The sequence below is a fragment of the Giraffa tippelskirchi genome, chromosome 13 (genome assembly GCF_054371585.1).
Source record: "Giraffa tippelskirchi isolate mGirTip1 chromosome 13, T2T-mGirTip1v1.2.pri, whole genome shotgun sequence".
In the NCBI taxonomy this organism is placed as follows: Eukaryota; Metazoa; Chordata; class Mammalia; order Artiodactyla; family Giraffidae; genus Giraffa; species Giraffa tippelskirchi.
In genome coordinates, this window is record NC_137287.1 from 101736376 (window position 1) to 101807489 (window position 71114).

At 45.4% G+C, this 71114-nt stretch overlaps 3 protein-coding genes across 7 annotated transcripts in view; all 3 read left to right on the plus strand.

Annotated features, from left to right (window-relative positions):
* The first annotated feature begins 2249 nt into the window (after positions 1-2249).
* On the plus strand, positions 2250-24323 carry SIRPB2 (signal regulatory protein beta 2). The gene is given in 7 exon segments (XM_081552300.1): positions 2250-2370; positions 7093-7458; positions 8528-8869; positions 9401-9466; positions 10491-10621; positions 10722-10799; positions 24183-24323. Coding segments are annotated over 7 exon segments (1245 nt in total).
* Positions 24324-24342: 19 nt separating this feature from the next.
* Positions 24343-45379, plus strand: NSFL1C (NSFL1 cofactor). 3 transcript variants are annotated; one of them, XM_081560594.1, is made up of 10 exons: positions 24343-24463; positions 26983-27080; positions 33484-33558; positions 35428-35433; positions 36003-36168; positions 36772-36864; positions 38315-38424; positions 38805-38942; positions 43685-43849; positions 44979-45379. In XM_081560594.1, exons 1-10 carry the CDS (start codon positions 24359-24361, stop codon positions 45139-45141), a joined length of 1119 nt encoding a protein of 372 aa, XP_081416720.1. In that variant the 5' UTR covers positions 24343-24358; the 3' UTR covers positions 45142-45379. The 3 variants fall into 3 exon arrangements, with proteins under 3 accessions (XP_081416720.1, XP_081416719.1, XP_081416722.1); XM_081560593.1 differs by lacking the exon at positions 35428-35433; XM_081560596.1 differs by lacking the exons at positions 35428-35433; positions 36772-36864.
* Positions 45380-57502: 12123 nt separating this feature from the next.
* Positions 57503-71114, plus strand: part of FKBP1A (FKBP prolyl isomerase 1A) — a 26547-nt gene continuing 12935 nt past the window's right edge. For 2 of the 3 annotated variants that reach the window (XM_081560610.1, XM_081560609.1), the window contains exons 1-2: positions 57503-57651; positions 57737-57784. In XM_081560610.1, coding sequence (XP_081416736.1) covers positions 57615-57651; positions 57737-57784 — 85 coding nt within the window. In that variant the 5' untranslated portion in view covers positions 57503-57614. Of the gene's footprint in view, positions 57652-57736; positions 57785-59235; positions 59255-71114 lie in introns of those variants that run through there. The other variant, XM_081560611.1, reaches the window with a different exon arrangement.

The following is a 71114-nucleotide window of genomic DNA, read 5'->3' on the forward strand; positions in this document are numbered from 1 at the left end:
AATATATAAAAATAGTTATAATATATTACAATTGTAATAATTGAACTATATGTAACCTTGTTCTGTATTTTCCAAGTCTCCTGTAAATGTGTTATCATACTTTCATAATTTAAAAAAGAAGAAAAAAAATCAGCTGAGATGTGAAGAAGTATGGTGCTGAGCCCAGATGAAATTATCAACCCACAGAATCACAAATTAAATAAATGGTTATTGTTTTAAACCACAGCAGTTTTGGTGTGGTTTGTTACCCAGCAGTGGTTATACAATACAATGCCTTGCCTACTAAAATAAAAAAATTTTTTCATTTTAAATAAAATTTAAGAAATAGCTGAAAAAGGAAATCACATAGATAAGTGGCTGATTCGTGAGGATGACATGGAGGTCCTGAGAGTCTTGCGGAATTTTCCAGGCCTGTGGTCTATACAGAGAGGCTTCAGTATATCAGGGTCCTCAACAGGAGAACAAGTAGAGGCAGTAATGGGATTTACCAATGGTGCCATGAAAGGTACTAAAGGCCATGTAGGACCAGCCACACCTCAACAGACCCCAAGTGAAAAGTGCTCAAGGAGCAGGTCAGACCACCTCTGAAACAGACTCAGACCCCAAGACAGTGCTCAGACCCAAGGCCCACCATTACATCCAGAAAGAAACTTCAACTTCCTCTGCACCCAGGACCATCTGCAGTAGGAAAGAAGAAGGGAAGCACTGAAAACTTGAGCGTTTTTTCCTAAAAAAGACTGAGTTAACCTAAGAGAGAATGATGGCAGCATACCAGTGCTTACTCTACTAAACGCAACCATATTTTATTTTAATTTTACAGATCAGGAGTGTTCAATGATTGTCCTAGGGTCACACAGCCAGATCTGGGTAAAGCCAGGATCTAAATCCAGACTGTACAGCTAAAGAGGCTATCAGAACATGGAAAAGCCTGGGATTAGTTAGCAAACTTAATTTTTCCTTCCTAATAACTGGAATGATGGAGGAGGGGGTGGTTCTTGAGAAAGTTTAGATCAGTTATAAAAAATTAAGATGCCACAAACACAAATTTTTGCACAATCTGAGTGTGTTACATTTGGACCCCAGGAAATGGAGCTTTAGAGTGTTGCCCACAATTAAACAATTAAGAAGTGAGTCTGTGCCCACTCTGCAATGCCAAAAGGAGGCCACTAGGGGCCTTGATTTATAATCAATCCTTCTTAAGCAAATGTTACTTCCTCTATTTCCTACATATTATGAATAATGATGGATAATATGTTTGTCCTTTATATTATGCTAGGCCCTCATGCATATATGTCATATCATTCCTGCACTTAGGAAGGGATTGCTCCTGTCCCCATTTTACAGGTGAGACAACAGAGCCTTGAAGATGACAAGTGACTTTGAAAGGTCACGCAACTAGGAACAGGCAGACCCAATTCTCTATTTTTATTTTAGACTTTTTATTTTGTATTGGGGTATAGTCAATTAATGATGTTGTGGTAGTTTCAGCTGAACAGTGAAGGGACTCAGCCATACATATACATGTATCTGCTGCTGCTGCTGCTAAGTCGCTTCAGTCGTGTCCGACTCTGTGCGACCCCATAGACGATAGCCCACCAGGCTCCCCCGTCCCTGGGATTCTCCAGGCAAGAACACTGGAGTGGGTTGCCATTTCCTTCTCCAATACATGTATCTATTCTCCCCCAAACTACCCTCCCATCCAAACTGCTACATGACATTGAACAGAATTCCCTATGCTGTATAGTAAGACCTTGCTTGTTATCAGTTTTAAATATAGCAGTGTGTACATGCCCATTCCAAACTCCCTAACTATCCCTTCCCCCCAGCAGCCATAAGTTTCTTCTCTAAATCTGTGTCTCTCTGTTTTGCAAGTTCATCTGTGTCATTTCTTTTGAGATTCCACATATGAGGAATGTCATATGATATTCCTTCTTCTCTAGAGGCAGACTCAATTCTTGATCCAAAGTCAGGCTGACTTGAGGCCACACTATGACAGCCGTGTTCATCTCCCTCCCAGGATGGCAAGGACAGGGTCTGGGAAAGGTCATTAAGGTTTTGACAGAGTGAATACAGGAACTACTGCTCAGACATGAAAGCCGGAAACTCCTCCATTCCCCTTCTTCCTCTTGCACCAGCAGCTTTGTTTTGCTGTAGCGAAAATACTTCCCCAAGTAGTCCTGGCCATGAGAAGCAGAAAAGGCCTTGTATACGGACCCCACTTCAGACTTCAACACCCATCAGAGAGTAGAATGGTGGCCAGTCTAGGGGACCACAGGAGGTGCCCTGTGCCCCCTCTGATGCCCACCCTGACCTGCCTGGCTCACTCCCTTCCCTGCTCCTGGCTGCTGGCACTGCTCCTTGTCCTCTCCGGTGAGTAGGATCTGAGACAGAAGAGGATCCACCCCTGGCTGACCCCAGAGACAGGTGCCAGGAGAGGCCTGACCCCTACCAGACGGGGTGGGAGGGAGAAGCTGAGAATATCTCTGATCCCAGCAGCACTCAGACCGAGTGTCTGGAGAAGCAGAACTTTTGGGGCAGCACAGGGAAGCCAAGCTCCCAGGCCCTGGGCTCACAACACTATGTTCTGGCTCAGATACCTGTATGCTCATCTACAAAGAACCGCTCTTTGGGACCTTTCTCTAGGGGTGCTGTGAGTTATTAAATATTAATATAAAAATAGTGAGGCTCAGCCCAGGACTGGCTACATAATTCGCCCAGCCCTATGCAAAATGAAACCACAGGCCCTTTGTTCCAAAGATATTAAGAATTTTAAAACAGCAATAGTAAAGCATTAAGGCAAGCATGAGGCCCTTCTAAGCTTTGGGCCCCGTGCAACTATACAAACCAAACATCCGTAAGTCAGTGGGTCTCCATAAAATGAGACTGATCCTAGGGCCCATCTCGTGTATTTGTATGAGATAATACCTATAAATACCTGGCACAATGTAAAGATTGAATAACTATTGGCTACTACTATCACACCCATGTCTCCTCTAAGTCAGGATGAGGCTTATTTAGCTCCTGAGTTTGGGGGCTTCCAGGTACAACTCAGACTTGGGCCCACAACCCTTTGCTCAACCAGACAAGATGCGTGGCTCTCTGTGGGCTCATTCTGTCCCCTGCCCATCTGGGTCTCTGCCCCCGGCCCTGCTGAGATCTAGAGTCTGTTCATTACACCTTGGGTCCCCAGAATGGTCAGCCCCAAGAGAGGCCCCAGTGGGACCCAGGTGTGGATCCAGATCTGCATGCTTCCTCACTCAATATGGCTATGATTTGGGACACCACTTCTCTTTTTCCTACTGTGTTTCTTATGACTGAGTTTATATATTCTGGCTATAACCTTCTATCAGATGTATGCTTTGCAAAGATTTGTTCCTACTCTGTGGCTTGTCTTTTCTTCTTTCACAAATGTCTATGAACTCCTTTTAAGAGTTCTTAGTTTTTATGAACTCCAGTTTATCAATTTGTTCTTTTATTGATCATGATTTTGGTATTATATCTAAATATATGATAGAATTGATGCTTTTGAACTGTGGTGTTGGAGAAGACTCTTGAGAGTCCCTCCGACTGCAAGGAGATCCAACCAGCCCATCCTAAAGGAGATCAGTCCTGGGTGTTCATTGGAAGGACTGATGTTGAAGCTGAAACTCCAATACTTTGGCCACCTGATGTGAAGAGCTGACTCATTGGAAAAGACCCTGATGCTGGGAAAGATTCAGGGCAGGAGGAGAAGGGGACAACAGAGGATGAGATGGTTGGATGGCATCACCGACTCGATGGACATGGGTTTGGGTAGACTCCGGGAGTTAGTGATGGACAGGGAGGCCTGGCGTGCTGCGATTCATGGGGTCGCAAAGAGTCGGACACAACTGAGCGACTGAACTGAACTGAGCTGAATATGATAGAACTCACTAGTGAAGCTATCTGGGCTAGGAGTTTTCTTTGTGGGAAAGTTTTTAATACAAATGAAATGTTTTAAATAGATAATAGGACTGTCAAGGTTATCTCTTCTTGAGGTAGCTTTGGTAGTTTGTATTTTCAAAAAATGTGTTTGGGTTGTCAAATATACATAGCCATGAAAATTGTTCATAATAATGCCTTATTATCCTTTTGTTGTTCAGTCACTGTAGTGTCCAACTCATCGCGATCCCATGGACTGCAGCACACCAGGTTTCCCTGTCCTTCATTATCTCCTGGAGTTTACTCAAACTCATATCCGTTGAGTTGGTGATGCCATCCAACTTCTGTCATCCCATTCTCCTCCTGCCTTCAATCTTTCCCAGCTTAGGGTCTTTTCTAGTGAGTCAGCTCTTCACATCAGGTGGCCAAAGTGTTGGAACTTTAGCTTCAGCATCAGTCCTTTCAATGACTACTCAGAGTCAATTTCCTTTAGGATTGACTGGTTTGATCTTTTAATATATGATTATCCTTTTAATCTCTGTAAAATCTCTACTGCTGTCACTTCTCTCATTCCTAATTTCTATTTGTGGCTCTCTCTCTCTTTCTCTCTCCTTCTTTCCCTTTTCTGTAGGACTAAAGGTGTATCAATTTTAATGCTCTTTGAGAAGATTTTATTCTCATTGATTTTCTCTATCGATTTTGGTTTTCTACTCTATTGATTTTCTATTGTGCACTCATAAATTTGTGGTTTCCTTTCTTTTATTTAGTTTTGATTTAATTTGCTCCTTTTTTCTAATTTGTTAGGTGAAACTAGGTCCTTCATCTAAGTCTTTTCTTCTTTCCTAAATGAGCATTTAATGATATAAATATCTACCAGCTTAAGCAGCATGTCACAAATTTTAATGTTGTGTTTTCATTTAGATTAAGATACTTTCTAATTTCCCTTTTATTTTGTCTTTGATTCATGTGTTATTTAGTTTTCAAACATCTGTAGTTTTCCAGGCATCTGTCTGTTATTGAAGTTACTAATTTAATTCCATTGTGGTCAAAGATTATACTTTTAATGACTTGAATTCTTTAAAATTTATTGAGACTTTTTTATGACTCAGCATGCTCCATCTCTTTAAATGTTCCTTGCGCACTTGAAAATAACTACATATATTTCTGTTGGGAAATACAATTTTCTGTAAGTATCAAATAGACTAAGTTGATAGTGGTTTTTTTAAATATATATTTATTTGGCTGTGTTAGGTCTTAGTTGCTGCACCTGGGATCTGCGTTGCATCATGCAGGATCTTTTGCTCCTGTGCATGGGCTCTCTAGTTGTGGCGCCCAGGCTCTAGAGTCTGCGGGCTCAGTAGTTGCAGTGGAAGGGCTTGGTTGCTCCACGGCATGTGGGATCTCAGTTCCCTATCAGGGATCTGCGTCCCCTACATTGCAAGGTGGATTCTTAACCACTGGACTACCAGGGAAGTCCTTGATAGTGTTTAAATCTTCTGTATTCTTTCTGTTTGTTCTATAGTTATATTGTTCTAACTATATCTGCCTGATATAGTTCTATCCATATCAACTATTGAAATAAGGATATTGACATCTCAGACCCTAACTGTGGGTTTGTCTGTTTCTCTCTGCAGTTCTCTTGGGTTTTCTTCATATATTTTGAAGTTCTGTTATTAGGTGCATGAATGTTTGGGGGTTTTATGTCTTCTTGATTATTTTACCCCTTTATCATTGTCAAATAGTTTTCCTTATTCCTGGAGGTATTCTTTGCTCCAAAATCTACTTTCTCGGATATTAATATAGCCACTCCAACTTTCTTTTGATTAGTGTTAGTATCATATATCTTTTTCCATTGTTCTCCTTTTAACATACTTGCTCCTTTACATTTAAAATGGATTTATTGTAGGCAATATGCAGTTGGATCTTACATTTTTTGTCCAATGTGACGGTTTCTAACTTTTTCTGGGAATATTTAGACCATTTACATTTAAAATAATTTTTGATATGATTGGGTTCAAATCTATTAACTTCTTATCTGTCCTACTTGTTCTTGTTCCCTTTTGCTTCTTTTTCTGTCTTCATTTGGTAATTTAATACTCTTATAATGCTATTTTCTCTCTTTTATTGGCTTATTAGCTATGATTTTATTTTGTAATTTAGTGATTGCCTTAGGGTTTACAATATATTAATACCTCTTTATCAACACCTACCTTAAGTGATATCATTCCATTTCACATGCAGTATAAGAACCTTACGACGGTATACTAACATTCTCCCCACCCCAATCATTATTCTATTGTTACCTTAACTTTACTTATACATGTGTTATAAGCCTCACTCTTGAATGTTATTATATTTTATTATTTGGGGACCTTGTTTTTCAGATTTGCTATGTGGGAGAGAGCACTTATCTCTAGGCAGAGTACTCTCTTCTGTGTAGTCTACCCATTACCCTGTTGATCAGGAGTTTTTCCAGCTTTACAGATGGGAACAGGCATTATTCTCAGCACTCTGCTGAGTGATGGGCACAATTTAGTGCATATGTGTGAGGAAACGACCTGAGGGCAGGGAAATGAGCACTAGCAAGAATAGAGAGGACAAGGTCTCACCACTCAAATAGTGGTGTTTGGGGTGAGTATTGCTGAACTTCCTGGTACTAAGGACGCCAAGGACAAACAGAATCCCTGGGACTGAACATGGGGTGTCCCTTGGTCACAACTGTGAGGCAGTTCTTAGTGGCTAATGGCACATACCTCCTGAAGATGGGAGGGAAATGAATTTTGAATTCCACAACCCTTCCCCAGATCCACTTAGAAGGGAATGTTTGCTCCACCTTTTTACTCCCCTCCTTCACTGAAAACTAAGCAACACCATGATACAAACTTAAGACCTGGAATGAGACTGATTTATTCCCAAGGCCTGATGGAAGCACAGATGAAGGGAAACTCGGAACACAAAGCTGATGACCCCATGGTGAGCTTATTACTTAGAAGTTCTCCATTTTATAGCCCTGCTCTCTCTCTCTCTCCAGCCAGCTGCCTCACCTCCTCTTTCACTTCCCTCTCCAACAACATCCCTCAAGTGTTCTAAGCAATTGTTCTTGACCAGTTAATGGCTGGTTTATGTTAAGTTTGCCTCTTAGGACTCCAAGCTCCTCTAGCCCCGCATGAGGCCTTTCCTCCTCTGTTGCAGGAGTTTCTGAGCAGAGCAAGGGGAGTGAGTGGCAGGTGCTGCAGCCTGAGGGCCCCATGCTGGTGGCAGAAGGGGAGACACTCCTGCTGAGATGTACAGTAGTCGGCTCCTGCACTGATGACATGATAAAGTGGGTCAAGGTGAGCAACCAGGACCAGCAGGAAATTTACAACTTCAAGCATGGCTTCTTCCCGGGGGTGATGCCTCTGATCCAGAAGATACTGGAGCCGCTTAATTGCGACTATTCCATCTATATCCACAATGTCACCAGGAAACATGTTGGAACCTACCACTGTGTAAGATCTGACGGCTCAAGCGAGCACTCAGGAAAGATGCTGGATGGCGGCACCTCCGTGCTTGTGAAGGGTGAGTATCAGGCCCTGCAGGTCACAGTCTTCTGCTCTGATCTATCTCCCTGCATCATTCACCTTTACCCACAATCAAGCTGTGCTCGCAAAACCTCAGTGACATTCAAGAATTCGTACGTCTCACTCATATATTTACAGGCACCTAGGCTGGTTCTATTCTGCATGTCTCATTCCAGGGCCCAGGCTGGCCAGAGTATATATTTCTCATGGAGATAGCAGAAGCACAAGAGGGAAAGTCCCAATACCTTAAGCACATTTCAAGCTTCTACTTGTGTGTCTGCTGTTAATAACAAACAGCCCATTGGCTAAAGCAAGTCACATGGCTAAGGTCAAAGGTAAGAGGCAAGGAAGTATACCCAACCACCGTGAGGCCATGGTAAGAGTCTAGATATGCCACGCTATCAGAGGAGAATCAAGAGCTGGAGCTGATCATTTAATCCCCAAGTAGCCAGTCATGCCATCTCTAAGTCCACCAGTGGTGACCTGGACACCCATATCCTAGGTCTGTCATTCAATAGGAATGTGTTCTTAACTTAGTCATTTCAGGTCTACATCCTTCAAGCGCTTAATTTGTGAAATGGGCAACATAATTCCTATTTCAAAGGATATTCAGGTGATGAAATAGAATTGATGTTTGTGAAACCCCTGTAAATTGTTGACTTGGAGGGTATCTGTGTGTGTGTGTGTCAGGGTAGGGGGTGGAGGTGGGGGGCTCATTTTAACTTAATGCAAACATTTCAGAAAGCCTTATCTGACTCCTTCCAAGCTTCTCTTGGTCCTGCAGTCCTCTGGGTTTCCAACCTCAGAATAATTTTCTTAGCCACCTCCACCACCAGACTGAGAACTCTAGGGCATGGCATTTATGTGTTTTGCTGAGCTTTCTTTTCCCTAGTCTTAGCATCAGCACATACTAGGTACTGAGAACTTCTTTACTGAGCGAAGCAGCTATTGAACAATGAGGGAATGTGGGAGGAAGTGGCTGAGTGAAAAAACAGGGGAAGGAAAGGGAGGAAATGATGGACTGTGGAGGGAGAGAGGGAACAATAAAGTCCTCTCTTTGGCTTCAGGACCTGGGAACACAGGGCCAGACCTCTGGATCATCCAACCCCAGGAATTGGTTTTGGCAACCACTGGAGATATCGTCTTTCTGAATTGCACAGTGCTTGGAGTTGGTCCCCCAGGACCCATCCGGTGGTTTCGGGGGACTGGTCTGAGCCGGGAGGCCATCTACAACTTTAGAGGCATCTCCTACTCCAACGTGACTGCGGTCCAGGCCTCCAACAATGATTTCAGCATTCTTCTGCATGGCATCTCCACCAAGCATGCAGGAACTTACTATTGTGTAAAGTTTCAGAGTAAACTCAACAGGCAGTACCTATCCGGACAGGGCACCAGATTGAGAGTCAAAGGTGAGACAGGTAGTCTAGGAGGTGTTGGGGGATAGAGGGAGGTGGTCCACCAGGAAATTTTTACCATGTTGCAAACAAGCTAGCTTTTCTTAGCCTCAAAGCCATTTATACAGGCCATTCCCTCTGCCTGGAATGTTTTCTTCTTTTCTATGGAGAATTTCTACTCATCCTTCAAGGCCCAGCATAAATAGCCCCTCCTCTGTGAAGTCTTCTCCTTCTCCCAGGCAGAGTTGATTTCTCCCCATTCTGGGCTCCACAGAACTTTATAGACTCTTAATGATTCAACAAACATGTATGTGTGCCTTTGACAGCCACACACTGTACTGCATGCTGCAGATACAGAAACGGAGCAGGCATTGTCCCTATTCCAGAGATGCTCTACCAGGTCTGACTAGCCCTTCATAGTTACTGGGCTTGACTTCTAGTCCCTATCCTAAGCAGAAATTCATCTCCCCAGCTACTAACACAGGGGCTCAGGAAGTGGAGGGACAGAAAGAAAGGGGAGTGTGAGACCACTTCTCTTCCTTGCAGCAAATCACACTTCTCTCAAAGAGTCAGAATTCACCAAGGAACGTACAGCCAAGGTATTTCCATCAGGTGAGTATACCTACCTCCAGTGGCATTAACCAATCCCCCAGTGGGTAAATGGGGCCAGAGAGGGCTTGGCCATGGAAGATGAGCAGCCCCAGACTTCTAAGGCCCTCCTGCCACAAAGACGGTTCCCATGACTCCATATCAACTGCACAAGCAAAACCCAGAGAACCAGAGTAAAGCTCAATCAAAGGAAGTACTTTCCAACAGTCAGTGCGAACCGCTCAGTGGGCAGTCTTGCTGCGAGGTCTTGAGCTCCCCCTGATTCAGAGCAAGGATACACTGTGGAGCTGTGCATAACAGAGCTGGAGAAGATGGCTTTGTAGCCAGGCTCCCTGGATTGAGCCCCTTTCTAGCTCTTTGAATCTCTGGTGTCCTGCTCTGTGATCTGGGAGGGGAAAGGGAGATAAGAATCAGAGAGCCTACCTCATGGGACTATATACAGATCCAATGGAGCAAGTGCCCAGAACTGTGCCTGTCACATCATCTCAAGGGCACTTGATAATTGAGGGATGAACTTGGAATAGAGGTGACCAGGTTAGCTTCCCAGATGCTCGGCCCTGTTCCTGCTGTCCTTGGGAACCAGACCACTTTGTCCCATCACTACTTTGACACATGTGGCCCTGAGCAAATCACTCCCCCACTCTGGGTCTGTTTCCTCATCTATATAAATTGGATTGTTACCTACTTTGCAAGATTAGTTTGAGGATTATATAAAGCATTTAGGAAGTGCTTAGCGCTGGCCCTGGGACAGAGGAGTTGAGCAGCAAATAATGAAAGACATTTTTCTATTGTTATCAGAGGTCAGGGATGCTGTCAAGATGATTAAGAGTAAGAGCAGGATATTGGGCAAAAGCTCTTTGAGCCTGAAACAGGAAGAAGGGAGGTCTTTGATCTCTTCAGCTGTAGAAGGGATACGACCCCACAGGCTATACAGAAGCTAGGCTCAACTTCACCATAGGGGCACTGAGTTGTGGGCTGTTGGGGGCTCACCCGGGGTCCTTCCTGAGCTTTCCTCTGTGTCCCTCAGGACCCCTGTCTGTCCTCACATTTGCGGTCCTGGGACTGAAAACAGCGACCTTGGCTGCACTCTTGCTGGCCCTGGTTATCTGCTGGAGAAGCCCTTGACAAGAAGGCGTCAGAACTCCAGGCCCAGAAGAGGTGTGCTTGTCTTAGCATGGCTCATGGATGACTGGTCAACCCTAGAGTGCGACCTCTAAGAGAGGGCCCAGGAATCTCCAATCATTTCTCTGCCTCCCAGCTGCCCAGCTGCCAGCTGCCCTCCCAGCTGCCTTCAAGCCTCACGATGAACTCCAGGATCCTGATTCCTGTTCACCTGGTGAAATTCTCTTTTTGGCCCTGGGCTCCCCTCTGTTTGCCTTTGTCTCACTGTATTTCACTGTTTGCTGAACCCAGGGTAGACAAGGTACGAGCTAAGAGGCTGGAAGAAGATGTGAGGAGCCGTAGGAACTGTAGACGTGTTTATTCTCTCCTCTTGTGGTTGACCCAGCAGACAAAGCCCTAATACAGCCTCACTGCCATAATGTTAGCAGCCATAACATAGCCCCAAGGGCTTTCTCAGGTAGAGTTTATACATGCTTACAGAACAAACGTAGCCCCTGGCCAAGAGAGTACCTCCTGACATGCATGCGCAGTGCTATAAGTGACCTCAGCTGTTACGTAATCATTATGTACAAAACGTGGGGCAAGAGTAAGAGGATGTGGGGTGAGGGAGCCTGATCACTCCATCTTCACCAATTTGCTCTTTCCCTACAGCCTTCCTTTCTTTTCTCAGTCTGTTCAAACCCTCCTTGTCTTTTAAAGTCTTGCCCAGGTCTCTCCTCAAGGCCTCTGCTCCTGTTGCAGCCCCTTTTGGAGGGCCCACCCCCTTGCTCCCCACCCCACATTTTCTCTTCCTTCAAGATCCAACTCAAGAGTCCTTCCCAGAAAGTTTCCCTGAGTGACTCTGAGCTGGCCCAGCCAGACCACCTGTGCCCCTCCATCTATATCCTTTCTTCCTCCTTTTCTGCCTACTTTCCTTCTTCACCCTGGTTGGCTTAGGTGGCTATAACAGTTAGAATTCAGGTTTGGCAACTTTGACAAAACTCTTAAATCAGAAGAAAGTGGCTCAAATCAGAAGAAAGTTGGTTTCTCTAGTAATATTTGAGCATAAGCAGGCCAGGCAATCTGGGGACTCCCTGAGACCCAGGATTCCTTGATCTTGTTGTTACCAGGTCCATATCTCAGGCAGAAAGACCAGGGAAGAGGAGAATGACACTTCCCTTCAAGGTCACAGCTAGAAATTTGCCCATATCACCTCTGACTGGTTGGAATGTGGTCACTTGGTCACACCTAGCTGCAAGGAAGGCTGGAAATGTAGTCTTTATTCTATCTAGCAAGAGTGCACCTAGCTAAAATCTGTCACTAGAGAGCCAGAGAGTAGATGACCAGTGGTAGATGACCAGTGATCTCCACCCCTCTGGCGTAGAGGTAGCTTCTTACTTGCTGTCTGGCACACCTGAGTTTCATTCCCAGGTGCAATGGCACCTTTCTGTACTTCTGCCTCCACTAGGGCAGCATAGTGGAGGGTAGTAGTTCTAAAGAAAAGGATACTTTGCCGTCCAGGGGATACGTGGTGATGTCTAGAGACATTTTTGATTGTCATAACTTGGGGGAGACTTTTGCCCTCTAATGAGTAGAGGTCAAGGATGCTGCTAAATGCACAGGGCAGACCCCACAGCCAAGAGTTATTTGGCCCAAAGTATCAGCAGAACCAAAGTCGAGAAGCCCTGATGCAGTGGAAAGCATGCATTCCCTGGAGTCAGACATGCCCGATTTCTAATCCTGAAGCCCCCACTCCCTCCTTGTACACCATTGGTAACTAATCAGTCATTGCACCTCTTGGAACGTGGAGGAAAATAACGTGGACTTCTGCATTAGTGTAAGAAACAATTCAACATCAACTGAGGGCTTACTATGAGCTGTGTGTTCTGTGGACACTCAGTACATGTGAACTCTCTTTTCTCTTTCCACACAAACATTTATTAGCACCTGTTATATCAGGAAATGGATTAGTCTGAATGCTTTTCATTATAACAAACAGAAAAGTGGATGGAACAACACTAAGCCAACACTAATTTAGCCTGAGTGTTTCGTGCCAGTTTCAGCATATGGATAACCAGTGCTGTAGCTGGATCAGCTCTTGTAGTTCTTATGAGTGCAAGATGCCCTCCAGCAATACCCATCAGGGAACTTCGAAGAACTAGAGGTTTATTACTTTACAAGACCTGGAAGTTACACAGAATTCCTGGGGCCACACTGTGAGGTCACAAGGAAAAACAGAGAGGGAACACCTGGGGTTCTGTTTTACTGGGGTTGATGATTTTGTGGGCTCACTCTTTATTGGTAAATTTAAAACTTAAGAGCAGGAATTTAAAGCCCAGGAAGAAGAAAAGAAATAGCCACTCAAATGATCAGTTATTGAAATCAACCAAGATGTCTAAAACAAAGGAAACTCAGTGGGGGAAGATGGCCTGACTCTTTAGCCTGTGACTGGCAGTGTGTTCAGAAAAAAGCACATTGAAGGGGATGCCTCTTTGAAATGGATGCCTCAGCAATCAAAACTTAAATCAGCTAATAGCATTACAAAAAAAAAAAAAAAAACAGAAAAAGAAACAACTGTCAAGGATTACACTGCACTGAGAATTGAATAATTATTGAATTACCAGACATCAGAAGAAAGGGTATATATAATAAATTAAATAATATCTTCCTACAAAAGATATCGAGGTCTGAATCCCTGCAACCTGTGAATGTTACCTTATGTGACAAAAAGGACTTTGCAGATGTGACTGTGTGTGTGTGTCCCATCTCTAAATGGAGCGGTTGTCCTGAATTAGTCTCTCAGTCATGTCCTACTCTTTGCAACCCAATCAACTGCAGCTAGTAGCCTGCCAGGCTCCTCTGTCCATGGAATTTTCCAGGCAAGATACACTGGAGTGGATAGCCATTCCCTTCTCCAGGGGATCTTCCTGACCCAGGAATTGAACCTAGGTCTCCTGCATTGCAGGTAGCTTCTTTATCATCTGGGCCACAGGGAAGCCCTTAATTATCCAGGTGGGCCCTAAATGCAATCCCAAGTGTCTTGATGAGGGAGACACAGAGGGAGATTCCACACAGAAGAGGAGGAGAAAGCAGTGCGACCACAAAGGCAGAATGGAAGTGTCCAGAATGCTGGCAGCCACAAGCAGCTGGAAGACGCAAGGAGCAGATTCTCCTCAGTGTCTCTGGAGGGAGCACAGCCCCCTGACACCTTGACTTCAGCCCAGTGATACTAACTTCAGACTTCTGAGCTCCAGAAGTAGGAGAGAATCAATTTCTGTCATTTTACTGCCATGAAATTTGTGGTAATGTGTTAAAGCAGCCACAGGAAGCTATTAATAGGGTGGCACTGGGCCTCTGAAACAACTGGGTGGAGTTCCCTGCTCTGCCCCTGAAAACCTCTTCACCTGTGTTTACTTAAAAAAAAAAAAAAAGCACAATATGAAAGTTGTGAGTTAAGTTTTCTTTGGGGCAAAATGAAGGCTATCACCTGAGAGAGAGGATTTCAGATAGTTCTGAGAAACCACTCCAAAGAGGCAGGGGAAGGTCAGCATATATGTGATTTTGGTCAAGGGGGAAATAATGCAATCAAGCACGTTTTTGGGAAAAGGTTTCTGTTAGTGAAGGTTACTGCTAGTCACAAGGAGCAGACATCACCATGAGGATTTTAGTGTTTTTCTAGATGTGAGGAGATTTGAGAACTGGCCTCACAAAATCAGCTCCTGAAAATAGTGTCTGAAAACCTGTTCTGCCAGTTTTTCCCAGAGCACAGAGTGCCTCATTTTTTCTCTCCACCCTGAACAGCTCCTTTCAGGGAGTGTTGACAATCAGCAGCCATAGCAGCTCATGACTTAATCCTTGTATAGATAGACGGCAAGGGCCAATTTGTAGTTGACACCAGACAGGGTCCTGCGTGGTCTGGTCCCTGAAAGCCCTCCCCCCGTCTTATCCCCCACTTCCAACACCCTTTAAATTGACTCCCTGTCACCCACCTGGGTCTTGGCTACACATGTTCCCTAATTCAGTCAAGACTCCTTGGTTGTTTCTTCAAGAGGCCTCCATAGATCAGCTTGTCCACGACAACATTGTCTTCCTTCTTATTTCCCATTTGCAGCATACGTTTCCTTCACAACATTTACTGCTATATATAAATGTGAGTGTGTGTGTGTATTTATTTCCTTGATGATTATTGGTTGTTCACTAGGGAATTTGAGTGGGCTTCCCAAGTGGCTCAGTGATGAAGAATCCGCCTGCCAGTGCAGGAGACCTAAGAGACGCAGTTTTGATCCCTGGGTCAGGAAGATCTCCTGGAGGAGGACATGACAACCCACTCCAGTATTCTTGCCTAGAAAATCCCATGAACAGAGGAGCTTGACAAGGCTACAGTCCATAGGGTTGCAAAGAGTCGGACACAACTGAGCCACTGAGCACTCACACAGTGTATTTGAGTTCACCAAGGTCAGGAACCTAACTTTTCACTATCGTAGCCCCTTTCATTCATTCATAAAAAGTAGTTGAGGGCTGATAATGTGCCAGGCAGGTGGTGGAAGGCAGAATCAGTGTGGGGCTGGGATGAGGTCAGGATGAGAACCAAAGTGGAGATGAAACTGGTAGGGAGCTGCGGGGGAAACTTGAGGAGGAAGTGGGCTTTGGAGGGTAGGGGTACCTGTAGTACTGCGAGTGGGGGTAGGGGAGAAAATGGTGGGGCTGAGTGGGTCAGGAGCTGGTGGTGGTGGATCTTCAAGGTAGGGATGAGTCTGGAGATGGTAGTCACGGTGGGACTTGGGGATGGGGAAAGGCAGGGGACGGAGGGTGGGGGAAGGGGCTGGAAGTTGGAAGGGGGCAAGACCTTCAGCACCAGCCCTACTCAGTTTTGTTTAGGACATTTAGATAAATGTTACAAAAATGTATCAATAGTTTCAACTTCGCACCCTAATGTCCCCTTCCAATCAAATTCTGACTCAAAACACCTCCAGTCAGATCACTGGAACCACCTCTAGAAACAAGCCACGGAAGCACAGTCCTACTGGCCAAATAGATACAGGGTGGTATAGTGGTTAGGAGCACAGCATCTGAGATGCCTGGGTTCAAACTCATTTAGGAATCTGCATTCCTGGCCTTGAAGTCCTAAGACACAACTCTCAACTGTTAGGTTGTGCTTTTTTTTTTTCAGTCAACAATAGAGGCAAACATCTAACTGTTTCGTTTTGCCTTGTACTGTACTTGTACCTGAGTACTGAAATACAGGTAATTTTACTCCAATCACTATTTTTTTTCTCCTTCAATTAGGTCATGATGTTGGTTTTGTCAGTGTATATAAATCAGTTTTATTACCTCTCAATTTCATTTAAGGCATTAAGGGGTGATAACAAAATGTTTGTTATGCAAGTGGGTCTGAGAAGGCTGTGAACACTGGGCTGGCCCACCTTCCACCACCTACTTTGTTCAAATGTAAGCCCTGAGGCCCAGAGAGGGCAAGAGATCTGCTCTTATCACCCAGCTTGTTCAGAGCTCAGCAGGAGATAATATGGGCTCCAGGATAGACATTTACAACTAGCCTCCTGTTTATATTTCTTGAGGCAAGAAATAGATGGACTCCAGGTTAGACATTTATAATCAGCCTCCTGTTTATACTTCCATATAGAAATAAACAACAGGAACAGGGTAAAGAGCTGTACTGTTGTCTCTGGTGGACACTTAAAATGACAGTAATGGGAGGGGCAGAAATGAGCTGAGTCTTGCCGGAATAAAAGATAAAGAGAGCACATACTTCTCATTCTTGAGATCAAGGAGACCTCCCGACTACAAGTGTGCAGAAAGACTTCCTAGGGGTCCAAAAGGGAGAGGGCGCCACCCCAGAATAGGTGGTGTCAACTTTCCCATAGGCCTCTGTCCTGGAATCCATCTTGACAAAAAGATGTGCATACATGTGAGAGAGGGACCTAGGACAGGTCAGGTGTAGAAAAAGGAGGGCGATAACTGGCCAAAGGTAAACAAAGACCTGGAAGAACTGCCCTGTATAAACGATGTGACCACCTCTTTACTACCCTCCTCCTCATCAGACAGGAGCCCGCTCCTTTTTCTCCAGGTGGGTATCTCTGCCTTGCTTCTGTCTCAAATAAACAAACTGTAACAGGAGGGAAAGGGGCAGGGCACAACAAAACATAAACCAATTAGAATCAAATGGGACCAAGAAGGCAGACCAGACTAGACCTTGATCCTCAATCAGCAAGTGAAATGACACACCCAGAGGTTCCAGGACAGTTCCAAGGCACTGTTAAAAGACCAAGGAGTGGGCTATGGCCCAAATCCTGGAAATCTCCACTCCTTCCCCAAAATAGTTGCAATTATCCTCCCACTTATTAGCACAGGAAATCAGTTCAGTTCAGTTCAGTCGCTCAGTCGGGTCCGACTCTTTGCGACCCCATGAATTGCAGCACGCCAGGCCTCCCTGTCCATCACCAACTCCCGGAGTCTACCCAAACCCATGTCCATCGAGTCAGTGATGCCATCCAACCATCTCATCCTCTGTTGTCCCCTTCTCCTCCTGCCCCCAATCCTACCCAGCATTAGGGTCTTTTCCAATGAGTCAACTCTTCGCATGAGGTGGCCAAAGTATTGGAGTTTCAGCTTCAACATCAGTCCTTCCAATGAACACCCAGGACTGATCTCCTTTAGGATGGATTGATTGGATCTCCTTGCAGTCCAAGGGACTCTCAAGAGTCTTCTCCAACACCACAGTTCAAAAGCATCAATTCTGCAGCGCTCAGCTTTCTTCACCGTCCAACTCTCACATCCACACATGACCACTGTAAAAAAACATAGCCTTGACTAGATGGACTTTTGTTGGCAAAGTAACGTCTCTGCTTTTAAATATGCTATCTAGGTTGGCCATAACCTTCCTTCCAAGGAGTAAGTGTCTTTTAATTTCATGGCTGCAATCACCATCAGCAGTGATTTTGGAGCCCAAAAAAATAAAGTCTGACACTGTTTCCCCATCTATTTCTCATGAAGTGATGGGACCAGATGCCATGATCTTAGTTTTCTGAACGTTGAGCTTTAAGCCAACTATTTCACTCTCCTCTTTCACTTTCATCAAGAGGCTCTTTAGTTCTTCCTCACTTTCTGCCATAAGGGTGGTGTCATTTGCATATCTGAGGTTATTGATATTTCTCCTGGCAAACTTGATTCCAGCTTGTGTTTCTTCCAGCCCAGCGTTTCTCATGATGTACTCTGCATATAAGTCAAATAAGCAGGGTGACAATATACAGCCTTGAAGTACTCCTTTTCCTATTTGGAACCAGTCTGTTGTTCCATGTCCAGTTCTAACTGTTGCTTCCTGACCTGCATACAGGTTTCTCAAGAGACAGGTCAGATGGTCTGGTATTCCCATCTCTTTCAGAATTTTCCACAGATTATTGTGATCCACACAGTTAAAGGCTTTGGCATAGTCAATAAAGCAGAAATAGATGTTTTTCTGGAACTCTTTTGCTTTTTTGATGATCCAGCGGATATTGGCAATTTGATCTCTGGTTCCTCTGCCTTTTCTAAAACCAGCTTGAACATCTGGAAGTTCACGATTCACGTATTGCTGAAGCCTGGCTTGGAGAATTTTGAGCATTACTTTACTAGCATGTGAGATGAGTGCAATTGTGCGGTAGTTTGAGCATTCTTTGGCATTGCCCTTCTTTGGGATTGGAATGAAAACTGACCTTTTCCAGTTCTGTGGCCACTGCTGAGTTTTCCAAATTTGCTGGCATATTGAGTGCAGCACTTTCACAGTATCATCTTTCAGGATTTGAAATAGCTCAACTGGAATTCCATCACCTCCACTAGCTTTGTTTGTAGTGATGCTTCCTAAGGCCCACTTGACTTCACATTCCAGGATGTCTGGCTCTAGGTGAGTGATCACACCATCGTGATTATCTGGGTCTTGAAGAGATTTTTTGTACAGTTCTTCTGTGTATTCTTGCCACCTCTTCTTAATATCTTCTGCTTCTGTTAGGTCCATACCATTTCTGTCCTTTATCGAGCCTATCTTTGCATGAAATGTTCCTTTGGTATCTCTAATTTTCTTGAAGAGATCTCTAGTCTTTCCCAATCTGTTGTTTTCCTCTATTTCTTTGCATTGATCACTGAGGAAGGCTTTCTTATCTCTCCTTGCTATTCTTTGGAACTCTGCATTCAAACAGGAATATCTTTGCTTTCTCCTTTGCTTTTCACTTCTCTTCTCTTCCCAGCTGTCTGTAAGGCCTCCTCAGACAGCCGTTTTGCTTTTTTGCATTTCTTTTCCATGGGGATTGTCTTGATCCCTGTCTCCTGTACAATGTCACGAACCTCTGTCCATAGTTCATTAGGCACTCTATCAGATTAGTCCCTTAAATCTATTTGTCACTTCCACTGTATACTCATAAGGGATTTGATCTAGGTCATACCTTTATGGACTAATGGTTTTCCCTACTTTCTTCAATTTAAGTCTGAATTTGGCAATAAGCAGTTCATGATCTGAGCCACAGTCTGCTCCCGGTCTTGTTTTTGCTGACTGTATAGAGCTTCTCCATCTTTGGCTGCAAAGAATATAATCAATCTGATTTCGGTGTTGACCATCTGGTGATGTCCACGTGTAGAGTCTTCTCTCGTGTTGTTGGAAGAGGGTGTTTGCTATGACCAGTGCGTTCTCATGGCAAAACTCTATTAGCCTTTGCCCTGCTTCATTCTGTACTCCAAGGCCAAATTTGCCTGTTACGCCAGGTGTTTCCTGACTTCCTACTTTTGCATTCCAGTCCCCTATAATGAAAAGGACATCTTTTTTGGGTGTTAGTTCTAGAAGGTCCTGCAGGTCTTCATAGAACCGTTCAACTTCAGCTTCTTTGATGTTACTGGTCGGGGCATAGACTTGGATTACTGTGATATTGAATGGTTTGCCTTGGAAATGAACAGAGATCATTCTATCGTTTTTGAGATTGCATCCAAGTACTGCATTTCAGACTCTTTTGTTGGCCATAGAAAATCACCCAGCCTCTAAAAACTAACCACACCACATTTCAAGGCTGCACTCGCCCTCTGCGATGGCCCACACTCTGTCTGTGGAGTGTGCTTCTCTCTGAATCTAAATAAATCCACTTCTTACCTATCACTTTGTCTCGCACTGAATTCTTTCTGCGATGAGACATCAAGAACCTGAGCTTCATTAGGTCCTGAAACCAGGTACTGTGGGTTATAGCTGGGTTTGAGTCTCAGCCACGTGGGTTCAAATCCCAAGCAGAGTTGTGGCTGATTCGAGTCCCAGCCGCATGGCTTTGGGTCCCAAGCAGGGTTTTGGCTGGGTTCAAGTTCCAGCCACATAGGTTTGAGTCCAAAACTGGGTTTTGGCTGGGTTCAAGCCCCGGCACATGGGTTCTAGTCCCAATCTGAGGTAAACAGTTTCAAAATCATTTCTTTGTGTGCTCTCCCACTTGTGCCATGTCTCCAATAATAAACTTTGTACCTGCTTTTACGGTTTTTGCCTCCTTGAGACATTCATTTTTCAAACAAGACAAGAACCAGGGCAACTTTGCTTCCAGCCTCTAGCCCTTGGTGGTCCAGCAGCTAGGATTCCTGATTTTCATCCAGGCTACTCAGGTCCAATTCATGGGCAGGGAACTAAGATCTCACTTTAAGCTACTGCTCACTGGTGTCTCTTCAATACCAAGCCCACAACCACGATGAACACTAAAAGTCAGTTGCTCTGCAGTCCCACACCTTCAGAATGTATGTTTGTGGGTCTCACGCTTGCCACTTCTCCTAGCCACAAGGCATCTGTTTTATGAAAAATGAAAAGTTTTCTTTAATGAAATTGGGTCATATCCCACAGTCTGCTCAACCCTCCTCAGGGGTCTGGTATGTGCCCTCCATCCTTGTGCTCAGATTTTCATCCCTGCATTTCTCACCTGGATATGCAGATGCTTGAGGTTTCATTTATTCACTCCTTCATTAATTCAGCAAAGAGTCAGTAAGCAGCTGTTTAATGCCAGTGACTGCAGGTCATAGGAGACAAGAGGAGAGCAAACATTTGCTGAGGACTCCCGAAGCATCGGGCTTCCCTTGTAGCTCTGCTAGTAAACAATCCGCCTGCAATGCAGGAGACCTGGGTTCGATCCCTGGGTTGGGAAGATCCCCTGGAGAAGGGAAAGGCTACCCACTCCAGTATTCTCGCCTGGAGAATTCCATGGACTGTATAGTCCATGGGGTCACAAAGAGTCAGACACAACTGAGCGACTTTCACTTTCACTAAGCATCAAACATTGCTCTCAGCAGTTCACATTGAATCCTCATATCTCTCTGATGTAGGAACTATGAAGAGTTCCACTTTACACATCAGGAAACTGAAACTTAAGCGAGATAATCTGCCCAAGATCACACAAGCAGTAACAGTTGGGTTTCAACCAACTGTTGACCAACGCACAACCCATGTGTGTGTTCTAAAGCCATACTGTATTGGAAACAATCACAGCCCCCACTGTTCACAAGGATTGTGGCTCTTGGGGAAGACAGACTCTTAACATGGCGCCAGACGACATTCACTGGAAACTGTCTGATGGAGCCTAGGAACGTAGAAAGGTATCATTGAGGAGGGGATACCTAAGCTGAAACTAGAAGGATGAACAAGAGCAGACCAGTGGATGGCTCCTGTGTGTTGAGTTGCTTCAGTCATGTCCGACTCTTTGCAACCCTATGGACTGTAGCCTGCCAGGCTCCTCTGTCCATAGGATTCTCTAGGCAAGAATACTGCAGTGGGGTGATATTTCCTCCTCCAAGGGGTCTTCCCAGGGATTGAACCTGTGTTTCTTATGTCTTCTGCATTGGCAGGTGAGTTCTTTACCACTAGCACCACCTGGGAAGCCCAGTGGATGGCTCAGTGGTAAAGAATCCGCCTGCCAGTGCAGGAGACACAGGTTCAATCTCTGGTCCAGGAAGATCCCACATGCTTTGGAGCAACTAAGCCCATGCACCACAACTACTGAGCCTGTGCTCTAGAGCTGGGGAACCACAACTACTGAGCCCATGTGCCGCAAGTACTGAAGCCTGTGCACCCCAGAGCCCATGCTCCGCAACAAAAGCCACCACAATGAGAAGCCTGTGCTCTGCAACCAGAGAGTAGCCCCTGCTCCAAAAACTAGAGAAAAGCCCGCAGTGATGAAGACCCAGCACAGCCTAAATAAATAAGTAAAAGAGAGACCAGGGGAGGAGGAAGAGAAGAGCATCCCAGGGAGGGTGGCAAGAGGGAAGAGGGCAAAGAAGCTGAGGACCTCTGTGACAGGATTGTGTTTGAGAAGGTGCCCTGGGAGCAGAGGCCGAAGAAAGTGAGGGAGCCACGAGGGAAGGGTGTTCCAGGCAAAGGGAGCACAAAGCCTCTGATGCAAATACCTGTCTGGCACCTTCAAGGAACAGCAAGAAAGGCAGTATGCCCAGAGCAGAGGAAGCTGCTGAGAAGCCTAGGAGATGAGATGGAGAGCTAGCTGGTACACCTCACAGGGGTCTTTCAGGCCCTCAGACTTTTTTATTTTTTAACACAGATTGAGATGGGGAGCCACGGAAGGGTTGGGAGAGACAGTGCCTTGTTCAAGGCTCTCACAACGTGAACAACAAGAGTGATATTCGCTTAGTCGTGTCCAACTCTTTGCGACCCCATGGACTGTAGGCTGACAGGCTCCTCTGTCCATGGAATTCTCCAGGCAAGAATACTGGAGTGGGTAGCCATTCCGTCCTCCAGAACAAGAAGGCAGGGACTTTGTTTTGCTCCCTGCTAATGTCCAGCCCTGAAAGAGCACCAAGAGGTGGCAAGAATACACAGAAGAACTATACAAAAAAGATTTTCATGACTCAGATAACCCCAGTGGTGTGATTACCCACTTAGAGCCAGATATCCTGGAACGCGAAGTCAAGTGGGCCTTAGGAAGCATCACTACACACAAAGCTAGTGGAGGTGATGGAATTCCAGTTGAGCTATTTCAAATCCTGAAAGATGATGCTGTGAAAGTGCTGCACTCAATATGCCAACAAATTTGGAAAATTCAGCAGTGGCCACAGGACTGGAAAAGGTCAGTTTTCATTCCAATCCCAAAGAAGGGCAATGCCAAAGAATGCTCAAACTACTGCACAATTGCACTCATCTCACACACTAGAAAAGTAATGCTCAAAATTCTCCAAGCCAGGCTTCAACAGTACATGAATGATGAACTTCCAGATGTTCAAGCTGGATTTAGAAAAGGCAGAGGAACCAGAGATCAAATTGCCAATATCCACTGGATCATCGAAAAAGCAAGAGAGTTCCAGAAAAACATCTATATCTGCTTTATTGACTACTCCAAAGCCTTTGACTGTGTGGATCACAACAAACTGTGGAAATTTCTTAAAGAGATGGGAATACCAGACCACCTGACTTGCCTCCTGAGAAATCTGTATGCAGGTCAAGAAGCGACAGTTAGAACTGGACATAGAACAACAGACTGGTTCCAAATAGGAAAAGGAGTACGTCAAGGCTGTATATTGTCACCCTGCTTATTTAACTTACATGCAGAGTACATCATGTGAAATGCTGGGCTGGATGAAGCACAAGCTGGAATCAAGATTGCTGGGAGAAATATCAATAACCTCAGATATGCAGATGACACCACCCTTATGGCAGAAAGTGAGGAAGAACTAAAGATCCTCTTATGAAAGTGAAAGAGAAGAGTGAAAAAGTTGGCTTAAGACTCAACATTCAGAAAACTAAGATCATGGCATCTAGTCCCATCACTTCATGGCAAATAGATGGGGAAACAGTGAGAGACTTTATTTTGGGGGGCTCCAAAATCACTGCAGATGGTGACTGCAGCCATGAAATTAAAAGATGGTTGCTCCTTGGGAGAAAAGCTATGACCAACCTAGACAGCTTATTAAAAAGCAGACACATTACCAACAAAGGTCCTTCTAGTCAAAGCTATGGTTCTTCCAGTAGTCATGTATGGATGTGACAGTTGAACTATAAAGAAAGCTGAGCACTGAAGAATTGATGTTTTTGAACGGTGGTGTTGGAGAAGACTCTTGAGAGTCCCTTGGACTGCAAGGAAATCCAACCAGTCCATCCTAAGGAAATCAGTCCTGAATATTCATTGGAAGGACTGATGCTGAAGCTGAAACTCCAATCCTTTGGCCACCTGAGGTGAAGAACCCACTCATGGGAAAAGACCCTGATGCTGGGAAAGATCGAAGGCAGGAGAAGAAGACGACAGAGGATGAGATGGTTGGATGGCATCACCCATGGGAAGGACATGAGCTTGAGTAGGCTCCGGGAGTTGGTGATGGACAGGGAAGCCTGGCGTGCTACAGTCCATGGGGTCGCAGAGTCGGACATGACTGAGCGACTGAACTGAATTGCACTGAAAGAGCACCAGGCCCTTGGTTCCACTCAGTTGAACAAATGAATGAACAAAAGAATAAATTAATGAAATGAGGAAACGACTCAATGAATAATGTGAAACTGAATCCTATGGGGATCTTTCATTCCCCAGGTACACAGTGGTGTACCCGCCCCGTCTCTACCCTCCCCGCGCTCCCACCCCCGCCGTTAGACTGAGGGTCCGGGCTGCGGCCGCCAGAGGGCGCGGAGCGGCGTCGTTTCCCGCACGGAAGGTTTTGCGTGACGCACTGTATGGGGCGGGGCCTGCGGGCAGGCGCCACTCGGCTGGACACGGTCAACCGGAGAGCGGAACGCCGCGGCGAGGCTGAGGCTGTGCAGTGACAGCCGGGGCAGTTTGGGCGGCGCACCGGGTGAAGATGGCGGCGGAGCGGCAGGACGCTCTGAGGGAGTTTGTGGCGGTGACGGGCGCCGAGGAGGATCGGGCCCGCTTCTTCCTGGAGTCGGCCGGCTGGGACCTGCAGGTAGCGCCGGGAGGTGGGCCGCGTCGGCCAGGCAGGGTACTATGGGGAGCAGACACCTGGTGCGTCAAGCCCGCGGCGGCCGAAGCGCACAGTCATCCCGCCGGGCTGCGGCCCGACCCAGGCCTCAGGGTCCTGGGGCCGCTTGCCACGCGTCGCCAGCTCGTTCTGGGCGAGGGGAAACGCAGGCTAGCCCAGGCCCGGACTGACCTGGTCTAACGGGCCTCGGCTTCCCCTTCTGCCTAGCTCTCGGGGAGGCGAGCCTTTGGGCACTGCCGCAGCCCGCGTGGAGACGGGGACCCTGGGGGCGTGGCTGCCGCGCCAAGACTCGGCTACAGCTCCGGCCGGACTGACGAGCTCCCGGGTGGAGCGGCTCGGCGAGGGGCACGAGGTGCTCGTTCATTTCCATGCCCTCAGCCCCAGTCACACGCCCCCTCGCACCTAAATGCTGGGTGAAACTGGGTTGTGGCGCAAAGTTGAGTCCTATTCATTTTTATTGAGTAACTTCTCTGTAAAAATGGGAGTCTTCATGGAGCTTATCGTGTAGTTCACTGGCAGGTATTAGATACATATAAAATACTTACTGATTGAGAAGAGATTAAGATAAACTACACCAGGTAGGGATTTTGGTAAACTGTTGAATTCTCTGTGTCTAGAACAACGCCTGACACGTAATAGGCACTCACTCAGTGATTAATTGTAGAAAGAATTGCATACATGTTTTTGGCCAACCTACATCTTCGATGGATGACGATTAATATTTATTGAGTGGCTACCATGAGCTTTATGTATCTTAAGTTATTTAAGCATTGCATTTTGAAGCTGAGGTTTAGGGAAGTTAAGTAATTTGCTGAAGGCCTCACTAGCTACCAGGTGGGAGAAATGGCATTAGAACTCAGTTCTGTCTGATACCAGAGCCCAAGCTCTATTAAGCTCTGCCACTGTGTGCCCTGGCACTTTGCATACATGATTCGGTTTATCCTTGCCACACTGTGAAGTGAAGAAAACTTCCTCATTTGAGGAAATTGATGAATTGGAAGCTCAGAAGGCAAGTGATAGGCCCAAGGTCACACACCCAGGGATTAGGATGTGAACTGGGTCTGCTGACTTCACCATTTACATGCTTCACGAAAGTATAAAGTTAGGTAAAGCATCACAACTGTATAGACATATGGTGTAAAGCTCCTGTGCTGGGTGAAAATGCAAAGTGCAGCTTCTACCTGAAAGACCTAGAGGCTCCCTCTGTTACGGTTGGCAGGTCATCAGTCTCGGTCTCCTCATGCTGTTAGTGTGGAAACACGCTCACGTATGTGATGTGACTTGCCCAGGACTTGGACATAGACCCCTCTCGAAGCCAGTTCAGTGCATGTCCCGTAGCAGTGCAGTGCATCCTGGCTGGCTTGCTAAAGTGTGTCCTGTAAAGGCATGCTGCTTCTGACAGGCTGGTTGTGTCCCACAGCAGCTCCCTGTCTCCTGCAATGTGGTGGCTTGAGGACAGGAGCCTTGTCTTGTCATCTCTGTAGACCTCATTGTGCAGAGTAAGTGTCGGCTGATCAGTCCTGTCCGACTCTGACCCCATGGACTGTAGCTGATAGCCCGCCAGGCTCCTCAGTACATGGGATTCTCCAGGCAAGAGTACTGGAGTGGATAGCCATTCCCTTCTCCAAGGAATCTTCCCTACCCAGGGATTGAACCCGGGTCTCCTGCAATGCAGGCAGATTCTTTATTGTCTGATCCACCAGGGAAGCAGTGATTAGTAAATACCTATGCATTGAGTCCATGCAAGAAACATCCAATCACAAAGGGCTAAAAGAGGTCCATATCCCTTCTGTATGTATAGAGCTAAGGCATGACTGTGCATAAATGTTAATGGATCCTCTCATCCATTTTGCAAGGTTGGTGAGATGGGTGTCCCCATTGCACAGACTAGGAAACAGCCTCAGAGAAAAAGTAAGAGTAGTCATCTGTAGTGACCTCACAGTTTCCAATTCCTAGCTGTCACCTGAGAGCTGAGAGCAAGGGCCTGAGCAGATTGCATGGGATCAATCCTGGCTCCACTCTTTACCAACTGTGTAACCTCAGACAGTTTTCTTCTCAGCGCTTCTCTGTCAGCCATAAAATGAGATGATGATAGCACTGACTCCATAGGGTTCTTTAAGGATTAAATAAGTTGGCACAGATAGAGTTGCACTCAGAACAACGTGGCACATAAATGAGTGTTCAGTAAATGTACACTGCTTTTACTAGATCACATTTCCTCATAAAATGACATTGAGGAGTGTCTCCATCCCAACTTTGCTTTTTGCCTTCTTTTTCCTTTAGTAGGTGGAATTTGTTTCAGGTGATATGAAAACAAATAGTTGGGCCACTAATCTTTTGGTTTTATTTTCTATGGCCCACCAGATACAGACTGCCTTGTAAGCATGGGCTGTATTTTTGTGTCTTTGCTCCTTTGTGTTCAAAGGAAATGTGTTAGATGAAGGCCTGTTTAAGTATCCCAAGTTACTGCCTCTCTGTTTCAGATTGCCCTAGCAAGCTTTTATGAGGATGAAGGGGACGAAGAGATTGTGACCATTTCACAGGCAACCCCCAGTTCAGTATCCAGAGGCACAGCCCCCAGGTAAGGGCCAACTTCAGTTATTGCTATATTGATGTGCTTCCAGCAGTGGTAAACTATTTCCTGACTTGACAGTGTTCAGGCCTGGGGACGTGGACCAGTGGGTTTGAGGGAGAAAGACTGACTGGTGGGTAGTAGTTTCTTGCAAGACTTAACTCCTTTTGTATGGAGATGTGGGATTCTTAACTGAATGAGCTTTATGATCCAATCCTGGAGGAAACCGCAAAACCAACTTTTTAAATGTTTGAGGGGGTCTCTTATTTATGAAATGTGAGGAGTGGCTTCTCCATCTCTGAAAGTTTTTAAGTTGAAACTGAAGTGCTTCCTTTTAGGGATGCTATAGATGTAAAAGATTAGGCCAGATGACTTTAAAAAGGCTCTTTAAATATTTTAGGATGCCCATTCAGTTCAGTTCAGTTGCTCAGTCATGTCCGACTCTTTGTGACCTTATGAACCGCAGCATGCCAGGCCTCCCTGTCCATCACTAACTCCCTGAATCCACCCAAACCCATGTCCGTCAAGTCGGTGATGCCATCCAGCCATCTCATCCTCTGTTGTCCCCTTCTCCTCCTGCCCTCAATCTTTCCCAGCATCAGGGTCTTTTCCATTGAGTCAGCTCTTCACATCAGGTGGCCAAAGTATTGGAGTTTCAGTTTCAACATCATTCCTTCCAATGAACACCCAGGACTGATCTCCTTTAGGATAGACTGGTTGGATCTCCTTGAAGTCCAAGGGACTCTCAAGAGTCTTCTCCAACACCACAGTTCAAAAGCATCAATTCTTCGGCACTCAACTTTCTTTATAGTCCAACTCTCACATCCATACATGACCACTGGAAAAACCATAGCCTTGACTAGACGGACCTTTGTTGGCAAAGTAATGTCTCTGCTTTTTAATATGCTATCTAGGTTGGTCATAACTTTGCTTCCAAGGAGTAAGCGTCTTTTAATTTCATGGCTGCAGTCACCATCTGCAGTAATTTTGGAGCCCAGAAAAATAAAGGGGGCCCATTACCGTATTAAAAAGACTTAGAAAAACTGAACCTGTTAACCTGCTCTTTCCCAAATTGATTAGGGAAACCTTGTCTTATTTTGTGAAATAATGTTACCTTTGCGATCTCATTTTCATCCCCTGTCCTGGCCACCCTGACTCCAAGGATCTTAGAGCAGATGACTACTGTGATTTGCAGACTGCAATAATTATTGCCAGACTTCGTGAGACAGGCAGGGCCTCTTCCTTTAAAGGTGTCTGAACTACATCTCCCTTCTCTGCTGAAGCCTTTTCTACTCTAGTGTATGTCCTCAATTAGTTTGAGTTTGCATTCAACCCCAGAACACATATATAGGGTTTCTTTGCTGGTGTGAAGTGATAAATTGTGTTTCTCTCTGAGAACATCTGAGATTTAAATTACATTTCCCCTCTTTCAAGAAGGAACACTAACCCCAGCTATCATTGTTTCCTTAACTTCTCCTCCTTCATTTCCAGAGGAAAGAGGTAATAGGCAGGACATCTTTCAGTTGTTCATAGATGCTAACCTGTGAGGTGTCGTTGATGACACATCAGGATGTGACTGCCTGGGACCTGGTTGGTAGGGTAAGGGCTCTTCTGCAGCTGCTCATAGAGACAGCTAATTTCCTGCATTGTGTCTTTCACAGGCACACCAGATTACTGTTGGGTGTTGGCACAGAAATAGGAGGAGAAATTGAAACCTAGCTTGTGATATCAGTCACATGTTCATACCTGTCTTCTCTGGTAGACCCAAAGTCCAATCCAGACAGTGGTTTATTAGAGCCTGGGCTTGGAGCCTGACCACCCATCTTCATATTAGAGCCTGGGCTTGGAGCCTGACCGCCCACCTTCAAATCCCAGCTCTGTCACTTGAGATCTTTGTGACCTTGAGCAGGTTACTTAACATCGCCAGTCCCTCAGTTTTCATCACTTGTCAAATGGGAAGGATAGTAGTGCTTACCACATGGGCAATTAAATGAGTTAATACAACATAGAACATGTTAACTGCTATTACTGTCGTTTTAGTATTACCATTATTAGCATCCATTCTCATCTTCCCCATTCTTTTATTTGTTCCCTGTCTCATTCCACAAGTTCCTATGGAGTTCTTCACAAATTAAGAAGAGTTAAAGAACCAAGGAAATAGAGTTTATCATTAAGACCAAGAGAAGTAAAAGTCTTGCACACACATGCAGTTCTAAAGGTCTTACTTTTTTTTTGCTTTGGTTAAGCCTCAGACTTGGTACTGGGCTTAGGTGAAACCAAGGAAAAGGGAGAGGGAAGGCACCATGTGTTACATCATTGTCCTTGTCCAGATGGTAAACGCTAACTGTGTTCTCAGGAGAAGGCAGGCATGTGTTAGCACCCAAGAGGAACTCTGTATGGGGCCTGCCTTTCCCCTGTTTGACCTGACTGTTGCAGGACACTTAGCCTGCTGCTGAGCTCTCCCCGCCCCCCGCTGTCATCTCTCATACTCTTTCACGTTGTCACTGCCTCGGTGCACAGCACTCAGTTAATAAGCTCCTAACGTGGAGGCTAACCCCCTAGGAAGGATCTATGGAATGGATGTCAGAAGGTCCATAAATTACCTGAAATTGTACGTAATAACTTGTATATATGTTGTACCTTTTCAGGCAAAAAAACTTGTAGTTTTTTATCAGATACTCAAAGGGCTCTGGGACATAAAAAGGTCAACCATAGCTATAGGAGAAAGTCTGAACTCCTCAATAATAACAGCTATCATTTATTGAGCACTTACCAGCTGCCAGGCACTGGGTTAAGCTTTTACATCTACATCTTTTTAATGCTTTACTGCAACCCTATGAGGTGGCTACTGGTATTTTTCCCATTTCACAGATGAAAACACTGAAGCTGGGCTTCTTCCCAAGATCACACAGCTAGTCAAACAAGGATTTAAAAGCAGATCTGTTTCTGCTTCCAGCATTCAGCTCTCAGCCAGAATGATGTACTGCCTCTCCCTGTGGACATTCATCATCCTCAGGAGTTTGCAGTGAACGTGCCATCCTCATCTTATCCCCCTTTTCCTCCTTTCTTAAATCTTTATTTCAACCAAAGTGATTTGTTTGGTGTCTCAGTTCTCCCTTAGTTTTTGGTTCTGCTTTTGTTTGAGCCTCTCATCTGACTCGACATGCCTAGTCTCTTGCTTCCTCTCCACCTGTGCAGATCCTTTGTGTCCTTCCATGTTTAGCTCCCTCCCCACCTTCTCTACTAAGTATGTAATCCCCAAACCCAGAGGCAGCACAAACTCCAGTCACAACCCATATCTGCATACTACTAATGACGTCTCTCCTATGTTGTCTTGAATTCTTCCGACAATTAACAGAATATTTTTCTCCCTGAGTAAATTGTAAGTTCCTAGAGGTGGAAGGGCTAGTATTTCAGAAGCACCCACCATCTGTCTGGCTCTGCCAGATACTCTTTCATACATTCTCTTCTTACACCTCAGTAACCACCGTGGAAGTAGGTAGGGTGCTCACCATTTCACAGGTCTGGATGCTGAGTCTTACAAAGTATAAGTAACGCATTTGCCCTTACGGCAAATTGAAACCCAAACTTGTCTAAATCCAAAACTGCTGCTTCTGCTAACTACCTTCCTGTCCAATATCTCCCACCCCTGTACCTAGCACAGGGTTGAGTAAGAGGGAAGCTGTTATTTCTTCCTTTTTTTTTCTTCTTTCATTCAACAAAACTGTCCTTTCTTAAAATGCTAGGGACCACTGTTGTCTGATTCTCTAAAACTATATTGTCTAATATGGTAGCCTCTAGCCTCAGGTAGCTGTTTAAATTAATTAAAATTAAATAAACATTCAGCTATTCATTCTCAATTACCGAATTTTAAATGCTCAAAAGCCCCATGTGACTAGTGGCTTCCATATTGGACAGTGCAGATACAGCATTTCTGTCAGTGCAGAAAATGTGATCTGACAGAGCACCTTTGTGCTGCTTCAGGATGCCCGGGGGATAGAGTTCTGATCCTGAAAAGTTGAAATTTCTGAGACATTTTGCCAATTTGTAGAAGATACAAGACCCAGTATTCTTAAATTGGTGCTGTCCCCAGGACTTCTGTACTGTTAAGGTAACTCTCAGAGCATTACTCCAGAACAGTGGTCCTCAGACTTCAGCATGTATCAGAATTACTTGGAGGACTCCTAAAACCAGATTACTAGATACTCCTTTTAGGGTTTCTGATTGAGGATGTCTAGGGTAAGGGTGAAGGATTTACATCTGTCTGAATTTCGAGGGTAAGTGCTGATACTCCTAATTCAAGGACCAACAGTTTGATAACTGCTGCTCAAGAGTAGTTCTTGAAATGTGCTACACTGTCCGTCAGCTATTCACAGCAAGCCCACGAGGTTGGTGCTGGTTGTTTCCATTTTCACATGAGAAAGTGGAGACTTAGAGAATTTCATTAGCATGCCCAAGATCCCAGCATTGGAAGCTAAGTTGGATTGAAACCAGGTATATGGATACCAGAGTCTGTGTTAGCTATCGTCAGTTACGTGTAAGAACTTCTGGGGAAAGAGACCTATAGCCAGACCAAGTGGTTTGCTCAAGCTGGTAGTGGTGGTGGTGTTCAGTCACCAAGTCGTGTCCAACTCTTTGTGATCCCATGGACTGCAGCACACCCCTGTCCCTCACCATCTCCCAGAGTTTGCCTAAGTTCATGTCCGTTGAATCAATGATGCTATCCAACCATCTCATCCTCTGTCACCCTCTTCTCCTTCTACCTTCAGTCTTAGCCAGCATCAGGGTCTTTTCCCTGTATACATGTACACATGTGTATTTGAAGGTGTTTAACAATGGAGAGATAGAGAATTTTTTTTTTCCATAGATGCTAAGCTGAGCATCTGTAGAAAAATCCGTTGGAAAGAGTAATGAGTGGAATTAGCTTTCCCAGGTGGCTCAGTGGTAAAGAATCCGCCTGCCAATGGAGGAGACGTGGGTTCGATCCCTCGATCGGGAAGATGCCCTGGAGAAGGAAATGGTAACCCACTCCAGTATCCTTTTCTGGGAAATCCCATGGACAGAAGAGCCTGGCGGGCTACAGTCCATGGGGTCACAAAAGAGTTGGACACGACTTGGTGACTAAACAACAGGCCCTTAAGGCACTAGTATAGATCTTAATCACTTGGATCCTTTTAGACTATGTTGTGTAGAGCATGAAGAAATGCCCAGGAGGTTGCTCTCAGCTCAGTCAGGCAGGAATGTATTTGCTACACCATTTGCTGTTTGTCCTCCTATGTCTAGCTGGTGGAGCCTCAGAGTGTATTCTGTCCTCTGTCTCCCTGAAATAAATCTTTCTTCAAGACTGAATGGGAGTAAACAACTCCTTTTTAGCCTCACTAAATCACTATTACCCCCTTCCCCTCATATTAAAGAGAAACAACTTTTTTCAATGTAAGAAATACAGAAAATGTTTTTATAAATTGTGTGTCTCATGATCCTTGAAAAACTAAGATTGTTCCTTGAGGACACATCTAAACTAGGGAAAAAGTGGCAGTGTAAGACAACATCTGAGGACGGAGTTAACCTTTCTCATAACATGTTTAGTACGCCCTCTCCACCGCACTCTGTGTTTAACTAACCTACAGCAGAAGCAGATAGGGGCCTCTTCACGCACATATTTGTTTCATTTCTGCTCCTTGATTTGTCCTTTAGTGTGTTGCTGTCACTGGTTTCTGTGTGTGCCTGTGCTGCTTTCCTGTAATGCCCTGCTGGTCCCCTTTCTCCACCATCACCACCATCCATTATCCAGTTGACTGATGGTCCCCTCGTTCATCAGCGCTAGGTCCAAATGCCGCATTTCTCTGGGAGCTTTTCTTGATACTCCCCCCACCCCCCACCTAGAACAAAAGACTCTGCTCTCACGCCCCATGTGCTTTCCTTTGTCACAGCCCCTATTGCACAGTATTTAATGGATGGTTTCCAGGCCAGAGTGCCACTAACCTGTAAACAACTGAAGGGTAAGAACTGTGCCTGATAATTTTATAGACCTAGCATCCAGTTCAGTGCCTGACACACAGGCATCCCCCCAGTATTTAAAAATTATATGATGAAAATCACTATCCGGTAGCATGGTTTTAAAGTAGTACAGTCCCTATCCAGTTCCCTCGTCTCTTCTAGGAGAGCTTAAATTGGATTCCACTTTACTTCTTGATACACTGCCTATTTATTCTTAGTCCTGGGTGACCTTGAATAAATAAATATCACATTGTTTAGCATATAAACATAAGAGATATAACCCTCTTCCACCTAGATCCTCTTCCTGCCCCACCAAAAAACCTAACCTCAGTATCCTCAACTTTTAGCAGTTGATGATGGGGGTTACCTTTTTTAACTCCCCATGAGATCAATTTGCTCCTTTCTGTGTCTCCAGCGATAATAGGGTGACATCCTTCAGAGACCTCATTCATGACCAAGATGAGGACGAGGAGGAAGAGGAGGGTCAGAGGTGAGTCTTTGTTGGGGGCACAGTCCACATGAAATTCTATGATAATTACCTGGAAGGGCCTAGAAGGATAAACATGCTCTATTATCATTAACCATTAGGACTGTGGGCTAGTCACACACATACTAGAAACAGTTTTCCACTCCCTGTAGCTTAGAAGTGATTCCTGTCTTCTTACCATTTTTTTTCATTTGGGGTTTGGTTTTTTTTGTTGTTGTTTTTAATTTTAAAAATAATATGTATTTATTGAAGAATATTAGGGGAAAGGAAAAAAGCCATTCATAGTATCACAACCCAGAGGTAGTATCAATATTTTTGGTGTATTTCCTTCCAGTTTTTCCTTAATTGAAAAAGCAATATATTACATAATAAACAGGAAAATGGGCTTACAAATGTATATTCTCCTGTTATACAGACACAGTACTGTTTTTTGTTGGTTTGCTTTTAACCTTTAGCAAATAAAAATAAAACTGGTGTCCATTGTGGAAAATATAGCATAATGAAAAAAATATAACTTACTCACCCTTTGGAAACTACAGTTAATATTTTGGCATATTTCTAAGTCTTGGTTCTGTGTATAAAGGTAGCTTGTTGATATTGTATTTTACATGATGAAGATCAGATAAGTTTGTTTCTTGCTTTTGTAGAATTAATGCTACATCTTGAATATTTCTCCATGTCATTAAAATTCTTAATAAATGTTTTCATTGACTATAATAATAATAATCCATCATATGGAATGTTTGGTGTTTAGATCATTTGCAGTTTTTTACCACTGTAGATATCAATGCTGTGAATGTCTCTGTGTATTAATCTTTGCCTCCATTTTAGGTTATATTAAATAGTTTCTAGAAATGAAAATACTGGGTTAAGGCCATGAATATTTTTAAGGCATTTGATCATAGGTTCCTAGTTCATAAGCCAGGGCGTTGAGAGCCCGTAATAAGGACCTTACAGAATTTTATCTAGCTGGAATGAACAAGGATGAACTGGCTGCAGCCTCATTTTACACGTTTTGGTTCTCCATGGAATCTGCCTGGGTCTGTCAAACATTGCTGAGGAACATTGTGTAATAACCATTATGGAAATGCAGTTACCTTATTGTGGTCACTCTTTGGGAAGTGGGCTCAGAAATTGCATGTGTTCTGTTCTTTGTTTTCATCCACGTGGTGACTTTTGCCCTACCTCAGAGCATTCTATTTAGATATACTCAAAGTTCAGGAATAAATGTTAATTTCAGTGTTTTAATGCCCCTTGAAAGACAGTGTCATCAAGTAAGTGAATGCCCAACTCCTAAATAACCTCTTCCTAGTTCTCCTGTCTGGTCACATCCTCCAGGCAGTGACCTTTTACTTCACATCCAGAGTTACCTCTTTGGTTCCTCATCATTTCAGACCTAATGACCTTGGTCCTCTTGTTCATGCCAAGGCCTAGGGTTTTGCCTTGCATTCCCTGGGTAATGTCAAGACATGGAAGGCTGAGGCTAGTTTTTACAGGTTCTCAGTTCTCTCCACTAAGATGTGCTGTTGACTTAGCTGTGAATAGGAGTGATAAGGAAGCAGCCAGCCAAGGCTACATGACTGCAGGTTTTCAAACCCAGGTTAAAAAAATAAAGTGCTAACTTAATCTCAAGCTTTGCTTGGCCCATTACAAAGCAGTTGTGGGTATCTTGGGGCTTATATTTGAGCTTCGCTGACCACCTCCAGTACCCACTCTCAGCATCCTCCTGGTGTGTGTCACAAGAATTACAAGGCGAAGTGAGGCTTGGGTGAGCTCTCGGTGTGGTATCAAACCACCTTACATGTGTGCATTACTCTGTGCTTGTTCTTTTGCATACATCTGCTGATTTGAACCTCACGGCCCTGACTTAAGGAACAGGTAGGTAGGGCATGTGGTTCTTCCCTTCCATTTCAAAGAAGGAAAATGAGGTATAGCTCAGTGCACTGGCTTGCCCAGATCACTCAGTGACAGAGCCAACAGTGGAACCTTATTGCTTGTACTAACCATGCCACTGCCACCATTAATTCGAGGCTGCTAGTGGTAGCTGCTTCTCACTGAACATAGTGATCATCCTCTGCAAAAGTGTTGGCGTTTAATTCCCAGAGCTAATGTGCTGTCATGCATGCCTGGAATGCCCTTTTCTGGTTTCTTTACCTGATAAACTCATCATCCTCAAGGTTTAGCCCAGAAAACACCCTTCTGGGAACCCTTGACTATCCTCCCAGATTCTGTATTCCCAGAGACCCCTTCCTTACCATTTTTGTGGCTCACACTGCAGTATGCCTGCCTGCCTCTTTACATGTGTCTTCCACTAGACAGTAAGTTCCATAAAAATGAGCATTGGTGCCCTTTGCCTCATTGTGCCCAGCTCCTAGCCCAAAGCCTGGCACATGCTCTGTTTATGTTTTCTAAGTGTATTTGGTGTTAGATGTGTATTTTCTGTGCAGGTTTTATGCTGGGGGCTCAGAGAGAAGTGGACAGCAGATTGTTGGCCCTCCCAGGAAGAAAAGTCCCAACGAGCTGGTGGACGATCTCTTTAAAGGTGCCAAGGAGCATGGAGCTGTAGCTGTGGAACGAGTGACCAAGAGCCCTGGAGAGACCAGTAAACCAAGAGTGAGCATAGGGGGTTGATGTCTGTGTCCGTAGAACTGAGGTTCCAGAGCAGAGGGAAGGAGGCCTTCATCACCCAATAGTGACTGAATTTGTTTTTGTTTTTCATCTGCTCGCTTCCTCTCATGCAGAAGAGCAGTGCAGTTTCTCTTACCTTTTAACATGAAATCAAGATTTGGGGCAAAGTTTTCAAACCTGTGGTCTAGATCAGGTTCTGCCAATTGTTTTGTTAGACCTGATCAACTTGATTTAATGTCTTGCTTTATTTTGTTTATTTTAATTAAATCAGTAGCCATCTGTTTTACATAAAATCTGAATTTCTACTTTCTTTGTGAAAATCAAAAAAGTATCTGGTGTTATCCTGCACCGAGATTCTAGCATGGTCATGATTAACTAGATCTTAGTAGCAGCCATTCCCTTTAGCCAAGCAGCACTCGCTCCAGCCACACCTTTCCAGTTTTGACCCCAATCCTGACCCTGTAGCTCCGAGTTTGCTACTCAGAGAAGGCATACCTCGTAGTTAATAATCTTGAAATAACATTTTGTCTGAATAACCTGATCACCGTTGACCTGCTCCTTAGGTGTTTGTGAACTTGTCTTTTATAGCCATTTGCAGGCGGTGGCTACCGCCTTGGAGCGGCACCAGAGGAAGAGTCTGCCTACGTGGCAGGAGAAAGGAGGCGGCATTCCGGCCAAGATGTGAGTGTGCATCCATCTTCTGTAGGGAAGCTCGTGGACTGTTGAATCACTTTGGGGGAGAAATTAATCCCATGAATCAGCAGCCTCTGAAAGCAAGGAGGCAGCACATTTGCTGTGTCATCCATGAATGAAAAGGCTTACCTGAGAATCACAGACAGCTCTCATCTGGCTGGATGGTGGCAGGAGGAGCTGGATAAGTTGGGGTGGGTAGAGTGAATGGACAAATAAAGGAGTTTTCTGAGCGTTCCATGAATCTCAGAGGGATAGTGATTCCAGGGTTCTCTGGTGGTGTGGACAAGGCTAAAGAACTTGGTCTTTAGACCACCACCCCTGGCAGGGAGGCTTGAAACATAGTTTTAAAACTTTTTCCTTATTGTTGTTCAGTCCTTTTTTCCCTGCGTATAGGGGTCCCCCCTCTCTACTAAGTGTAATAATGCTATGAGACAATTTTGAGGTTTATGCCATAAACATTTTTTATCTTATTGATTTACAGTGTTGTGTTAATTTCTTCTGAACAGCAAAGTGACTCAGCTGTATATATTCTTTTTCAGTGCCATAAATGTTTTCATATCACCTTGTGAACATTAGTCTCCATAATGTTTTTGTTTTTAATCATTTTGGGTTTTTTCCAAAATAAAGTCAAGCAAGAAGGAAATAAAAATTCTATCTACCTGAGACAGCAGCTGCTAATAACGTTGGTCTTTAGCCCTCTAGCGGAGAAGGCAATGGCACCCCACGCCAGTACTCTTGCCTAGAAAATCCCATGGATGGAGGAGCCTAGTGGGCTGCAGTCCATGGGGTCACTAAGGGTCGGACACGACTGAGAGACTTCACTTTCACTTTTCACTTTCATGCATTGGAGAAGGAAATGGCAACCCACTCCAGTGTTCTTGCCTGGAGAATCCCAGGGACGGGGGAGCCTGGTGGGCTGCCATCTATGGGGTCGCACAGAGTTGGACACAACTGAAGCGACTTAGCAGCAGCAGCAGCCCTCTAGACCCTTTCCTGTGGACGTGTACAGGAAATTTTGTAGATATCATTTTTAATGACTGCAAAATAGTCCGTGTAAAATTTGCCATGATAATGGCACACAGCACAAGCTGTGTACCAAGCATGCAGGCAACCCTACAGATAAGGAAGCTATAGCTTCAATCAATTAAGTCATGTGCTCAGTGCCACTTAACTAGTGAGTGGCAAGATCAAGACGCAGATCCTGGTCTGCTTAAATCAAAGCCTATTCTCTTAAGGTGCCATATCACCTTATTTTAGGTTAATACTTATTTCATTGGTTGTTGATTGATCTCCTTGTGCATGAGTATATGTTTGTCTGTCTGTGTGTTTTAGTAATGACACAGTAAAGTAGTAAAAAACTTGCTAATTTGCAGGTTCACACTGGTGTGCTTGCCAGGTTCCTGACAATGTATGGACTGCTTACCTCCTGTTGTCATAGGTTCATGTAGTGTTGAAGCTCTGGAAGACTGGATTCAGCCTGGACAATGGTGAACTCAGAAGCTACCAAGACCCATCTAATGCCCAGTTTCTGGAGTCTATTCGCAGAGGGTGAGCAGAAAAACCCTCCTTCAGGTTCCATATCAGTGAGTGAGATGGCAGATGGGAAAGAAGAAACTAATTCAAATGTTTATTATTTAAGACATTTAAAATTTTAAGCAGATTTAGCACAGTTGAGAAACAGATTCACAGATCTGCTCCCAAAACCGTGTGTATCTACTTTTCCACTTTGGGCCTAGGTCAGAGCCATGTCACCAGATATGACTAGGCAGGCATGAGAGAAGGGGGAGGCAGACAGGTAGCCACTAGAGCAGTCAGCTCCCCATGGAGGCCCATCAGTTGGAGATGACAAGTTTCTCCTCCTTTTGTACCCATTGCTGTCATTCCCATCCTGCTCTGTGTGGGCCCCAGCACTGCCTTTTCTCCCACAGAGAGGTGCCAGCAGAGCTACGGAGGTTAGCTCACGGCGGGCAGGTGAACTTGGACATGGAGGACCATCGGGATGAGGACTTCGTGAAGCCCAAGGGAGCCTTCAAAGCCTTCACTGGCGAGGGTCAGAAACTGGGCAGGTAAGGAGCAGCACGGGCCGGGTGGAACTGTGTGGGTCACTCCTTTGGGGCCCAGCAGACGCTGTGCACAGCCCACTTGATGCAGCTCTTTATTCTTTATTACAAAGTACTTCAGATTTTATCTTTATGGGAGGAAAATATGAGAACATAGGCTTTGGCATTAACAAACCTAAGTCTAAATCTCTTCTTCACTTTCTAGCCATATGACCTTAGACTGTACAGCCTCAGTTTTCTCAGCTATAAAGTGGGACTAGTAAGAGTCCTTATCTCCTTGAATACTGTTGGGAGGAGCACGTAGAGCACTGTCCCACAGAGAGCAGTGAAGGTAACACATCGCTGCTTTAACTTGGTCATCTAGGGTGCTCAGGGCAGGGATCACCTCCTCAATGGCTCTAAGGCTGAAGCAGACACACGTATTCAGGTCACTTGAGGTGGGGATTCAGAAGGGTTAAGGAATTCAGCCAGCCTGCAGCAGCATCATTCAGGATCCAGGGAACCTCAAGGACATTGTTCCCCCTGTGCAGGCTGCTGCTCCAGTGTTAGGGGAGCTCTTTCTTTTACTTCTCTGGTCCTGCCTGACACTTGCTTTGTCATTCCCTGTGACTGTTTTGCCTTGTGTCCTCTGCCACTATCTCTGTCTTGCATTCAAACCCTTCATATTAATAGGATCTGATTGGTTGATAGTTTCTGTTACCTCTGATCAGTAGAGTTCTCACACCAGATCCTTGACAAACCCACAGACAGGCAGCCTTTTCTCAGGGACCCACTCAGCTTTGGCTGTGCATTCTTCTGAGGGGTCAGTATTCTTCTGAGGGGTCTGTGCATACAACAGGCATTCAGCATGGTGACATACAGTACAGTCCTTATTTTACAGAGGGAAAGCTGAGGCTCTTGGACTTTAAGGCTTACCCTTAGGTGCTCCCTGCGGTGCCACCAGGAATGGAACCTGGTCTTCTGATTGGCGCTCCTTCCCACACTTCTGCACAGCACGACCCTACTTCTGACCTAGCTCTGGCAGCTTCTGAGCTCAGTGCTGCCCTTGCTCACCTCACCAGATCAGAGTGTGGTCTACCAACAGCTGTGCTCTGCGATTCTGACTGGCCCTCTGCTCGAATCCCCTACCTCCCTGCTGGCCACTCGTGCCTCGTCAGGAGCAAGGGTCATAGCTCTATTAGAGATAATAGACTGCGATTTACCAGGACCAAGATACTGAAGTCACCCTGCTCTCATCGTTTCATCTCCCACGTTGGGGCCTGTGGGTTAGCCTGGGGCAGCTGTTCCCAGAATGATCCATGTGTGACTTCCCTGTCAGTTGTGGTAAGCGTTGTGGAGCACCACTTAATTTTTTTTTCCATATATTATTGAAAATAAAGGGTGTTTATCTTTTAAAATAGAAAATACAGATAAAGAGTAAAAGCTATTCTTAAACCTAACAGCCAGATATATCCAGTTAGTATCTGAGGGTGTGTGTGTAAAAACAAATGTTGTATGCCCTACTGTTTTGCCTAGTCAGTGTAGTCTGGCTATCGTTCCAGATCAGTAAATGCATTTCTACAATATTTTTTTTAATGCTAACATAATCTTCTATCCTCTGTATGTGCCATAACTTAACCAGTCCCTGCTGTTAAATAACATGATTATCAGTATTATGAACATTACAGTGGTTATCTAATTAAATCTTTATATACCCCTGATGTTGTACTGGAAGTAGTACAACAAGTAGCTCAAAAGAGCTTCACATTGCCCTCCAAAACATGGTACCCTTCTTTCACCCACCAGTAGTTTTAAGGACTCAGAACACCTTGCAGTTTGGGTTTGTGTGGCTTCATTATATTAACTGAAAATGCTTCTGCTTTTGGAATGTCTTAACTGTATTGTGTGCACAGGACAATACATCTCAAAAAATTAAGATATTTTAAGGAGACTTAGGATGAAGTGAAGTGTTAGTCACTCAGTCGTGTCTGACTCTTTGTGACCCCATAGACTGTAGCCTGCTAGGCTCCTCCGTCCATGGGATTTCCCAGGCAAGAATACTGGAATGGGTAGCCACCCCCTTCTCCAGAGGATCTTCCTGATCCAGGGATGGAACCCACGTCTCCTGCATTGCAGGTGGATTCTTTACTGTCTAAGTCACCAGGGAAGCCCTCTGTTTTAGGATGGGACTAAATTATTAGTGCAGATGATGAATCAACAGAGCTTGATAATCAGACATGATGCTTGTCAGCTAAATAAATGTTCATTGCCAGTTCCACTTTGATTTTCAGTTCTAGCTTTTAATGAAAAATGAGCTTAAAAATAGTTTTATTACAGCTAAGAGTGATGGGACTTTAGCTTTTCTGTCTAAACCAGATGGATAGCTTTTTTAGTTTTTCCAGTAAGTTTTACTGTGCTTTCCATCGTTATCTTGTTAACTAAAATGATCAAGAAGCCAAATGTTTTAAGAAATTTTTCTCAAGTTTCCCTCAAAAATTGGTCAATCCTTGTTTTTTCTCCAATTACCTAGAAAAATCAAGTGAATGAATAGATTTTTCTCAGTTCAGAAATTTTAAAAAATTCTTTCAGTTGCATGAAACTTTTTGTTTTAGGTTTTGCATTTGTTTGTTTGGATGGGAACTAATCTGAAGATTTGAGAAGCCTGCATTTGATTTCGAGTAGCAGACACCACGAGTGCACTTAGGATGGGGTAAGGGTGTCACTGCTGCTGGGGTGAGCTCCGCTGCTCGCCATGCTTGCTGCAGTGCTCATCTTTGTAAAGCAGGTGACAGGGCCTCAGGACTCAGCATTGTGGCAGCAGAGCACCTTAGTGCCCAATTTATTCCCACTATAAAGGAAATGAGCAGTCATGTGATTCAGCTTCTCTCTCATTCAGGCCTTTCTGGCAGGCAGCAGCTTCAATGAGTACCTGTCATACTTGGAATTGTTATAAACAGTTGAGGGCCAGGCTACCTAGAATCTTAATTAGGGAGTTGACCTAATGCCGTTAAAACTAATGAATAGAACAGAGTAGATCTTAAGCATTTACAGGTGCAACATTTAACTTTCTGCTACCTCTCTTCAGGCCCATCCATGATGGTGTAATTTATCTGTGTGTCTCATCTTTTGAGTCCCACATGTTGTGAGGCCAATACATAGAAGAAGCTTTTCTCATAGCCAATAAGTGTGGCCACCTTTCTCTTCTGATCTCCACTTTATAATTCTCTAAGCCTGTATTTTTGATGTTCACAGAAAGTAAGTTCAGTTTTTAGTTCTTCCTTGCTGACTGTGTGCTCTGGGGCAACATTTTGCAGACTGTTCCATGAAATGATCTTCAGGAGGTTTACATGAAAAAAGAACATGGTGGTCAAATAAGTTTGCCTTAATTTCACAACCTCTCAAAGTGTTAGTCCTTCAGTTGTGTCTGACTCTTTGTGACCCCATGAACTGTAGCCCGCCAGGCTCCTCTTCCCATGGAATTCTCCAGGCAAGAATACTGGAGTGAGTTGCCATTACCTTCTCCAGGGGATCTTCCTGAACCAGGGATCGAACCCGGGTCTCCTGCATTGCAGGCAGTTTCTTTATGACTTCTCAAGACCTTCTTTAATATGTTAGTGGCCTCTGACACTGTTGGTATAATATGTGACATTTCCAGAACCTTCTTGTAGATAACTCAAGGGACTCAGGTCCCAGGGAACACACTTAGGAAAGCACTTTCAGTTGGATTTGCTAAGAACACCCTTTTTAGTTTGTAAAGATCAGAGGAAGAAGTGAGGTGGAGGAACTGATCTAATTAGAGGCTTTGGGGGAAGGCAAGAGGGTTCTCATCTAATGGCCTCTATTCTCTGCAAAGGTCTAGGCCAGGACATCTGCTAAGAGAAAAAAGAGAACGCCTCCACACAGTTGTGGAGAACTGGGAATTTGTGTGCATTTTGTGTTCGTCTGCCTCCCTGAGTGTAACACCCCTGTAATCCTCACAATAGTCCTTGTTAAAGAACCTCGTTACTACTCTTGTTGAAACTCAAAGAGCTTAAATAACTAGCCCGACATCCCCATAGCTAGTGGGTGAATTCAAACCCAGATCCATCTCATTCCAAGATCTGAGCTGTCCACACTGCAGCAGGTACCATGTCCTGTTCATATTATATAATTAATCCCTATGGTGCCAGGCACTCAGTTGGCTTTCCAGAAATCTCAACTGCCTCCTGATAGTTGACCAGTGAGTATGAGATACCCACATGAGTGAGGCTGCACTAGGGCAGGCAGGCCTGAAAATTCCATCAGAGAAGAAGAGTCTGGACTTGTCCTTTACATCCCAACAGTCCCCTGCCAGGCTGTGTCACACCTGCCTCAGTTGCAGACTTGGAGTACCCCCTCCCCATACTGCCCTTGGCCTCTCACTGGGGCTAAAACTCATCCTGGTCTGTTAGGTCCTCCGGCGTCAGGTCCCAGTCTCCCAGCCCAGGCTGTCTTGCATACTGCTTTCTTCCCTTCAAGCTCTTGTTCAGTTGTGGACACCAGGGAAGAAGGGGGTTGGTAACTTGCCCAACTCCAGGAGTGAGGGAGCTGGCAGTAACTTGGGGGTTGAGGTGAATTCTGCTGGACCTCTAAGTTCCATCAGAGCAGGGATTTCTGTCTTGTCACTCCTTATGTCAGTAGCAGCAAACAGCACAAGACGTAGCAAATGCTCAATAAAAATCTTGGACAGGATTCCACTCCTGCTGGGCCTTTGTTTCTGTTCATGTCCTGATGCGATCCTCTCTCCTCAGCACTGCCCCCCAGGTGTTGAATACCAGCTCTCCAGCACAGCAGGCAGAAAATGAAGCCAAAGCCAGCTCCTCCATCTCAATCGATGAGTCACAGCCTACCACAAACATCCAAATACGGCTTGCTGACGGTGGGAGGCTGGTGCAGAAGTTTAACCACAGCCACAGGTACCTTGCATAATGGGGCCTGGCTTATTCTAAGAGGGTCCCAGAAACTCCCACAGATAGGTGAGTAGAGGGAGCAGTTCTTCCCCCTTAACACCAGCAGACTCTCCAGGCTCTCTCCAGAGGAGGCAGTAGGGTAAGAAGCTGTGCACGTCTGAAGCCTTTGGTTTGGTCCCTGTTCTTCCATTAAGTGTAGCCGGTGACTATTCCCTCTCCCTCGTATGGGTCACAGATTCCTCAGATGGATTTGTTCCAAACTATTTGTTCATAGGAAGTTTCATGCTAAAGCCCAAGAGTAGAACAGATGAAATCTGAACTGCTATGGTTGATGAAGCGAGGAGGGGACAAAATGTGGCATCCCACTCACTCATCCCACTCATCCCATTCCTCTACCTCCCTACCCCTAGGGGGCCTCTGACAACCTCTAGGCTAGGAAGGTCTCTGAGATCTGGACTTGGAGAATTCTAGAATACCTGTTCTATCTCAGTTCATCTGGGCCAGATCGAAACAAACTGCCTCCCCAACTTAAAGATGGGGAAGCCGAGGCCCAGAGTGATGAAGGGATTAGCAGGGGAGGACTGTTGCCAGTAAAGATATTTGGCAGAACAACTCTTTTTTTTCCTAGAATAGCAGTGTCTAAATTTCATCAGTCATAGGCCATGTAAATCAGAACTCACGTGGGGCCCAGGGAATGGCTTACCAGCCCTTGAGTGTTGACAGGCTTCACATGAGGTTAGTGTGGAGCAAGTGTAATGAAGATTATAGAAGAGGAATCAGGCAGAGAAGCCCCTGGGAAGAGGGACCAGGTGTGGGCAGAGAGCACAGCATGATGAAGAACTGAAGTGGGGAGGTAGGAGAACGGGGGAAGGAGGCTGGTGTGTAATTAGGCAGGACTTGGGACTACAGTCAGGAGGTTGGTATTTATAACAAGGAAGACGGGAGCAATTCTGCAAGATTTTAGAAGAGTGACATGAGCTCATGTGTTTCCAAATGAGCGTTTTGGCCACTCTGTGGAGAAGGATGGGGTGGAGGAAGGGGCCTGGGGATGTGATGTGGCCTCCCTCTAGCCTGGGGGTGGGAGTGGGCAGCAGGCAGCAGAGAACACCGCTCACCCACCTCCCCACTCCACCAGGATCAGCGACATCCGACTCTTCATCGTAGATGCCCGGCCGGCAATGGCTGCTACCAGCTTTGTCCTCATGACTACCTTCCCGAACAAAGAGCTGGCTGACGAGAACCAGACCCTAAAGGAAGCCAACCTGCTCAATGCCGTCATCGTGCAGCGGTTAACATAACTGCCCAGCCCAGCCAGCAGCCTCATCTCCCTCCTGTGTCTCCCAAGGCCAGCTGCCCTGCGGGGACCACCCTTCCACCCACTCCTGCACACCCTGCAGTCCAGTGCCACGTCTCCTCCGTAGCTCTGGGTTCTTAGATCTCGGTTGGACGTTTGTTTTCTCCTTGGTTGCATTTCGTGGGTTTTTGTGATGATCAATGGACTTTAAAGAAAAAAATAAAAACAACCAAAAAAAAAAATTTTTGAAGGAATATCACCAGCATGTTGTACAGAACTTCTCCCACTGAGGCAGGCTTTGATTACCATAAAATCGTATTTGTCTAGGGTGTGTGGGGGAGCCTTCCTTCCATCCTCTCTGTGTAAAAATTGCATATGGCACACAACACCCACCCACTAAGTGTGACCCCCGCCACCCCTATGTAGGGAAGGAAGGGGGGAGACTTGAGAGAAAAAGGCTTTTGTAGCACTCACTTACATAAGAACAAATTTCTTGCCTGGATAAAACTGGCAGCAACAAGAGTGCCCTGAAGCATGAGGTCAGATTTAGAGGCACACAGCCCCTCTGCTCCTTTCACTCAAACCCTGGGAGATGTATACTCCCAGGCCTTGGCCAGTTGAGATTCTGAGTAGACCTCCTGCTTTGGGCCTTTCCTCCCTCATCATCTGGGCTGCTGTGGCATTGCTTTATTTCATGGAGAGATCTGTCCCTCAGAGGTAGGGGAATCTTTTTACTGGGAAACAGCTTGTGCCAACTCAGATGAGTTCAGTCAGGGTGTCTCGGCCTGAAACAGAAACAATCAGCATATCACCGAGCCCCTGTTAATGTGTGGCAAATCACATGTTGAAGAGGTGGTTTCCCTATGCTTCAAGCTCTTCTGTACTGCATTTGTAGGAGGCTTTTGCTGACTAAAGTTAGAGTGTAACAGATGGCTTTGGTGTGCAGGCCCGAGTTCTGACTTGCACCAACATAGGCAGTAGTCCCAGCCAGGCCAAGACCCTCCCCACATGAAGTGTGAGTTGGGGAGAGGAGGGTCACTGGGGTTTTGGATGGAAGCCTTTCCACCCCCTGTTAAGTGAACCCCAGAATCAACACTGACTCAGAATCTCATGGTTTCAAATCATAATGTGGCTCAGTCTGTTTCTAAGCAGTCCTCACCAGTCACTTTCTCTTTTCTGCTTCACCCCCTGCAATGAGCCAAGAGCTAACACTGCTGGTCCTCAGAGTAGGGGGAGGCCCTGGGTTCCCAATCCAGACCTATTCTGAGAAAGGGAGTTGGTACTTCTGACCCCAGAGAGGCAGTTGGGGCAGGGCTGCAGGGTGTCCTCCTGCAGGTGGAGAGAAAGGAAACCAAATGCTGGTCTGGAGAAACTGGAAATTATTGTCACCTTGACCATTAACAATGAAAATGAGGACAGTGGAGTTTTTGTACTTTCTAATGGGTTGCTCTGAAGAAGTATAATGACAGCAACCATAGTAAGGACTTCAGTGCCGCACAAGAATCCTGTTGTACATTGCGAAGACCTAAAGCCCAGGCCACACAGTTGGTAAGTAGTAAGGCCTGTCCGTCCCTAAGGCCTCTGCTCAAACACCATGCCCCATACACATACACTCCAGTCCAGTGTACATACACTCAACCCTCCCCTCTTCAGGGTTTCAGCTTATGTTAATTAGCACATGCCAGAACAGGGCATGAAAACACACCCTGCATCGTCCAGAAGAGTCTACAAAGACCCCTGGGTTCCCACCCAGCCCTGGAATTGAGTGAGGCAGCTGACTTAACTATTGGCAGCCACCACAGTGCAGACCAGCCAGGTATCTGGCCCTAGGTCAAAGGGACTGCCAACCACACAGCCAGGGATCACACTAGTCCAGTTCAAGGCCAAGTAAGGATGTTTTCAGCCCTAGTTTTTTGTTCCAGTGGCCCAGATGAAAACGTTCATCCACCTGATAGACTTTCATAGGGAGATACTCAACAGCCATTGGTTCTGGGGTTTGTGAAGTCAGAGCAGTTCTCAAATGAGGCGTTTTGGATCATCCCCAAAATTGGCTGTTGAGTGGGGTATCCTCCTGGCGTTAAACAGGTCTGTGTGCATGCTAAGTCACTTCAGTTGTGTCCAACTCTTTGAGACCCTATAGACCATAGTCCGCCAGGTTCTGGGATTCTCCATACAAGAACACTGAAGTGAATTACCATGCCCTCCTCCAGGGGATCTTCCCGACCCAGGGATTGAACCTGCATCTCTTACATCTCCTGCATTGGCAGGCGGGTTCTTTAACACTAGCACCACCTGTGAAGCCCTAAGTAGGTCTGGCCAAGGACATATTGCAACATACAAGATATGTCCTAATAGAAGGATATCCAAAGTTCATCACTGAGTGAAAAATGGAAGTTGTCATGATGATGCCCTGATGAGTGCATAGTAAATTCATCTCTACTGTGGGATATGTGTATTGTTCCTGTTTGATTTTGTGAACCACACTATGCTAAACAACCCTGTAAGTACAGTGTGGGGCACATCTGGTTGCTTCCTCAGGAGATGGCTTTGGGTGGCATTGAGAAAGTGCCCTTCTGAGCTGCAGGGCCCTTTCCCATGCCTGCCTACAGTGTAAAATGTGCCCATCATCGGAAGGACTGGAGCTGAAGCTGAAGCTCCAATACTTGGGACACCTGATGCAAAGAGCTGACTCATTGGAAGACTCTGATGCTGGCAAAGATTGAGGGCAAGAGAAGGGGATGACAGAGGATGAGACGGTTGGATGGCATTGCTACATGAGTTTGAGCAAACTGGGAGATCATGAAGGACAGGGAGGCCTGGTGTGCTGCAGTTCATGGGGTCTCAGAGTCAGACATGACTTAACGACTGAACAACAAATCCCAGCCAGGAACCCTTTAAAGTTAACTTTGAGTTCACTGGGGGAAGAAGTTGGTGCAGAAATGTGAGTTTCCTGTTGCTCCCTCTATCCTAACTGCATTTTAGGGGGCAACTGCTGCCGGAACTTCTCCCAGGGTCAAGTAAAAGGATATCTTCTTTCTTTAAAATGGACTTTGCTCCCTTGTCGAGGGCTGTGACCATGTTCTCCCATCCCCTACTTCTACATCCACTCTCATCTCAGGCCAGGCCAAGGAAGCAGAGCAGCAAACGTTGTAGACTTCTAGTGTCCAGCCTGGGTCCCAGTCTGTGCAAACTCCTGTGCATGTGCCTGCATCTCTCTCTTTCTCTCAGTGGCCTCATGCCTCACCCCACGTCCAGTCCCTCAGTAAGTCCTCCAGGTTCTACTGCAAATGCATCCCAAATCCAGCCACTTGTCATCCCTCCCCGGCAATCTCCAGGGCCCATCGTCCACCTCTCACATCAACAGCTGCAGTGATTACCTTCTGGTCACCCTGTTCTTCTCCTTGCCCTTGACAATCTGTTCACACAGAGTGACCACACCCATTAAAGCCCACCACATCTTCCTTTAAAGCCCTCAGGGGCTCCCCATTACCCCTAGAAACTTATTATTAAAAGCCTGAAGGGCCCTATAGGACCTGGCCCCTACCTATCACTGTATCTTTCTGTCCTGCTTTATTCTCTGACTTCTTCCAGTGTATCATATATTCTATTTCCCTGTTACTCCACTAGATTATAAGCTCCCTGAAGCAGGGGGATTGTTTTCTTCACTCATGTACCCTGACAACCTGGTGGCACAATGCCTGACACATAGTAGGTCCTCAACAAATAACTGGTTGGATGAACACGTGAAATGGAAATACGACCTCCCCATCAACTGCCTCCCAAAGCAGGTTCCTATTCAGCCACAGGGGGGCATCATTCTAAAGGGCAATCATAGCTTCAGGTTCTTTCAGCAAAGGCCATTAAGAAGGCAGAACAAAAAGCACAGTGGGGTGGGGGGAGCATGGTGTAAAGGGAATGCCCCTAGCATTTCCCTGCCACCTGGGCTGTATTAGGAGGGTTATTAAGGGCCAATTACCTTCACAGTGAGCGCCTGAGATCCTCAATGCCCAGCTTAGTTCTTTAGCTTCTACTGATGATAACAGCAACCGCCAGAATTTAAGCACTAACTTTGTGCCAGGTCTTATATGTACCTTACTTCATGCAGTTTGGTAACAACCTGAAGGTACCATATTTAGCCCATTTTGTACAGGAAGGTTCTGAGGCCTAGCTCAGTGAAGGGATTTGGCTGAAGTCATTCCAAGTAAAAGAACCAAGATTTGAATTCCCAGCCACCTGACTCCAAAGCTATGGCTCTGGACCATCAGGATCTACAGCTGTGAAAAATGCAGGCCCAGGGACAGCGGTGGGAGGAATGACTGGGACAGGTGGGGAGAGGGGCAGGGGAAATCAAGGAGGGCTTCTCAGAGGAGGGCACCCCTTGAGCTGGGCTGTGAAGGATGACCAGGGGTTGGTTCACTAACAAGGAGGTAAAGAGTTTACCTTCCTCTAGAGACAAACCCAAAGGATGTGTGAAGGTATGGGGCAGGTAGATCTGGTATGACATTAGATGAGTCAACTAACCTCTGGGCTCTGGGAAGGAGCCAGTGCCAGAGACTGTATCTTGTCCCTACTGAGGGACAACACTAAGTTCCCCTTCAGACCCATGGGATGAGAGAAGGCTGAGGAAACCAAGAATGGACTCCAGAGCCCTGGGGCTAACCCCTTCCTCCTGATTCAACTCTTTCTCTCTGCTCTGCAGTTTTCCCATCTATAAAATCGGCTCTCAGCAGAATTTCTGTATTGTAACAATTACTGTATTGCTAGGAACACTGTTTCCCAAACCTGTGAACTCATGGTCAGCCAGTACTGTTGGTTTTGACAACCCTGCCTCCAGGGCAGGTTTGGGACACCTCAACTCCCTGAAGGTGATGGAGTTTATCCAACGATTTCAGGCTGATAAGATGGCAAGTCAGCTTGCAACCTCCCTCCCCAGGGCAGGGGTTTGTGCTTTTCTGGATGATTTTCAACCAGGAACTTGGAGGGCAAGGCCCCAGTCAGCAGAGATACCAAAGGCTCTTAGCAGGAAGGACCACTTGACCCCATGCAGATGGGACAGCTTTCCTTCCAGGCAGGCCAAACAGGTCCCCAAATCCCCAGTGGCGGTCGTAATTCAAGAGAGACTCTGGCCCCATCTGAACACTCTCCGCTCACCAGCCAGATGACAGAGATCTAAAGTTGTAAGTGGTGGGGAAATTTGAGGTGAAGAGGGGTGAGAGTTATCACAAAGGCCAAACAATTATCTAAACCAATCCCTGAAGCCCCAAGGGCACAGGTAGAAGTGACCAAGAGACAAAGTGCCAGTATCCTGTGATGGTCTTGAATTTGAATATTACCTAGATAGCATATTTAAAAGCAGAGACATTACTTTGCCAACAAAAGTACATCTAGTCAAGGCTATGGTTTTTCCAGTGGTCATGTATGGATGTGAGAGTTGGACGGTGAAGAAAGCTGAGCGCCACAGAATTGATGCTTTTGAACTGTGGTGTTGGAGAAGACTCTTGAGAGTCCCTTGGACTGCAAGGAGATCCAACCAGTCCATCCTAAAGGAGATCAGCCCTGGGTGTTCATTGGAAGGACTGATGTTGAAGTTGAAACTCCAATACTTTGGCCACCTCATGCGAAGAGTTGACTCATTGGAAAAGATCCGAATGCTGGGTAGGATTGGGGGCAGGAGGAGAAGGGGACAACAGAGGATGAGATGGTTGGATGGCATCACTGACTCAATGGACATGGGTTTGGGTAAACTCCGGGAGTTGGTGATGGACAGAGAGGCCTGGCATGCTGCAATTCATGGGGTCGCAAAGAGTCGGACATGACTGAGTGACTGAACTGAACTGATACTCCTTACGGGCTCTATCCTCTCTCTGAGACTTAATATCCTCATTGCTATGGGAAGACAATAATCATACCTGCCTCAGAAGGTTACTGTGAGAAATCAAATAACATGTATGAGGCACACATGCATCAAGTGTTGGTTGTTACCTGAATCAGGGCAGAAACTAGATGAATTGTGACCTCAGGCTTCCACTTGCTAATAGCTCTCAGGTTCACAAGAGCACCTGAGATCTTGAGCACAAGGAAATGGCATTTTCTAAAATTCAAGTCTCTTGCAGATTTAGGAGATTAAACAAGTGAGAGAAATCTAGCCTACGGTATCCATCAGTTAACAAGGGTTGGTAGGCACATGCTCAGTGCCAGGCCCAAGGGTGCATGGTGGGGTTCCTTGAGGGTCACACCTCATGCACAGTCTTCAGGGGAGAGAGTCAGTCATTAAAGGACACAGAGGAAGGTGAGGGGCAAGACGGACCCGAGGAGCTTGTCACAGGCAGATGTGGCCTCTCAGGAAGCCAGAGAGACTTTCTCGAGAGGACTTTGGAGCTGAGAGCTGGACCAACGTATTCAATCAAGTGGTCAGAGAGCTGATGAAGAATTTGCCAGGAAAAGGGAGCAGAAGGTTCAAAGGCCAGGAAGCCCCAAAGCATGTGGTTCATGCTAGGAGCCAAGTGAGGCATGTACACTTGAATGAATGAATCTCTTTGAACCAGTCTTTGTAATATCAGATTCTAAATGAATTTAACCAGATGGTTAAGTAAATTATAGCACATTCACACAAGTGAATACAATGCAGTCATTTATAAGGAATGAGTGCTCATGCATGAAAATGGATGCTCTCCAAGATACCTGATAAGTGATTTCCAAGAATAGGGCTTACATGTGCCAGGCACTGTTCTTAGCACTGCACAAGTATTAACCCATGATCCTCACCCCAACCCCACTAGGGAGAGAAGAAAGAAAAACATGGAGTATAGGTTACAAAAAGCGGTTTATTAACGCGTACAGTACACATTATGAAGGAGAAATTAAGTAAAAAGTAACTCAAAAATGGCAGGTTAGAATTCTAGTTTATATAGCATCTTCAACAAGGAACAATAAATCCGTAGGAAAATGACAGGACAAAGGAAAGCTTTTTAGGCTTCCAAAGATGGCAGACTGTGGGAAGGTAAATACAGGGGAGGGAACTAACAGAAGGTTTGTTTGTAGATTACTCTGGTGTCATCTCTAGGTTGAAACGTCTGTCTCTAATAAAAGAATTTATATCCTGCCTTTAGGGGTAGAAAAGGGGGAGGTTTTCTGGATTTTCTGCTTCTTGTTTTCAGTATAAAATAATTGCCGTGTCAAAGAGGCACATTTTGGAATGACATACTGTGGTTTCCTTCACTTCCTCCCACATGTAATAAATCTATATAAATATGTATTTGCTTGTATCTATATAGACACCACAAACATGCTGGAAAGACACGCCAAATGCTAATTGTGGTGGTCAGAAGGGTAAGAAGACTTCTGTTATACTATCTGTTTGGTTTTTTTTTAACCTTAGAATTTTGAGCTGTGCACTTCCAGATGGACAAGCTGGATTTAGAAAACGCAGAGGAACCAGAGATCAAATTGCCAACATCCGCTGGTTCATAGAAAAAGCAAGAGATTTAAAAAAAAATCAAAAAACCCTGCTTCTTTGACTACACTGAAGCCTTTGACTACGTGGGTCACAACAAGCTGTGGAAAATTCTGAAAGAGATGGGAATACCAGACCATTTACCTGTCTCCTGAGAAACTTGTATGCAGGACAAGAAGCAACGGTTAAAACTAGACATGGAACAACAGGCTAGTTCCAAATTGGGAAAGGAGTACGTCAAAGCTGTATACTGTCACCCTGCTTATTTAACTTCTATGCAGAGTACATCATGTGAAATGCAGGGCTGGATGAATCACAAGCTGGAATCAAGATTGCCGGGAGAAATATCAACAATCTCAGATATGCAGATGATATGACTTTAATGGCAGAAAGCAAAAAGGAACTAAAGATCCTCTTGGTAAGGATGAAAGAGGAGAGTGAAGAAGTTGGCTTAAAATGGGATTCCCTGGTGGCTCAGGTGGTAAAGAATCTGCCCGCAATGCAGGATATCTGGCTTCTATTCCTGAGTTGGGAAGAGCCCTTGGAGAAGGGAATGGCTACCCACTCCAGGAGAATTCCATGGACAGAAGGGCCTAGTGGGCTATAGTCTGTGGGGTTGCAAAGAGTTGGTCATGACTGAGGACTAGGAACTAAAGAGCTTCTTGATGAGGATGAAAGAGTTGGCCTAAAACTCAACATTAAAAAAAACAAAGATCATGGCATCCGGTCCCATCACTTCATGGCAAATGAAATGACAGATTTTATTTTCTTGGGCTGTCAAATCACTGCAAATCATGCAGATGGTGACAGCAACCACGAAATTAAAAGAAGCTTGCTCCTAGGAAGAAAAGCTACAACAAACCTAAATAGTGTATTAAAAAGCAGAGACATCACTTTGCTAACAAAGGTCTGTATAGTCAAAGTTATGGTTTTTCCAGTAGTCGTGTACAGATGTGAGAGCTGAATCATAAAGAAGGCTGAGCACCAAAGAACTGATGCTTTTGAACAGTGGTGCTGGAGAAGACTCTAGAGAGTCCCTTGGACAGCAAGGAGATCAAACCAGTCAATCCTAAAGGAAATCAACCCTGAATATACATTGGGGAACTGATGCTGAAGCTCCAATACTTTGGCCACCTAATGCAAAGAGCCAACTCATTGGAAAAGACCCAGATGCTAGGAAAGATTGAAGTCAGGAGGACAAGGGAGTGACAGAGGATGAGATGGTTGGATGGCAGCACCATTTCAGTGGACATGAGTTTGACCAAACTCTGGGAGATAGTGAAGAACAGGGAAGCCTGGCGTGCTGCAGCCCATGGGGTGGCAAAGAGTCAGACACAACTGAGTGACTGAACAACAACAGCGTTGTAACAGTACAGATCTCACAGTGATTACATTATGAATCTGCACGGTGAATTTCCCTTTGCCATACATTCAACAACTCATGTTTAAGCCCCTCTATGTGTTAGGACTGTTCTGGAATCAGAGATCATTAAAGCCTTCCCAGACCTTGGATCATCCAGACAAACCCCTTGTCTTTACAGAAGCTCAGAGAGGGGGAAGAACTTACCCAAGTGACACAGCAAGTCACTGGCAATGCCAAATCTAGAACCCAGGACTCCCTCCTCCCCACCCACAGCTCTTCTCACCTCACCCTGGAAACTCATAGGGTTCTTGTGTTTCTTGTTCTCCAGGGAGGGCTCTTTTTAGGGGAAATACTCTGTACTGGTGCCCTGACAACCTTGCACATATCCACCTAGACCGTGTAGGCAAGGTTTGACTACAGCTGACCTAAGCTTTGGTGGAACTCCTGGGAATCTGCGGGAACATGGGAAGTCAGGCAGTCTTGTGAGCAGCTCCCACAAGGTTGGTTCTGTCTTCAGGGGGACTGCTGTCATAGGGCATTTCTCATCTGCCACCCTGGTTTCAATGAGGTGGGACTTCCATCCCCCTCTTTTTTTATATATATTTATTTATTTGGCTGTACCAGGTCTTAGTTGTGGCACACAGGATCTTCATTTTGTTGCGGCATGTGGGATCTAGTTCCCTCTCTAGGGATCATATCTGGGCCCTCTGCATTGGGAGTGTGGAGTCTTAGCCACTAGACCATGAGGAACATCCCAAGACACCAACTTCTGCTTCATTTCAGCCACTGTTAATTTGGTTTCTGTGACAGTTGAGTTCAGTCGCTCAGTCATGTCCAACTCTTCGCGACCCCATGGACTGTAGCACGCCAGGCTTCCCTGTCCATCACCATCTCCCGGAGCTTGCTCAAACTCATGTCCACTGAGTCAGTGATGCCAGCCAACGATCTCATCCTCTGTTGTGCACTTCTCCTGCTTTCAATCTTTCCCAGCATCAGGGTCTTTCTAATGAATCAGTTCTTCAGATCAGGTGGCCAAAGCATTGGAGCTTCAGCTTTAGCATCAGTCCTTCCAGTGAATACTCAGGAGTGACTTCCTTTAGGTTTCTGTCACAGACCATATCCTAAATAATGCAAAAATTGCCAAAGCAGTCACAGGCTCCCCGAGATTCAAAGGAAAGGGGACATAGATGATAGGAGTGTTAAGGAACTTTGGGGTCATGTTTTTAACATGAGCTGGTCAACCCCTTCAGTTCAGTTCAGTTCAGTCGCTCAGTCATGTCTGACTCTTTGCAACCCCATGAATTGCAGCACGCCAGGCCTCTCTGTCCATCACCAACTCCCGGAGTTAACCCAAACCCATGTCCATCGAGTCGGTGATGCCATCCAACCATCTCATCCTCTGTCGTCCCCTTCTCCTCCCGCCCCCAATCCTACCCAGCATTAGGGTCTTTTCCAATGAGTCAATCCTTCGCATGAGGTGCCCAAAGTATTGGAGTTTCAGCTTCAACATCAGACCTTCCAATGAACACCCAGGATTGATCTCTTTCAGGATGGATTGATTGGATCTCCTTGCAGTCCAAGGGACTCTCAAGAGTCTTCTCCAACACCACAGTTCAAAAGCATCAATTCTTCGGTGCTCAGCTTTCTTCACCGTCCAACTCTCACATCCACACATGACCACTGGAAAAACCATAGCCTTGACTAGATGTACTTTTGTTGGCAAAGTAATGTCTCTGCTTTTAAATATGCTATCTAGGTTGGCCATAACCTTCCTTCCAAGGAGTAAGCGTCTTTTAATTTCATGGCTGCAATCACCATCAGCAGTGATTTTGGAGCCCAAAAAAATAAAGTCTGACACTGTTTCCACTGTTTCCCCATCTATTTCCCATGAAGTGATGGGACCAGATGCCATGATCTCAGTTTTCTGAACGTTGAGCTTTAAGCCAACTTTTTCACTCTCCTCTTTCACCTTCATCAAGAGGCTCTTTAGTTCTTCACTTTCTGCCGTAACGGTGGTGTCATCCGCATATCTGAGGTTATTGATATTTCTCCTGGCAATCTTGATTCCAGCTTGTGTTTCTTCCAGCCCAGCGTTTCTCATGATGTACTCTGCATATAAGTTAAATAAGCAGGGTGACAATATACAGCCTTGACGTACTCCTTTTCCTATTTGGAACCAGTCTGTTGTTCCATGTCCAGTTCTAACTGTTGCTTCCTGACCTGCATACAGGTTTCTCAAGAGACAGGTCAGATGGTCTGGTATTCCCATCTCTTTCAGAATTTTCCACAGTTTATTGTAATCCACACAGTCAAAGGCTTTGGCATAGTCAATAAAGCAGAAATAGATGTTTTTCTGGAACTCTCTTGCTTTTTCGATGATCCAGCGGATATTGGCAATTTGATCTCTGGTTCCTCTGCCTTTTCTAAAACCAGCTTGAACATCTGGAAGTTCATGGTTCACGTATTGCTGAAGCCTGGCTTGGAGAATTTTGAGCATTACTTTACTAGCATGTGAGATGAGTGCAATTGTGCGGTAGTTTGAGCATTCTTTGGCATTGCCTTTCTTTGGGATTGGAACGAAGACTGACCTCTTCCAGTCCTGTGGCCACTGCTGAGTTTTCCAAATTTGCTGGCATATCAAGTGCAGCACTTTCACAGCATCACCTTTGAGGATTTGAAATAGCTCAACTGGAATTCCATCACCTCCACTAGTTTTGTTTGTAGTGATGCTTTCTAAGGCCCACTTGACTTCACATTCCAGGTCAACCCCTTCAGACCTTGGCTAAACCTGGGTACCTCAGGGAAGCATGTCACCACAGTCCACGTTAAGTTACACATCTCTGTCATATGTCCTTCAGAGCACAATGCCATGAACCACCCTCACAGTACTTAAGGATTTGAAACTTTACGTTTATCTTTGTGGTTGTTTGATTGGATCGCCCTCACGAGACCGTAAGTTCTATGAGTTCAGAGACTGAGACTGTCTCCTTTACTACTGTTACCCCAGCATCTAACACAGCGCATGACATAGTGTAGGTGCTCAATAAGCATATATATGTAAGTTATGAATGGATGGATGAATGAGTGAATCCGGACAAGAGAGGGACAGGCTTCCTGCAGCGCAGTGTAAATGCTTAAGACTCCTCCTCAGCAGAAAAACAGCTCAGGATCGTGACCCACTGACTGGAATGCTAACAAGAACGCACGTCTGCGCGAACCTCTCACAACCATCCTTTTCACAGGATGAGTAGGTGTGCACTCAGTAGTCCCCCGGCTAGTAGCTGGCCGATCCCCAACTCTGACTCTCGCGTCTCAAACGCGGAAACTGGATTAGCGATGCCTGCCCCGCTGGTAGCACGGAGAAAGGAAGAGTGGGGGAAGCAGCCCGGCCCCTCTGAAAGGCAGCATCCGGAGGCCTCGGGGCTTCCGGGTTTCCGGTTTCCCCGCCCCCCTCCCCCCACTGCCCCGCGGCCGGGGCTCCGGGGACGTGCGCGCCGTGTGGGGCGCGCACGCAGGGCGGGGCGTGCGGGGGCGCGCGCGTGCGCAGCCGTTGCGCGGAGGGTCGAGGCAGAGCCGCGGAATCGCCGCGAGATCCGGTCTCGGTCCACGCTGCCCGTCGCGCAGCCCGTCCGCCAACCCAGCGTCCGCCGCTACCGCAGCCATGGGAGTGCAGGTGGAGACCATCTCTCCCGGAGACGGTGAGTAGGCGCGCGCCCGGTGGCCCCGGAGTGCCCCGGCCACCGCGCGCATCCGCTCACCTCGCGCGTCTGTCTGTCTCCTCAGGGCGCACCTTCCCGAAGCGTGGCCAGACCTGCGTGGTGCACTACACAGGTGAGTCGCAGGACCAGCTGGGCCGGGGTAGGGGGCGACTCGGGGGTGGGGGGGCAGCCGGCGCGGCCTGGGGGCAAAGGCCTGGGGCGTGGCGGCGGCGGGCCCGCGTGGCCCGAGGCCGAGGCCTGGATGGGTGGCAGCGCCCCCGAGGGGGCAGAGTCGGGCTTGCCGAACCCTGGGCAGTCCGAGCCAGCGCGCGGGCCGGACTTTATTCTGCACTTCGAAAGCGGTTCTGTGTCAGAGATGCTGCCGCTCTGCCCACAGCGCGGATGAGGAAACTGAGGCTTGGGGCGGCGAAGTCACTTGTCCCAAGGTCACACGCTCAGGATGGGCAGAACTCTGGCCCAGGACCATCAGAGAGGATTTATAGCATTTCTGTGCTTGGTTTACACCCTATCCCCGCTTCCGCCCCACCCTTCGATGGAGATAAGAAGGGCGAAGTAATTTCTAGTCCGTGGGAACTCGGCCCCGCGCTGCGGGTGGGGAGACATCCCACTTTCTAAGTCTTTGCTGTGGCCCAACCTGGCCTTGGAGAAATTAGATGGGCAACGTCCTTTTCCTTGTCTTAGTTTTGAGCCACTTTATAAATCCGAGCCTCAGTGGCGGTGATAGCCCAGGTTGACATAACATGTAATTTAGCCCCCCAGTCTTTTTAAGAGGAGAGACTTCTCCCCGTTCGAAAGATAAGGAAATTGAGGCCCAGTTTTTAGGAAAACAAACAGTATTATAAGCCAAAGGAGGTATTAGACTCAGCCAGAATTCTAACATGACAGTCATATTCCTTGAGACCATTTTTTACTCTGTGCCCTTACAAGGTTCTCCTGGGTTGTACTTGGTAGGGAGGGGAGAGGGGAGGCTGAGCAGGCGGAGACTTAGCTGTAGTGGGTGCTGGTGATTGGTGTAGCCACAGTTGTTAATGTGAACAACCTTCCCTTCCCTTTTTCCTCCTTCCCACCCTTTCCTCTGTTCCTCCTCCTCCTTCCTCTATTTCTCTCTGCTCCCCCACCCCCTCAAGTAGGCTGTAGGCAGTTCTGAACCTGCTGCTAAGGGATAAGCTCTCCTCTTCTCTCTCAGATCATGGGGGGGAGCCCTTTTGTTGAGGGAAATGACTTTTCTTTGGGAAAGAAAGAAGGCAGCTGACGTTCCCCCCTCCAGTGCCCTTTTATTTCTCTGGGTTTTTTATTCCTCTGGCCCTTCTCCTTGTGTAGAAAAGGGGGTGGGGGTGTAGGGAGTTAGGGATAGAACTTTTAAAAAGGCTACCATAGGAGGAAGTATTGAAACCTATCTTGGTAGGGAACTATCTCATACCTACAAAAGAAACTGTAAAGTGGTTTTGATGTTTTAAATGGTTGTCTTTGTAGACCATGGTCAGCATCTGAGCCCGGGAGGTCTAGTGGAGGAGAACGTGTCAGTTTGGTTGATTTTGATCTATGAGATGAGAAGAGTAACCATTGCCTTTTACAGTGCTAGGTGAGTGGACAGTTCATTCAGTTCCCATAGCCAACTGGGGCAGGGACTCAGAGAGGTGATGAGTTGACTTCTCCCGCCTCTCCTCCCGGTTTCTAAGTAGTCACGTTAGGTTAATCGGCTACACCTGTCCCATTCCCAAGTCTGTGCCCCTTGTCCTTGGCTCACCCATTTTCGCGTGCTGATGGCAGGACGGGACACCAGCATGTAGGCAGAACCAAGTTTCACTGTGCCTCTTAGTGAAGTGTCCCCACACCACATGTCTGGAGCCTTTTCCTAAGAGAACAGATGGCTGTGGGACCCAGAACACCATCAGGGCTCCCAGTGCTTCTTCTCCAAGTCTGTTTTCCTCGAGGGTGATACCCACCCACACGTTCCCAGAACAGCAGTGTGACCCTGGCATGCGTTAGGACAAAAGCTTTCTTTTTATTTCAGTTTTGATAAGCCCTACAAAGACACCCTAGTGAGAAGCCAGCTCTGCCTCATGCTCACAGAATAGGCTGTTCTTGGGCAGGCTTCTTTGTTCCTGTGGGTCTTTGCCATCAGCCTCCCAGGAAGAACCTGTTTGAGACCTTTGGGGGTGTGAGAGGAATGGGTAAGCGCTTTGAGATTTCATCTGTAGCAGTTTAGTAACTTAAAAGCCACTTGGAACAGAATCCATCTTGAGGGAACATGGTGAAGAGTATCATAAAAATCTGAGGGTCCTCAAATGCAAGGGAACCTCTCCTCACTGAACCTTGAGGAGAAGAAATGATCCTCCTAGTTTTCATCTTGTTTTTCTTTATCCACCTATCTCAGTAGTCTCCTGTTAGGGCTGTTTTTCTGCTTCTCCCAAGTCATGGATGGTAGACATCCCTGTGTGCCCATCTCCTACCCCTGCCCTGTGTTTCTCTGTCTTCTTTTGCATAGCTAGCTCAGACTGCTTGGCTGTGTGGCTCCAGTGGTTACAGTTCCTAGGACAGAAAATCTGATTGACCCAGGTTCAGGTCATGTGAATTTTCTAGATCCAGTCTGCTCTGGCCAGGTAGCTGCTGCTGCTGATTTAGGAGCAGCTTCAAAGGATCAGTGTTGGAAATAAGGAAGCCAAAATCTTCTCTCGGTCACCAGGGATATGATTAGCACAGGCTGACTTTGACCACATGGGTGTTCTAAATGCTCCTGGTGGCTGCCAGTTGTATCCTGGATGCCACTCTCCAGGCTCCCTCTGGTAAGTAACTTCCACAGCCTCTAGCAGAGCACAGCATGAGCACAGCCTCAAAAAAAGGCCTGGGCCACATCTGCATAGTGTCAGAAGGGAAGGTGAAAACTGGACTGTCTTTAGCCAAGCCCCTTCTAGCAGCATGACGGGCAGGCATTGAGGTGAGAGGGAGGAAGTGGAAAGATAACCTGCCAAATACGTGCCTTGAGGATCAAGTGGATCGTCATGGCTCCCTCCTTGCCTCCAGTAGCTTCATCAACTTTATTATTGAGCTTGTCCTGACACACTGCTAGGCTTATGTCCCTTTTACTCACATCAGCAGGCCATGTGCCTGCCATTGTCAGAGCAACCTCAAGTGGATTGAGGAATTCTTTTTTTATAGTTGACATCTTGTCCTTGGGATCAGGTTTAACTTGTCTGTAGCCTGACTTCTGACAGAAAAACCAAGGATGCCTCGGCTTCATCACCTCAGGAGGTCCACTTGAAGGGACGCTGCAGCTTCCCTCCCCACCCATTGCTTTTCTTTAGCCTCTGTCTCCCCTCTCCTCCCTGCTTTATTCCATCCCTCCCCTGCTGGGTGTTTCTTGGCTGGTGATCCGATGTCTGGAGGAAGGCTCGCCCCCAGCAGAGACTGCTCAGATGGCTTCCCCTGATGTGTGCCGGCTTCAGGCAGACAGACGGTAACTGGGCAGGGCCACAGCAGGACCCTTTTCCTTCCTACAGCAGATAATTATTGAGCAACAGAAACCAGCCAGGCACTGGGGACATAGCCAATGAACTAAACAAAGGCCTGGTCTAGTGGGGAAGAGACGAGCAGCACGAAGGTGTGACGCATCAGGCGGTGAGAAGCTCTGTGGAGAGAGGTTAGAGCAGAGTGAGGGCCTGGGAAGGGGGTTTACAGCTTTTAGTGAGGGTGGTTGGAAAAAACTTCTTACAAAATGACCCTTAATATTTGCCCAAAGGAAGGTGGGAGTGACTGATGTGGCTGTCAAGGAGAAGAGTCTTCCAGGCAGAGAGAGGAGCTAGTGCAGAGGCCCTGAGGCTGGAGCATGACTTGGTGTATTAGCTGGGGTGGATTGTGTGAGGGAGAAGGTGGTAGGAGATGAGGTAGTGGTGGGGCTTGCTTTCTGAGATGGGAGTCAGGAGCTGATCGGGATTTTAACAGAATCGCCTGCCTTCTAGCTACTGTGTGGACACTGGAGTGTTGGTGGCAGTGCGGAAACAGGGCCCTCGTTGTATCCTGGGTGTTTAGAGCGTGCCAAGGGCAGATGTGCAGAAGTGGTACCACGTGGACAGTGATCCCCAGAGAAGACGTGGGTCCTTTACTGGCTTCAGATTTTAGCTTGGGCACGTGATCCGCTTTCCTCAGCTTCCATGGGCCATCTGTTAAAAATGGGAGAAACAGCGCCTGCTGTGAGGAGTTGCTGGGGGCAAGTGCATTCTGAGAGGGGCAGCAGCAACAGCAATGCTGTTACTGCACATTTTGTCATGAAAGGTCCCTGTGTCCCCGGCGCTAGGTGTTTTGTCATCCCTCAGTTTAGGGTTGGCAGAGTTGCGTAGGCTGAGACCTTGTCACTCTTCCATTTCACAGATGAGGAAATAGGTAATTATAAAAAAGAGATGAATCTGAGTGAAGGTTATCTTAAAACAGGCCTCCACATTGCCTGCAGAGTATTTTGGCTAGGAAAACTGCTGCTGTTCTCTTTAATTTGGAGACCAAATTAAAGAGTTTTATGTTTGTTGTTGATTCTTGGTGGGTGTAAGAGGGTCAGGGTTGGGCTACACCAGCTCACTAGTGTGTGTAAGTTAAAGTGTCAGTCCTTTTACCTTCAAGTTTCCTCAACATAATTGGATTTTAACATTTTGCAAATGGACCTTGCCATGGAAATGTTATTTTCCTTTCTCTGGGATTGATTACCAAAATATGGAATCACATGAATGCCAGCTTTCTTCCACGGGTAAGAGCAGAAGAAGGCTTACTTGTCTTAAATAAACTAAAGACCTCATAGAATTCTTGCATCTATGTGCAACTCTTATTTGTAAAGTTGTCAGAATTAGAGAAAAATCAAAATAGAACAGTAATCACCCACGTGCCCACCACCTAGATTTCATGATGGTTGACATTTTGTCACGTTTGCCAATTCTGTCTACTTACAGGTATATGTAGATAGATATAAACTATGTTGGGTTTTTAGCTGAGCCATTAGAAGCTGCTGACATGATACTTTTTCTCTTGAGCATGCTGTAAGAATGAGAGTATTCTCCCTATTCTAATTCTGGTCACATCTGAGAAAATTTTAAATGATTCAGTAGTACCTGAAGCCAAATGCATATTGAAACTACCCCAGTTGTCTTCAAAGTGTTTTTCAATAGCTTAAAAAAAAAAAGAATTCAGTTGGAGATTATGTCTGTAGTAAACATCCAGCAGAGTCTTCATATCTCACTGCTTTTCCAAAGAGAACACTTATTGTTATAGAATACCCCCACATCTATCTCATTGTTTTCTCCTGATTGTTGCGTAACTCTTTCCACTATCTTGATTTCCTGTAAACTAGGAGTTGAAATGTCTAAATAGTTTCTGGTTAAAACATTTTAGTGTGAAGACTTCTGACATGATACTGTGTGCTTCATACTCAGCATACCATGGGGAACATCACTATTTATGATGCTAAATTGATCTTTTTTGTGATGATGCATTTTATGTGTGTGTGTCTGTTAGTTGCTCAGTCGTGTCTGACTCTTTGCAACCCCATGGCCTGTAGCCTACCAAGGCTCCTTGGTCCATGGGATTCTCCAGGCAAGAATTAACAGGGCCATTGTCAAAGTACTTGGACATCCTGCATGTGCCCTGCTCCTCACCAGCGTTTCACCTACTGGTTTTTATATCAGTTGATGATTCTTACCTGAAAAAACTGTTTCACTGACATTTAATTTACAAAATGGTAATTAAAAACTTTTTTTCATATCTTCTACATTTATTAGCTGCTCTTCTATTAGACAGGGTAAAGCTGAATTCTTTCCCTTTAATTACCAGTTTTAAGGTCAGGAATTGGTTTTATAGTCATCCTCCATGGTGACAAGTGACTCTCCCCATCTATTTCTTTATTTTTCTTTAGTATACTAGAGACTCGTATTTTACTCGGGGCCTTAAAATCATTAATATTAATTATTCTTTTTGATACTCTTGTCCCAAGTTTGGCCAGGAGCCCCTTCAGGGGGGCTTCCTGGCTGGGTCAGCAGTAAAGAATCTGCCTGCAGTGCAGAAGACACAGGAGATGCAGGTTCAATCCCTGGGTCAGGAAGATCCCCTGGAGGAGGGCATGGCAACCCACTTCAGTATTCTTGTCACAAAAATCCCATGAACGGCGGGATGTAGCCCTTAGGGTCACAAAGGGTTGGACACGACTGAAGTGAGAGTGTGCATGTGCGCAGACTCTACCTTTTTGACGTGCTTCCACTATTTTTAATCATTTCCTTGGTTTCACTGTTTTGTTCCTTGCATTAGTCACCTCTCTCCAAAGAACTCTGGTTCTTTGGGTCTCAGACTTTTTTAATTGACAGCTTTATTGGATATAATTTATACAATAAAAATTTTAACTTGAACATGTTTGGTGGTTAAAAACTGATTTTTGTAAAGTTCTGATTAGAATAACCCCACATCTGTCTCATTGTTTTTTCCTGGTTGTGTGTAACTCCTTCCACTGCCTTGATTTTCTATAAACTAGGAGTTGAAATGTTATAGATACAGTTCATTGTGTCTATAAACTAAGGCTCATTTGTCTGCCTTGGAATTTTCTCTAAAAATAGTATTGTCACCTACTATTTCCCATGGAAAAGGCCGGAGGTGTTTTGAACAACTTAGGCATGTATTCCCTTGGGCCCCTTTAACTTTGGCCTGATAAATTCTAGCAGTACAAAGAGCAGGAGGAGGAAAGGGAAAGAAAGGGGGGGATAATCTGCTCCTGGCTGCTGCCGTCTCTGCTCTCTTTGCCTTTCCTTTTCCCTTCCCAGGAGCTCAGGCTACCCTGGCCTGCGTTCAGTTCCCCAAACACACCAACCTTTCCCCCAAGGAAGGCCTCTGGCCTGCCACACTGCCTCCACTTCTCACCAGGGCAGGCTTCTCTTGCAGCTTAAATGACACCCCGTCAGTGGGCTCCCCTGACCCTTAGCTAAAGTGACACTTCAGATGTGTGCACACACGTACGCCTGTATCTCTAACAGGGTGCCCATCAGGCAGTGTGTAGTTACATCTACTCTTTCCCCAGGAGACTGCAGGCTCCAGGAGGTCAGCCCCATAGGGCTGGTGGTCTCCAGGGTCTCTCTCCTTTGGTGCTTGGCATGGGGTAGTTACTCAGTGATTGTTTCAAGTGGTCAGTTAGGATGTGGCATTAGACTTCAGCTGGAGTATGGAAATTCTGCATTCCTGTTCTGATTGGTATCATACTTCTATTAGGTCTTCTGCCCACTTTTTGATTGGGTTGTTTTTCTGATACTGAGCTGTATGAGCTATTATATATTTTGGAGATTAATCCTGGAGTTTATCCCAGGGATGCAAAGATTCCTCATTATGCACAAATCAATCAATGTGATACACCAGATTAACAAAATTGAAAAATAAAAACCATATGATCATCTCAGTAGATGCAGAGAAAACTTTCAACAAAATTCAACATTCATTTATGATAAAAACTCTCCAGAAAATCGGCATAGAAGGAACATAACCTCAACGTAATAAAGGCCATATATGACAAACCCATAGCAAACATTATTCTCAGTGGTAGAATACTGAAAACATTTCCTCTAAGATCAGGAATAAGACAAGGGTGCCCACTCTCACCATTATTATTCAATATAGTTTTGAAAGTCCTTGCCATGGCATTCAGAGAAGAAAAATAAAAGGAATCCAGATTGGAAAAGAAAAAGTAAAACTCTCACTATTTGCAGATGATGTGATACTATATGTAGAAAACCCTAAAAATGCCACCAAAAAACCACTAGAGCTAATCACTGAATTTAGTAAAGTTGCAACATATAAAATTAATACACAGAAATCCCTTGCTTTTTTATATAGTAACAATGAAAAATCAGAGAAATGAAGGAAACAATCCCATTCACCATTGCAACTAAATGAATAAAATACCTAGGAATAAACCTACCTAAAGAGACAACAGACCTGTATGCAGAAGACTGTAAGACACTGATGAAAGAAATCAAAGACAACACAGATGGAGAGATATGCCATGTTCTTGGATTGACAGAATCAATATTGTCAAAATGACTACACAAAGCAGTCTACAAATTCAGTGCAGGCCCTATCAAATTACCAATTGTATTTTTCACAGAACTAGAAAAAAAAGATTCACAAGTTGTATGGAAACACAGATACCCTGAATAACCAAAGCAATCTTGAGAAAGAAAAATGGAACTAGAGGGATCAACCTTCCTAATTTCATACTAGACTACAAAACTACAGTTATCAAGACAGTATTGTACTTGCACAGAAACAGAAGTGTAGACCAATAGAACAAGATAGAAAGCCTTGGGATAAATCCACACACTTATGGGCACCTTATTTTTGACAAAGGAGGCAAAAATATACAATAAAGACAGCCTCTTCAATAAGTGTTGCTGGGAAAACTGGACAGCTACATGTAAAAGAATGAAATTAGAACACTTCCCAACACCACACACAAAAATAAACTCAAAATGGGTTAAAGACCTAAATGTAAGACCAGAAACTAAAACTCTTAGAGGAAAACATAGGCAAAACACTCTTTGACATAAATCACAGCAACATCCTCTATGACCCACCTCCTGCTGCTGCTAAGTTGCTTCAGTCGTGTCCGACTCTGTGCGACTCCATAGACGGCAGCCCACCAGGCTCCCCCGTCCCTGTGATTCTCCAGGCAAGAACACTGGAGTGGGTTGCCATTTCCTTCTCCGATGCATGAAAGTGAAAAGTGAAAGTGAAGTCGCTCAGTCATGTCCGACTCATAGCGACCCCATGGACGGCAGCCTACCAGGCTCCTCCGTCCATGGGATTTTCCAGGCAAGAGTACTGGAGTGGGTTGCCACTGCCTTCTCTGGACCCACCTCCTAGAGTAATGGAAATTAAAAAAAAAAAAAAAAAATGGACCTAATTAAACTTAAAAGCTTTTGCACGATGAAGGAAACTAAGCAAGGTGAAAAGACAGCTGTCAGAATAGGAGAAAATAGTAGCAAATGAAGCAACTGACAAAGGATTAATCTCCAAAATATACAAGCAGCTCAGGCAACTCAATACCAGGAAGACAAAACAACACTATCGAAAAGTGGGCAGAAGGCATAAACAGGCAATTCTGCAAAGAAGACATACAGATGGCTAATAAACACGTGAAAAGATGCTCAACATTGCTCATCATTAGAGAAATGCAAATCAAAACTACAGTGAGGTATCTCATACCTGTCAGAATGGCCATCATCAAAAAGTCTGTGAACAATGAATGCTGGAGAGGATGTGGAGAGAAGGGAACCCTCTCGCACTGTTGGTGGGAATGTAAATTGATACTAGCTATTATGGAGAGCTGTATGGAGATTCCTTATAAAAGTAACTGATATTAAGTTAAAAGTAGAAATTCTTTCTCCCTCTCCCAACTGTAAGTAGCAAGAACTTTACATAGTTTTGAAAGTTTGGGGTTTGGGATATTGTGTTTTGTTGTTTGGTGTAGGGTTTTTTGTTGTTGTTGTTGTTGTTGGTTGGTCTAAAACTTTGCATATTTGGGGCCCTGCAAAATGCTTCCTGTGAAAACCACCTGCAAAGATGCATCAGCTAATGAAAATCACATTGTGAATCATGAGCTTTAACTACAACACATGGTAAGGCCATAGATTCAGTGCCTTCCTCAGTTATCTTTCCTTACCCAGTAGAGGGTATCTAGGAACTCTGCCTTCCACGAAGCAGCGTGTGCTAGAAGTGGCTTCTTTTCTGTTAAGTGAAATGATAACCCAGGGGTTCTCCAGAATCTCCAAATGCTAGCCTTGAGTCCTTCTTCTTTTTTTTTTTTTTTTTTAAGATTTTTTATTTTCTTTTTAATGTATTATTTATGTATTTTTATTTTTTGGCTGCATGCCATGCAGGATCTTTGCTGACCAGGGATTGAACCCAGGCCCTTGGCAGCGAGAGTCAGATCCTTAACCACTGGACCGCCAGGGAATTCCCTGGCCTTGGGTCTTAACCACTGCTTTTGTGATATGGGCCAAGTGTCTGGAAACAGTCTGAGGGGCCTTTGCATAGCACCTGCTGACCAGGTCTGCCTCTGCTGGTTCCTTTTGAGCAAGAAAGAGCCATCTGTAACAGACAGGCAGCAGAAAGCCAAGCTGCGTGTGGGATCCTGCCAAGAGAGGACCTGGAGACTTCCCCACTATCATGCATGCGCTCGCTCGCTCTCTTTTTTTTAAAGCCCTCTTGCTCCCTCTCCAGGGATCTGAGTTTGATTCTTCCCCCAAAGAACAGCTAAAACAGGTTGGGAGTAGACCCAGGCGAAAGTGACATAACTGCATTGCAGCCAGAGGCCGATTTAACAGTCCCTCAGGCAGCCATAGCTTTTGCTCCTTTCGTGGCCTTGTGCTTTTAACTGGAGAGCCCGGAGTTTGCCGAGGAATTTAAAGGTGCCGAGTGTAAAAAACTGCCATTCTGGGATTACCCCTCAGATTCTTTTTGTCACATAGGGAAGAGGTCCAAAGCCTTGTGGTTGTCCTGCTAGTTCTTAAAAATTGTGCAGGTCCTAAAGTGCTCATGAGTGCTAAGGGTTGAGCTGAGTGCCACAGGGATGTAGAACTCTTTGAGTCCAGGTCTGATCTCAAGCTGTGTTCAGTTGGGAAAGATGAGAACTAATTCTTGACATCAAGAGTACGTAGCTATCCTAGACAATTTCTGGGTCATGAGGTATAGATTTGTGTGTAATCAGAAATGGAATCAGTCAGTTCTTCAAATAGAAAGTCATGCTGGTGATCCAGGTTTTTGCTAAGAATGGCCTTTGGAGCTTGAAGAGTATCAGCTGTCGCGTCTGCACTGTAACCTCAGTTGCCTTCTCAGCAGAGAAGTGTTTTCTCTAGGAAATTACAGCACTAACTTGGCAGGTGGTTTCACTGTTAAGGGCTCCTGGTTCTGGCACGGAGATGTCCAGAGTTAAAATGGGAGCAGCTGCTGAGGCTGACTTGCCTGCTTTACCTGCTCCTTCCCAAACAGAGGAAGCACCTGCCGTCCACTGCCTGGTTGGGTGTAGGAAGCAAGCATGTAGCATTTTAGTAAATCTCACTTTTTTCCCTTTCTCCTGTTTTTTAAAATAACAATTTTATAGAGGTGTAATTGACATACAATAAGTAAACTATTCATATTTAATGTAAGTTTTGATGTTTCTTTTTTACTCTTTGAAACCTCCTTGTTCCCATCCCTGAAAACCACTGATAGTCAGCATAGGTTAGTTTGCCTTTTCTAAAGTTTTATATAAATGGAATCATACCATGTGTACTGTTTTGTCTGGCTTTCACTCAGCGTAATTATTTTGAGGTTATATTGTTCCATGTGTCAGTAGTTCATCCCTTTTTATTGCTGAATAATTTTCTGTCATATGGATATATTTAATTATCTGTTTACCAGCTGGCAGATGTTTGGGTTGTTCCAGTTATTGGTTATTACAAGTAGGTCTGCTATGAGCATTTGTGTATATGAGTATTTTTATATAGCCAAAAGCACCATTTCTCTTGGATAAATATCCAGGAGTAGAATGACCGGGTCAAATGGGAGGTGTATGTTTAAACTGCCAGCTGTTTTCCAAAGTGGCTGTTCTGTTTTATATTCCCACCAGCAGCGTTTGGGGATTCCATTTCCTCTGTATCCCTGCCAGTACATAATATGATGAGTCTTTTTAGTTGTATACATTCTAATCGATAGTAGTCATACCTCCTAGTGGTTTTAATTTGCATTTTTTAATGACAGTGTTGAATATATTTTCATGTACTTATTTGCCATTTTTTTATCCTTTTCAGTGAAGAATCAGTTCATATCTTTTGCCCTTTTTTAATCAACTTGTTTTCTTGCTGAGTTTTTTGAGGGTTCTTTTCGTATTCTGGACACAGGTCCTTTATGAGAGATATGTCCTGTAAAGATTTTCTCCCAGTCTGTGGCTTGACTTTTCATTCTCTTAAAAGTATCCTTTAAAGTGCAGAAGTTTTCATTTTTGATGAAGTTCATTTTGTCCTTTTGTGGAGTGTGCTTTTTCACCTCATATCTAATAAATTTTTGCCTAACTCACAGTCACAAAGGTTATTTTCCTATGAGTTCATCTAGAAATTGTATAGGTTTAGTTTTCTTTTAGAGCCGATATTTAGTTGACATTTGATTATGATGTGAAGTATAGGTCCAAGCTTTTTCTTTTTGCCTGTGGATGTCCATCCAGTTGTTCTAAGCCCAGCGTATTTTTTATCTCAGGCATTACGGTTTTCACCTCTGGAAGTTTGACTTAAATCTTATAGTCCTCCTCAGTCTAACATCTGTGTCACTTCTGGATTGGTTTCAGTTGATTGATTAGTTGCATGTGGGTCATATTTTCCTGCATCTTTGCATGCTTGGTAATCTTTGTTCATTGAAGAAGGCCATCTTATCTCTCCTTGCTATTCTCTGGAACTCTGCATTTAGTTGGGTATACCTTTCCCTTTCTCCCTTGCTTTTTGCTTTTCTTCTTTCCTCAGCTATTTATAAAGCTGCCTCAGACAACCACTTCAGTCCCATCACTTCATGGCAAATAGAAAGGAAAAAGATGGAAGCAGTGACAGATTTCCTTTTCTTGGGTTCAGATGGTGGCTGCAGATGTGAAATTAGAAGATGATTGCTTCTTGGAAGAACTATGACCAACCTAAATAGTGTGTTAAAAAGCAAAGACATCACTTTGCTGACAAAGGTCTGTATAGTCAAGGCTAGACAATAGCCTTGGTGATCTTTTTAGTAGTTGTGTACGGATGTGAGAGTTGGACCATAAAGAAGGCTGAGCGCCGAAGAATTGATGCTTTTGAATTGTGCTGTTGGAGAAGACTCTTCAGAGTCCCTTGGACAGCAAGGAGATCAAACCAGTCAATCCTCAAGGAAATCAACCCTGAATATTCATTGGAAGGACTGATGCTGAAGCTCCAATCCTTTGGCCACCTGATGCGATGAGCTGACTCACTGGAAAAGACCCTGCCTGATGCTGGGAAAGATTGAAGGCAGAAAAAGAGAGCAACAGAGGATGAGATGGTTGGATGTCATCACCGATTTAATGGACATGAACTTGGGCAAACTCTGGGAGATTGTGATGGACAGGGAGGCCTGGCATGCTGCAGTCCACGGGGTCGCAAAGAGCTGGACATTACTTTGGTGACCAAACAACAACCGTCTTTGGATGCTAGACATTGTGAATTTTACCTTTTGGGGTGCTGGATATTTTATTCCTAAAAATCTTCTTGATCTTTTTACTGGTAAACACTTGAGTTACTTGGAAGCAGTTTGATCCTCTGCGGTCTTGCTTTTATGATTTGTTAGGTGAGTCTTCCAGAGCAGTGCTCAGGGGGCACTGATTACTGATGAGGCGAGATCTTCCCAGGGATCCTATGCCGTGCCTCATGAGCCATGACATTTTTCAGTCTGGCTGG

Coding starts and splice junctions, on each gene's coding strand:
- NSFL1C (XM_081560594.1), top strand. CDS start 24,359: ATGGCGGCGGAGCGGCAGGACGCTCTGAGGGAGTTTGTGGCGGTGACG. Junction 27,081..33,483: donor TCCAGAGGCACAGCCCCCAG/GTAAGGGCCAAC, acceptor CTGTGTCTCCAG/CGATAATAGGGTGACATCCT. Junction 36,865..38,314: donor GGCGGCATTCCGGCCAAGAT/GTGAGTGTGCAT, acceptor CTGTTGTCATAG/GTTCATGTAGTGTTGAAGCT.